We start from the raw sequence: 72,089 nt of genomic DNA, 5'->3' as shown, positions 1-72,089 counted from the left end.
ATAAAAAGGTGCAGTTTTCTTACCTTTGATTCAGAACGGAGAAGGTAAACTGATTCCGAGCACAGTCCCTAGCCTCAAGCCTTGGCGACAAACCTAGTCACAAGAGTCGTTGATATCTATCAACTTCCGATTAGAAATAAAATACTTAGATAGCAAAACTAACCTCCGGGACCTCCATTTCTACTAAACCGGACAATAGAAATTGTTCCGAGCCCCTAGGTTTGAATGCCCGAGCCCTAACAACACTAAGAACTCCTCTAAGCTTAAAACTCCCTGGCGGGTCGCGACTTGGCTCAGCCAGTCTCGACTTGCTCCAAGTCAGAGAGCAAGCTCTCACGCCAAAAGGGAGGCGGGTCGTAACTTGGCCAGGCAAGTCACGGCGCGCCCCCAAGTCAGAGAGCAAGCTAGGCCAGAGGGCCACACGCGCCGCAGCACCCCCAAGCTGGGTCGCGACACGCCTTGTGAACCCAGAGGAAACTTGAGTTTCCTCCTCCTTCTCCTGGCCACGAACTCACCCAATTACCAAGAATTTTCCCCTTAATTCCACAACAAATCAGCCATAAATGTAAACCCATAATCACCCTTACTTTTAACCTTTAATTCCAGCAACATAAACAAACATCAACACCTCAATTCAGCCACAAGAATCACAATATAACCACTGAATTTTCTACTCAAACCATCGGCCCAATTCATCACTAAGTTTATACTCAAGAGCCTAACATTCAACTTAAACCATTCAACAAAACTCAAAGATGAAACGGAAGCTCTTACCTTAAATCTAGCTGATTTCTCCTCTGAACTTCCAGCTCCAACACCAGCTAAATTCTCCTTAACTTTATGTCTAATTCTCCCAAACTTCAAGCCTCTTCAACAGACAAAAGGATGAACACCAAGGTGAAAGGGAGAGAGAATTCGTGAGGGAGAGAGAGAGAAAGCTGGAGTCTTTTTCCCCTTTTCTTTCCTTAATTGTTCTATATCCTTCTGCATTAATCTAACATAAAGATCTGATCATATCCTTAACTTAGAAATGATCATAATTCCCTCCCAAATAAAACTAACATATAACTTATTATAGGGGTAGAATGGTCGTTCATTCTCAATTCCCACTACATCTTCGAGTGTTCCTAATATTTACCATTTAAATCCCGTCATAAAGTTAATCACCAATTATTTACCCAATGACTAATAACCTCCAATATATCTCCTAAATTCCCAAAAATACCCCCAAGCTCCCTCGAGCTGGGTATAATAAGTCCCCGCCGTGACTATTTCCCCAAACCGCTCACTAGGACCGTCTCGAGCCATATGCTGCAAATATATCCACATAATATTGTGGTCTCAACAATTTATCGCAAATAATCATATTTATGCCCTCCACGTGCCAAAATTATAGATATGCCCCTATAATCTAAACAGGGCCTACATGCATACTAATACTCATTATCGTGCATCTCACATATCCATATAATCATATAAGCATTCTTATCACATAATCATGCATTAAATCATCTAAATCACACATAAACCAATTATGCCCTCCTGGCACACTAATCAAGGCCCTTAAGCCTTAATAGTAATTTAGGGTCATCACAACAATCCCCTCCTACTGATAATTTTGTCCTCAAAATTTACCTGAATAACTCGGGATAGTGATCCCACATCGCTGACTCAAGCTCGCATAAAAGTAAAATGATGACATAAACCTAAAGCATCGGGACGCCTGTTGAAGTGGCCTATTGAGCTTAGTCAGTTCGAGATTTTGTACACCCCACGAACTGTAATAAAAAGCCAAGCCCTGGCCGATTTTGTGGCAGAATGCACAGGATTAAGAGAGGATTCTGTGGAAGATTCACCTCAGGTCACATCGGCCCAGGCGTCATGGAAGATCTTCGTGGACGGCTCATCTAATGAGAATGGCTCCGGGGCTGGAATCATTTTGATATCCCCAGAAGGGCATAGATTCCACTCGGCGCTGAGATTCGGATTCAAGGCATCCAACAACGAGGCCGAATACGAAGCTTTGCTGGCCGGCCTAAGGGTAGCCCAGGAGCTGAAGGCCAGCTCCGTTCAATGCTTCAGCGATTCCCAGCTCGTGGTAAACCAGGTGCTAGGTGAATATCAAGCACAGGGGACCAAGATGGCTGCTTACCTAGCCAAGGTGAAAGTCAAGCTGTCCGCATTTGAACGAGGCTCAATCGAGCAGATACCTAGAGAGCAGAACGCTAACGCAGATGCCCTCGCCAAGCTCGCTACCTCCGGGGAGACGGAGACCTTGGGGTTAGTATTGGTAGAGTTCTTGGAGAAACCAAGTATAGAAGAGGTCGGGGCGGAGGTCGAGATGATCGACGCTAGACCGACCTGGATGACCCCCATCCTCGAGTATCTCACTGAAGGAAAGTTACCCGAAGGGCGTAATGATGCACGGCGGATACTGTACCAGGCTCCAAGGTATACGGTGGTAGACAGGATGCTATACCGGCGTGGGCACTCCCTACCCCTCCTACGATGTGTTCTGCCAGGCGAAGCAAAGACCATCTTGCAGGAGGTGCACGAGGGTTTATGCGGGGACCACACTGGGGGGCAAAGCTTGGCCCTAAAAGTCTTAAGGCAGGGGTATTACTGGCCCACTCTGTCGAAGGACTCCGTCTCATACGTCAAGAGATGTGACAAGTGCCAGCGATTCGCCACGATTGCACGAGCTCCCCCAGTCGAGCTGAAGATGATCTCGTCCCCGTGGCCATTCGCGGTCTGGGGAATCGACCTGGTTGGCGCCCTCCCTACTGGAAAGGGCGGGGTCCGCTACGCTGTGGTGGCTATCGACTACTTCACAAAGTGGGTTGAAGCCGAACCTTTGGCAACAATCACTTCCAAGAAAGTCCTCGACTTCGTGGTCAAAAGCATTATCTGCCGGTTCGGGCTGCCAAAGAAAATCGTATCCGACAATAGGACTCAGTTCGACAGCGACCTCTTCACCGAGTTCTGTGAAAGGTACGACATTGAAAAAAGTTTCTCCTCCGTGGCCTACCCCCAGGCTAATGGGCAGGTCGAAGCCGTCAATAAGACGCTAAAGGCGAGTCTTAAGAAGAGGCTAGACGAAGCCAAGGGGGTCTGGCCAGAACAGCTCCCCCAGGTACTGTGGGCATACCGGACCTCGCATCGGACTCCTACAGGTCACACTCCTTTCTCCCTGGCTTTTGGGAGTGAGGCAGTCCTACCTCTCGAGATAAAGGTATCTTTGCATAGAGTCCAGGTGTATGACCAGGGACCACAACCACGAACTACTATGCGCGTCCTTCGACCTGATTAATGAAAGACGAGAAGATTCGCAGCTCCAGCTCGCACATTACCAGCAAAAAATCACTCGTTACTTCAACTCGAAGGTCAAAAAATGCGCCTTTAGCATTGGCAACCTAGTCCTCAGAAGAGTCTTCTTAGCCAGTAACGATCCCAAAGATGGAGTATTGGGACCAAACTGGGAAGGGCCATATCAAATAACCGAGGTCATAAGGGAAGGAACCTACAAGTTAGCTCGGCTTAATGGAGAAGCGGTCCCGCGAACTTGGAACGCCATCCATTTGAAGAAATATTATCAGTAACACCCTTGTAAGGCTTATTCAGAAAGGCCATTTTTTGTTTATCAAGCAATGAGAATTAAATCTTTTTTCATTATTATATTTGCGAATGTAATCTCAAGTAACCATGAAAGACCCTTTCCTAATTACTTGGGGGGCATATGGTGCCTGGATATAACCAGGTTGCCTTAAAGGCTTAGAAGTTGATTCAAATTGATTGGTCGATGTTTTTCTTAAAAAACACGAGATATTGATAAAGGATTAACGCGAACTAAGTCATATCCTGGATATAACCAGGTCCTAAAACTTAGAAGTTGATTCAAATTAGTTGATCGGTGTTTTTCTTAAAAAGCACAAGATATTAATCAAGAACTAACACGAACTAAGTTTTCAAATTAACGTCCTGTATATAACCAGGTCCTAAAACTTAGAAGTTGATTCCAATTGGTTGATCGGTGTTTTTCTTAAAAAGCACAAGATATTAATAAAAAAATTAACGCGAACTAAGTTTTTAAAGCAATGTCCGGGATGCAACCAGGACTTATATTAGAAGTTGGCTCAAAATTGATTATGTTTTTTCCTAGAAAAGCATAACATATCAATCGCTGCACCAACAAAAACTAATTTTTTGCTTCTAATTGATTTGCATCATTTTACTTTTATGCGTTTTGGCAATAGTCTAACACAAGCTGGCGATAGTCCTTTTCGTTGGGGGGCAGCCCTGCCAAGGTCTCGTATTGACCCCTGAGGGTCACAGACTTGGCCGTCCTAATGAAAATGGCTGCATGATTGTTTCTAAGTCAGGAACAAATGAGGGGAACTATTCAATAGTCAACTCACGAGCTAAGAGTAAAAGATACTTACGAGGACGGTTGAAGTAATGAAGTTCGCAGTTGCGAAACCCCTTGGACATAAAGAACTGGTCTTTGAAGTCGTTGGGGTGACTGGGCAGCTCGATGACCGCCACCGTATTTGGAAAATGGGTCAAGTAGTAGAACCCGTCGCCTCGCCCCCGCTGCTCCGGGCTGGCCTTGAGGCAGAAAAAATATAAGGTATCCGCCAGAGTGGGGACCTCCCATTCCTGCTTCAGGAATAAATATTTCAACCCTGCTAACAAACGGTACGAGTTAGGGGGGAGCTGGAAAAGGGCCAACTTCACGTAATTGAGGAAGTCAGCAAAATATTGGTCCAGCGGGAGGAAGGCCCCAACCTTGAAGTGCTCGTCACTCCAGGCCGCGTATTCTTCATCAAGCGGCGCGCTGCTCCGCTCACCTTCTAGGGGAGGTCGGGCGATCAGGGCGCCCCTCCCAATCTCGATGTTGTGGGAAAGGAATATTTTATTCACTTTCCCCTGGTCGGTGATCTTCAAGACGATCCTCTCGGCCTCGAAGAAAGCGTCGGGTGCTACCTCAAGCTCCTGCTCCACGGCCGGCCCGAAGACGGGGATTGGGGAGTCTGTTGCCACCTCCTTTCCTTTGGATTGTTGAGAAGACGAGCTGCCAGCGGTCTTCTTAGGGGCGTTCTTCTTGGGTCCCATCGGGTCGCCTAGCGAACAAAAGACATTTTTTTTAGAAAAGGCGACCTAAGTATAAGAAAGAATCTAAAGCAAAGTGTTTCCTTTGCACGGGCCGAGGTAATCTCAGCTCGAGGAGAGTGAGACCATGCGGTTCTATGAACACGCGCCTGTGCTCCCCACGGATCCCCAATTACTCGGAATTCGTGTGTCAGGAGGGTCAGGATCACAGTTTGCCTTGGAAGGAAAGTTTCAGTAGACAAACAGTGTAAAAACCGACTGTGAAGCGTGTCCCCCAAGCTACCCGGTTTTGCACCCAAACTGCTGGATATTCCAAACAGGCATACCAAAAATCCTACCCAGAAAATTTCCCCAGAAAGCGTACCCTATGAGCCATGCTCCTAAATGGTTTTTTCTACGATCGATGCCCTAAAATAAAAACCTACGCCTATCATACCCACAGAAAACCAGCAGAATGTTGCATGCGGCTACAGGAACAATTTACCTAAGCTACAGTGAAGAGGAAATTTAAAGCATGCATGAGCAGAAAACTTACAGAGTGTTTTGCTATGGGGGGAATGAAGGGGTCGTCTGGGTTGGAGCCTCGTCGGAATAGCTGGTGCCAAAGCCTCCAAGGAGCTCTTGCGCCTGAACTTCTGGAACGCTGGGAACAGTAACCAGAAGAAAAAGAGGGTTTTTTGAGGATGGGAAGAAAGAAGAAGATGGGAAATTTAGAAAGTTTTCAAATAAACGGGTGGCCCATGCGTAAGGTGGCTACCCCTTTTATATACATAGAAGTCCAAATGAGGAGGGTCGTTTGATTGCCCTGATGTGGGATACGAGGCTCTCTACTCGAAAGGCGAAACGACGGCCGAGTATAGGCTAGGCCATTTAATGCGGTTCTCGGAAGACGTACCGTCACCAACCACGATGCTCCACGTAGTCGATGCCTGCGTAATGGGCGAAATGTGAAGAGTCCATAAGAAAGCCTAAAAGCCCCCACTATGGCCCCAGGTGACGTCATATGCCACGAGCAGAGGCTTGGGGGGCAAATGTACGCCCTAATTTTCCACGGGCTATTAGCGAGCTGAGATATGGCATAATTATCTCAGCCACATGGAGGCCACATGCCCGGAGCTGCTGTTGTCAGATCCTACCTCTTTAGCTCGAGGTGACGAAAGGTTTATTAAGATCATTAAGGATCCGAGTCAGAGGTATGAAGATCGCGAGTTAAGAAGGCATCCAGCTCGAGGCCGAGCTTGAGTTGGAATTCATGACCCTTTATAAAGTCAACCACGCAATGTAAACGTGCATATATTAGACATCACATGTCTGATATATCCTTGAATTCTCGGACACGCAGCATAAACGTGCGTGTTCAGGCACCCACGACTGGGTTGGGCCGTGCGGCCCATTATCCCCCTTACCTATTGATTAGACCACACTTCATTTGTCAGATTTTAGGAATTAATCATGAATGTCACAAGAGTGACATGATGGGTAAGAAGTTCACGGGATGACCCCCTTGCCGACCCCCAGGTGTCCTCTCCTATACATATGGAGACCCTGGGAGTTGCAAAGGGTTGGATTCCATTGTATAAAGAAATACCCTGTAAATAATACCATAAATATAGCAATAATATTGGCTGGTGGAGTAGAAGGATTTTAACCTTTGAACCACCTAAAAAAGTATTGGAATTATCAGTTCATTTTAAGATCATTCATCTATTTCGGTTCATTACATAGCACTAATCCCATTCTCTTAATTTCTTAATTACCTGTTGGCGAGGAACCGCATCAACAAAAGGGATAGTAGAAGAAAAGATGTTTCTATTATCAGCTTTCAAGATGAATGATCTTGGAGAAGTTGATACCATACTAGGTATCAAAGTGAGTAAAAATAGTGGGGGTTTTGCTTTGGGAAAATCTCACTATATTGAGAAAGTATTGAACGAATTTAACCATCTTAAGGTTAAAGAAGTCAATACTCCATTCAACCATAGTGTAAAACTATAGAAGAATGAAGGAAGAACAGTGGCTCAATTGAAGTACACAAGTACTACAGGGAGTCTTATGTATGTCGCCCAGTGTACTAGACTTGATATAGCATTTGCGGTATGTACACTTAGTAGGTTTACAAGTAATCCTAGTGTGGATCATTGGAAGGCAATTGGGAGAGTCCTAGGTTATCTGAAGAAAACCAAGGGACTAAGCCTTCACTACTCCAAATTTCCTTCAATCTTAGAATGGTATACATATGCAAGTTGGATATCCAATATTGGGGACAATTTGTCCACCATTGGTTGGGTATTTACACTTGGTTGGGGTATAATATCTTAGGGTTTCAAGAAAGAAACATGTATATCTTCCTCTACTATGGAAGCAGAGTTCATATAACGTCTCAATTTCCCTAATAAGGCTTAGTGCCTTGATTAGGGGGTCGGGAGGGCAATAATTGATTTACTATGTGATTATATGCATGATTACATGAATTATGTGAGTTATATTATAATATGACTGTATTGGCATGTTTAGGTACATTAAGCATGCATGTGGGCTTGTTTCTTATTAGAAGGGCATTTTTGTAATTTTCGCTTGTTGAGGGCATATTCGTGTATATATATATGTGTGTGTATGTTATCTGATTGAGACCATATTATTATGTGGATATATTTGGGTTATTCAGCACGAGATGATCCTAGGGAACAAGTTAACGTTTTAGTCATAACAAGGTCAAATACCCGGCTCGGGGTGAGCCTAGGGGTATTTTGGTAATTTAGTACATTACCGGGATTTATCGGGTAATGGGAAATTTTTTGGTGATTATTTGAGGATATTGGATGTAACAGGAATTATGAGGCGTTAGTTGAGATTAGCGGGAAATGTGGCAAATGACTAATTTGCCTTTGGGGGCATTAAATGAGTAAGGCATGATCTAGGGGCACCTTGGTCTTTTCACACCTAGTAGTGACTTAAGTCACTAGGGTCCTTCACAGGCAAGAAACCAAAGAAACACACTCAGCTAAGCACCCCTCTCTCTCTCTCTCTCGTTCCTCTCTTTATCTCTTGAAGCTTTTGAGGAGTTTGATCTTTTTTTAAGGTGGAAAAGCTTGGAATTGATGGGAGTTGAAGCTATGATTGAATTGGAATAGCTCAAGGGTTGTGATTCTCGGTTGAGGTAAGATTTCGCTCTAGTTTTTGGTAGAATTCTGTTGTGGTTTAAGTTTGGTTAAGTTTTAAACTTATGCTTGGGTTTTGATTCGGGTTAAGGATTTGGCTTGGTTTTGGGGGTGTATAAGTTGTTTATGATGGTTGAAATTTTTTTTGTGGTATATTTTTAGTTTTTGTTTTGAGATGTGGTGAGTTTGCAGGGTTTTGTTTCAAAGAAAATGGTGGAAAAACCCAGATTTTCTGGGTTCACGTAAGGGCGCCGCGGCGCTATTCTTCGGAGTCGCGGCGTTGGGGTAGTCCAGGGCAAGGTGGCCCTGGCTGGTGTCGCAGCGCCTGTTAGGTCGTGTCGTAGCGCTAGGCCATTTTCAGGGGCCTTAGTTTTGTATTTTTTAGGGCATAGACCTAGGGGCTCGAGGGATGATTTCACCACCTCGTGGGGGGGGGGGGGGGGGGGGGGAATTGGAGGTTCCGAAAGCACAATATTATTCCCGGGTTCAATTATAGAATCGAATGGTAATGAGAACATTGTTTATGGGTTGTGACTAGGTTACCGCTAGGGCGCGGGAGAGGATTGTTCTCGGGAGTCATTCTTGCTTGCTTGCCTGCTTGCTTGCGCTTGGACCAAAGGTAAGAAAGCTGCACCCAATACGTGATATATGTGATTAGGGCTTGGCCTAGTTGTTAAATATAGATTTGATTAGGGCTCTGGCCCCTGTGAAAGAGCATGATTACGATTACGTCTGTGATTAATTGATTAAGCATGCTTGAATGCTTTGTATTGGGATAAATGTTAAATGATGTATGCTTATTTACATTATCTGATTGAAAATCAGTGACTTATAAGTCATGGGCGGCAGTAGCGCGTTGAGGCTGGCCGAAAGCATTGACTTATAAGTTAAGGGCGGCAACAGTGCGTTGAGCGCTGGTTGATATGGTTAGGCCTAATCAGGAGCGTGACATATGCTTGTCCAACCCAATGGTCATTGGAAAACTAAAGCGCCAAGTATGCTGGGCCAACTCCAAGGCTGGTTATACAAAGGATAGAGCAATGAGCCCCGGGTTGACTCCAAAGTCTCATATCCTAGGGCATTGGGCCCCGCTGTGACTTATTTATCATTTATTTAGGGCAACGGGCCCCAATGTGACATTGCAGTTACTTATCTAAATAGAATACATGCATGAGTAGGGTTATTACCACTAGGCATGCTTATTATGATTCTGTAATATGTTATTAATTGCTTATGAGCATGTTTACGCTTTCTTGATGAGTCTTGACTCACGGGTGCTATGTGGTGCAGGTAAGGGGAAAGGGAAGCTGGACCAGCCATGAGTTTGATAGCTTCAGTGGTGACGTGTGCATATGCGACTGCTTGACCACCGCGGTCAGGGTTTCTCAGAGGAACTAAGGTCAAACCCTATTTTGTCGCTTAGGTCAGCTGGTTGTAACTTTTGAACTGTAATTAGCCTTTTAAACGTTATTTTGGGATCCCATGTATGAACGTAAATATTTTAAAGAAATGTTTATTCCTTTTGACCAAAAATTTTAACCCTAAACCGTTAATCATATTTAGTTACACGTTTATGGCCAAGAGGCTCGTTTAGAGAGTCTAACAGTATTTAAAACAAACAGTGTAACAGCCTTGGCTATCCAGTGCGTTACAGTTCATAGCTCTAGCTGCCATCGGTAAAAAGGTTGAATGGTTAAGAGATTTCTTGATAGAGATTCCTCTCATCAAAGATAATGTATCCACCATATCGATACATTGTGATAGCCAAGCAACATTGGCTCAGGCATACAGTGGAGTGTATAATGGGAAGTCTAGACATAATAGTCTAAGACACGGATAGGTAAGAGAATTGATTCAAATAGGAGTCATCTCAATATCCTATGTGAGAACAAGTGAAAACTTGGCGGATCCTTTTACTAAGCCACTAATAAGAGATTTAGTGGCTGCCTCATCTCGAGGAATGAGACTTAAACTCCCTAAAGAGATTCACGATTGATGGTAACATATCTTAATACTAGTTACTTAACTAGTGTTAGGTTCAATAGGTAATAACAAGTCAACCAAGTGAATATTAGTAGTACTCAGAATAGTCCTATCTGAGATATGAGTACCTATGAGTTACCAAATTAAGGGTTAAAAACGAGAGGTTTTTTAATAGAACTCAATCTTGAGAAGACAAGTATTTTAGGGTAACAAAATACTGTAAGAGTTCTACATATATAGACCTAGGGGTGGTGCCGCCCCTCATGAGAATAGGGAGTTATTCTCAAGAACGACTATGAATGAAAAGTGCACATGGCCATTAACAGTGCAAAGCGAGACATTGAGGTCTCAAGTGAACATAGCAAAGGTGTGCATGTTATCATCAGTTTGTTACTAAGAAAAGTTTGTTCAATTCCTAGTGCAACCAAATTCTCAACAAACTTTGTGGTAATTACACTATAGTAAATTTCCAGTAGAAATACATTTTACTTGATGCACTAATGCAATGGCTTCTATAAGAGAGGGTGATCATTTAATCAAGCGAGGGAAAAGTTATATTTCAAATATAATGTTTGATTGATTAAATAAGTGTTGCACAAGATGGATTATTTAATCTAGTGGGGGAATGTTATATTGTTTTAAATAATATAATGTTTAGATTAAATAATGTGACAAAATGTGTTTGTCAGATATTATAACATAATATTAAGAGTTACAAAATTGGACAATGTATATATCCAATTGTGTAACATAATTTTTGGAGTTACAAAATCAGCTACAAATTTGTAACTTCTAAAAAGCACTCAGTAGCGTGTATATTGAGATTTACACATTTTGAGATTGAATTTCATAAGCCATAATGTGATAGGGTTGTTGAAGATATGTTTTTAACTCCCATTAGGTGTATGGAGGTTACAAAATCATGTGAGAAGGGTATTGGGACGTTTTGTGAAAATGTGTAAAATTGGGAGGTTACAACAGCCTCCAGGTCGCAGCCTGGGAGTCAAAGGCTCACGGTCGTGGTTTGGAATGTCTCAGGCCACAACCTGGGGTTCTAGTAGCCAAATTCAATTTTGCTATTTTTTTAATTTGAACATTTTCAACAACCCAAGTAACTCTCAAATATTCATTTTAATTCCATAAACATCCAATTAAACATTGGTAACATCCAATGGGGTAGGTGAAATTTGAAATTCAAAGGGTGTCTCAACACTCTATAAATAGGAGCCTAATGCTCACTTGCAAGACACACCATTTCTATCCACTAAAGCACTTGGCTAGAAAATCACCTAGAGACTTGTTTATTCCAAAGAGTTATTTCCATTTGAGAGATTCTCTTAGTGCTTGAGATAGGGGAAATAAGCTTTTGGACAAAGGTCTTGAACCTTGTTCAAGTTGGTGATCCCACTACTCTACACTTTGATTGTGTGAGTGTGGGAGTTTTTATATTGTTCTTCTTTTTATTTTGTTCTTCTATTTCTTTTAAATTTTACTTCTTCTTTATATATTTATTTGTATTCTTATGCTTTGAGTTGTATTTTCTATATATCTATCATCTTCTATTTCTATTTTCTTGTACTGTTTTGCAATAGAGTTGTATCTATCTTTCTATTCACCATCATCTTTCTCTATTTACTTGTGTTTTTGCAATAAAGTTGTAACACTTATTTATCTATCATCTTGTCTATTGTATCTTTTTGCATAGAGTTGTATTTTGGTTTTACCATTTCTATTGAAGCAATATTATTTTCTCGAACATTCAAAAGCTTATTAATTTTTTTTGTTTCAATAGAAGGAGAGACCATCAAGATCATGAACCAAGACCTAGTAAGGTTGGATAGGTTTGATGGATCCAATTCAAAAGTTTTTCTTTGATGAGTGAACAAAACAATTCTTCATCTTCTTCTCCAAAGGGCTACTTAGCCATTTTTAAGGTCCCAACTCTTTTGATCTTTCTTCTTGTCTTACACAACTACAGTTTCTTTTTTTTAGGTTATTTACCCTTTTGATCTTCTCTTCTTTTTTTTTTTTTAATTATTATTATTATTATATTGTAACTCTTATATATACATATATTGTTTCTTAGGTTTAAATCTGGCAAGTAAGGCTTAAATATCTAATCATCTTAAAATGTTTATTATGATGTTTATTGTTTATTGTTCTCTTTGATTGAACTTGATTTTGATTCTCATATATATATTTTTTTTGTTTCTTTCGTTGGTTAACTCGAATAAACTTAGGCAAATTTTAGTGTTCCATAGAGAGAAATTCCAGTTTTGGATGGGTTATGGGTTAATGATTCACAACCTCAATTTAGATTGGATGGGTAAAAAAACATGTAGAACCCACCCAATCCAGCTGATGAATAGTCATTTTACAAAATTCAGGATCCAAACAGATAATGTGATAAAATACAAAGTCTAAAAAAATATAAACTATTTTTTATTTCATTCTATGTTATATAAGTTCTTAATCATACACAGTAAAACCTCTAAACTCTATATTATAATAACTCTTGTGTAATTATGAAATTTCTTAGTCTTCATTTGAGACCAGTTATAAATAGGAATGAACTCTACATAGTAATACTCATCCTAATATTGCTCATAAGCTGTGATATACAAATATTTAGACTTCTAAAATAACAACATTATATAGATAGATGTACTAACTAGTTTTTTTGATACCATTACATCTTTTTCAATATTTATACATTGAAATTGACATGTTTATTTTTAAATTAATTAGCAATTTAAATTTTTAAGATAAATTTGTATATTTCCAACATTATATAGATGCATACATTGTAGATTTATCTCTAAGTCTCTTGTTTAGTAATGTTTATACAATAGATTTGATAAGTTATATTAATTATTAACTGATTTAGACTTAAATGTGTGTATCAAATATTTTATAGATATATCTATATTAAATTATAAGGGATATTTGTAGCACAATTACGGAATGTTTGGAGTTTGTTAGCGACATATACCTAATGTTTTTTTTAGCAATGAAGTACCAAAAATTAGTTTACAGTAATTTAATCCAGTTTCGCCAGTTAAGTCTATTAAGATGATGACTGGACTAACACATGTCACTCCATAATTAGTCCAGTACTCACAATACTAGTCCTAAAAATCATTTTTTGTAATAGTGAGTCATAATATATTTTTAAAATAAAAAATAATAAAATCTTATTTTAAGAAAAAAAACTAAATAAATACTCCCCTCTTCTTCTTCCCACTCTTTTTAACTAACCAAACACAAAAAAAAAATCTATACTAAAAATAAAAATCCCAACCAAATAAAAATCAAATATCACAAATTCAAACTTATTACCAAATTCATACCCCATTCAAAATTAAACACTAAAAATAAAAAATAAATAAATCAAAACCTCGATTCATACCCAATTTTGAACTTGTAATGAAGAAAAAAAAATCTGTTTTTTCATGTTTTGTTACCTAGAAACAACAAGAAAGAAAAATAGAAACTTCAAACCAACAACAAAATCTAACGTTGAAACTAAATCACCCATGCCATATACCATATCTAAAGCCACGTTATAGAGCCCATTGCCGCTGTCGTCTGCCCAAGCATTGGAAACCCTCCAGCCGCACCTACCATCACTGTTGTTGAGCCCACCTCGTGTTGCTCCCTTCCTTCATGGCCACCTACCTACCTGTTACAGAAAGAAAAAAAAAATCAAAACAACAAATCTCGAACTCAATGATGGTCTATCTTGGGTTGGATGGTGAACTAGAGGCCCAAATGGACTAAGATGGTAATGGAGATGAATGTGTAAGTTAGATTAGGTTTATTTTTATAATTTTTAATTACTAATCATTTAAAAAATTTATTTAATTATTTATAAATTTTATTAATTTAAATGTATTTTTAATTAATTTTTAAATGATTTTTTAAAAATATTTATGAGTTGAACCAATTAGGAGGTGACATGTGTTATCTAAGTCAGCTACTAAACAATCTTAACAAATAAAACGAGAGAGAATTACTGTTTACTAACTTTGGATACTATCCTCATTAAAAAAAATTGGGTGTATGGGCAAAAAAATCTCAGAGTACTTTTATAGCAAATATCTCAAATTATAATTACCTTGTAATAATAAAAATAATTAGTCCCAACAACATTATTATAAATAGGTTATAAACATAAACAGTTTTTTATATCAATTCCTTTAATGAATTCTATCAATTTTATATTCACCAAAATATCATTTTGATCATATAAATATTATATTACTTTAACTATCATTAAAATGAGATTGGGCACAACCATAAACTAACTATTGACATCTCTATCTTTTTTCTCCATTCATCCTTCTTAATTATTTAATTATTATTAAATATATTATTATAATAAATTAGTATAAATACTCCTTAAATATTAAAAATAAAAATAATTATTTGATAACTTCAAAAGATATAATATATCACTTATATATTAATTCATTTACATTTTAAATTAATAATATTTTTTTTCAATATTATAATTTTTACAAATATAAAAATTAAATACTATAATGTTACAAATAATTTTTATTCTAACTAATAAGATAAAATTAATTGAGAGTCAAAACTCTTAAATTTTTGTAAAAGAATATATATTTATAGATGTGGAATTTATGTTTAGTTTATTATAATGTAATTTTGTGCTAAACTTTTTTTTAGAAAGTGTATGAAAAGAAATTTTAAAATTTTATAAAGAGTTCATTTAGAAAGAAGTTAGAATAAAGAGAAGGAAAAAAAGTGATGTATATTCAAGCACTCATCCATTCATTGTTTATAACATAATTAATATTTTGATTCATTTTAATAGTGGATCATATAAGGCATTTTTTTATATATATAATTGATTTACAACCATTTTTAGCAACAAGTAATTGATCGATCAACCAAGATTAAGGGAACTGGGATTCAAACACAATATGAATGGGTGGTAGATGAATGATGAGGTCATTATATATATATATATATATATATCTTACCTATTATATAAATAACTATTAAGCAGTGTTTTGTATTTAACAGATTTTGGTATGATTTAAGAGTACTATTTAACAATTGGTTATTAATACTTTAACAAAATCTGTAATTTGGTCAAACAATGCAACTGTTGATAAATATATAACTATTACCATAGGATACAACGACATTTATAGCCATGATAAAAATCATTATCTCATCAAACCTCAAACTTTCTCTCTCACCATTATAAACTCTCAGATAATTATATCGACACTCTAATCCCCTTTCACACGCTGGAAGCTTTCTTCATGCTCTGACTTCTTCACCAAAAAAGGTTGAGAGGTTTGCTGCAAAGCCGAGGGGATATCTTACTGCGGCAAGGCTTCGATCGAATTGAAACTTTGCAAGAGACTTAATTCCAGAACCTTACACAGTAATAATATCTCATTTTCGTCTCTCTCTGCATCTCGCCCTTGCCTCCGCCGGCGTCTCCGATCTCCTCCGATGGTGTTCGTTTTCTTTTTGGGTGAATTCTGTTTTGCTTTTGCTTCTAAGCCCTGGTAAGATCCATTCCTTTGAATCGTCTAAGTACTTGGTTTTTGACCAAGTTTTTTATACTTAGTGCCATCTTAAATTTGTACCAGTTTAATTCTGAGTTTGTTTAAAATTTTAATATATATATATATTCTAGATTCTCCGTTTGTTGACCGCTGTGTTATGGAGAGTAGATATATGGGTCCCACATTCTTCACATGTAGCAGAATTATTTGGTTAAATATTTTTTCTTTTTGGTATAAGATTTCGGTGTTATGATGTTATGTGTACTTGTTTGATGATTAATTTTTCTTCACAGAAACACGGTATTATTTTCAAAGCTTTTTCTTGATTTCTTGCTATATTGATGCCAAAGTTTAGGTATAGTTTTCTCTGATTTGTTCTTAGTGTGGTTCAGTGTGATACGGATTTGATATGTTTTTTGTTGTTTCCTTTCTATCCTCGGTTGCACACAATATGTTCGTTAATATGCCTCAAAGAGATAGGGGACCTTCTGTATCTTTTCCTATTAATAATTAATTACCCTTAATGAAGATAGTTGTTACAAGCTATGTTCTTAAGCATACAAATTACAGGTTGGGGTAAATAAATATACCACTGAAGTTGAGATACTCAAGATCCAATAAAAGGATCACAATAATAACTAAAAACACTAATTTGTTTCCAATTTTTTTTAATAATAATTGTATGTCATAAGTGCTTTCTGTTGCAGCGATCAGATTATTCAAAAATAGTTTGTTTGCATAATTAATTATGATCATCAATATACATTGTGAAAAAATTGGTCTATAAATTGCAAATATTTGAAGCTTTGTTATCATTTTAAGTTTTGTAAAGACTTAAGGATTTGAGCATTATTCTCTAGATAACAATTGATATGTTTATACTACTATATGGACTTGTTGCAAGTTTGAACTCATTAATTGTCTAGGCTTGCAAATACTCTTCCTTGTATAATAATTGGGACTTAAGACTGAGTTATCCATTTGTTGACCGTTGTTTTATGGAGAGTAGATATATGGGTGCCACATTCTTCACATGTGGCAGAATTATTTGGTTAAATATTTTTTCTTTTGGTATGAGATTTCGGTGTTATGATCTAATGATAGATACACAAACAAGCCTTCTTGTGAAACAACTCACATTAACATATTCAAAATCAGTTGGTGGTACTGAATTGCTTCAGTTGAGAGAACTTAAAAATAATGAAAAGGGGAAACGGAGTAATGTTGGGAAGGAATTGTACTTACATTACATGTGTTTTCATGGAGTATAAGTATGGGAAGGCTAAAACAGAAACCGAATTTGGGCTTGGCTTACAAGCGAGGCTCTGTTATGTCTTTTCGTGCAATTATATATGATATATCCCAGGAGTCAAATATAAAGACAACCTAAAATAATTCAATTTTTTAAATACATAAGAAATATATATTTTTAATTATTAACTATTTCAAATTTTCTTAAACTTTAGTTGCAATCCAATTTGTTTAACCATGTGGGGTTGATTTGTCAAATATGATGGCCAAAAGATATCTGAAATTGTTGATGAAAAACCAATCATATTAGCAACAAACATATTTGTCAAATCATACCGAGATAAGTCACAATCTTATAAATTATATAAAAATATATATATATATATATATACTTTTTCATTAACATTATTTCATTTTGAAAAAGGTTTAACTTTGTCAACAACTTCATCAAGTAACTTTACCATAAATCCTGCACTTCCACAAGCAACAACAATGCAAAAATGGTAATTCTTAAATACATATCGATTAGCTTTTAATTAATTAAACCTAATTACATAATAAGATTTTCTAACATTTATCTTTATTTTATTATTATTCAGGACAGATAAAAATAAATTAAAAATAAGAAGTATCATTGCAAGATCTTGTACATATCCATCTGTCTCCCTATCGTCTGTTGGGATTCGTGAAATTGTTAAGGTTGGAAATATTGCAGATTTGATGAAAAGTTTACAACCAATGGAGGTAAAGTGATTTTTATTACTTTCCAGTAAATTATATTTATACCAACATTTTTACTGACTATTCCAAATAAATTGATGTAGATAGCAAAATTCTGGATTCAAGGAAAAATAATTCTAACAAACTTAGTACAAATATTCTACTACATGTCATGTCCTGCATGTAACTCGGGAACTACAAAAACATACAATGAAAACTTTTTGTGTAAATGTGGAAGTAGATCAATTGCAACACCATGGTGTGTATTAAATAATTTAAACGTTCTAAAAAATGTATCTTCTTAAAATAAAATAATGCTCAAATGAAAATCATATCAATTTCAATGTCAGGGCATATGCGCAAATCAATGAGAACACTGGAAGTATATCTGTAATTATGTTCGGCCATGTAGCAGAAGAGATGTTGGGTTGCTCTGCAGTACAATTAATGGAACATTCTGAAGAGGTTTGTTGTGTTTTAAAAAAATCAACAAAAAAAAAATCGTATATACTAAACAAATTTCAGAAATATCATTTTTCAACACTAACTTAAACTTATAAAAAAAAATTCACAGGAGAAGAAAGAATATATTGAAAGACTAAGCAAAAAATTGTCAACAAATAGCTGGACAATACAAATTTATGCTGATCCAGAAAAGTTAAAGCAACAAAAATATAAGAATTTTAATGTCTACTCTATTCAAGAATTACAACCAGAGGAAGTAGTTGAATCTTCGTCTTAGTTTATAAATTACCTAACTAAATCTTTTAAATATTAACACAACGTTTTTCTTTTAATACCATGTAATATATTTTTATTATTTCACATATTTAATATTTATTATGGAAATTATATAATTTTTAAATATTTTTATTTTAAATTCAAACATATATAGTGCAAAACATAAGGAATGTACATTCTAACTAATATATAAATATATATATATATATATATAATTCATATATAGCTTCTATGTATGTAATAATAATAATAAAAAAAAAATACATGTGCTGGTGGGATAAATGATAAGGACAAAAGCTCCTGAATCATACATGGGTGCTCGAGTGACTTTGAACTTTGTGCTTTTAAACCCTTCTCTTTTAGATAACCAAATCCATTACAATTTATTTAATTTGTGAATACAATGAATAAATAATGGCAAATTATTTCAGAAAGGAATAGACTTGTCATGACTACATGTGTCTGATTTTTTTTTCATAAATTTTATTTTTTGTGGATAGCTTTGTGTGGGCTATGGCCATATTTTCTTGACTCAGAATTTGTGACTATGTTTAAGTAAACTCCAAAATCAAATTATTAATATTCAACATAATAAAAAAAAACAACAAAAAAGACAGTTTGACCTTTTCTTTTCAACTCTCTAGTCGGTTTCCGATTAGAACAGTGACATCCATGTATATAAAATATATATAACAATTATTAATAATGCCCAAATATATGTTTTTTATTAATATAAATATATATATACCAATAAACTTAATCATGATATCAAATAATACAGCTAAAAAATGTGGTATATAAATTAATATTATATATGTGGTGTATATGTAAGATAATTTGGGCATGAGTGTCCAATTATATATGAGTGTAGCTAACCTTTTTCTGAGATTTGGTGGGTCCAAAATCATTACTTCATTTGACTAGCTTTTTAGCGTAAAGAATTGATTTTAATGTATAGATTGATTGTTTCATTATATATATATAGAGGAATTTTGTTTGATGAGGCTTCATTTTAAGATTTATCGGTAGGATTTTCAGTATTATCAATTTTTGAACAGTTTTCGATGCGAATTTTTTTATAACTGTGTATATTGTAGCTATTTAGAGTATCCTGTAAATTTTCAGAAAATTCCGAATAGTTTACAGTACCGAAAATTAGGTTCAAACATATTATTGCACGCGTGACTAATTTTTTTTATACACCGAAAACTGTTCACATGTCGAGAAACACTAAAAGCCTTACCGGTATGACTTAAAGTGAAACCTCTATAGAATAATTCCCATATATATATATATCCAGACTGTGCCATTAAAAGTTGTCCCTTTATGTAATAAAATAAATAAAACTTATCTTTGTGACTTGTTTCCTCCTTATTCTCTAAATTGTTTTTTCTTTTTTGAAATGGAACCTTACTATTGTTTTATGATGGAACATAACAGGGTAGCCATTTATAATGGCAAATAAATGATAAGGCTTTTTGTTATTTCTCTCTTTTTTTTTTTAAATAAATAAATAAAAAGTATTTTTGCTCCATTTGGATAGTCACGTCTTCTCCATTGTCCACTAGTATGTACATAATTGTTGATATTTTTGTAAATAATACTATGTTTCTCTATTTGGGAAATCTGTCTTTTGGCCGATTTTGACAGAAGATATTTAGTGCACAAGTCTTAATGTCCACTATATTTTTATTTATTTATATATATATATATATATGCGCTCCATTTTGAATAAGATAGATTATTTATTTATTTTTACATTAAGGTGATGTTTGGTAGTATTGTGTATTTAAAAAAAATCTAAATCATTGATTTGGATTTAGTTTGTGATTCTAACATGCCATTTTCTCAAAATTAAACCAACCCATGATGAATATTTTATAGTATAAATATCTATAGAAAATTTTTATAGTAGGGGTGTCAATTTAACTCCCACCGGTAGGGACTACTCTATTTTTGGCATGTAAAAAAATTATAACTCAAATTTTTTTATATGATGGTGTATATTGTAGTTATAGCAGGCATTTCACTAGTTTTCGAGAAATTCCGAATAATTTATGATGCTCAAAACAGGATTCAAACAGTCAATTGTACGTGTATTATTTCTTTTATATACGCGTGCAACTAACAATTTTAAACTTTAGTTTTCGACATCGTAAATTATTCAGAATTTCCCAAAAACTGGTGGGATGTCTGGTATAACTACAATATACACCGTTGTATAAAAAAATTAGGTTATAATTTCTCTACGTTCCGAAAACATATATGTCCCTACCGATGGGGGCAAAATTGGCATCTCTACTATAAAATTTCACAATATTTATATAAGAGAAATTTGAAAAAATATTCTTCAAGTGGTACCATAATTCAAAAATATCTCATATACTCTTAATAACAAAAAAAATATGCTATTGTTTCGTAAAGTTCCAAAAGTACCCCTACTATTATTCCTGTCCACATTCTCTCTTTCTCCGCCATTTAGAATTATGAAATATGCATAAAATCGATCTGGCATGATAGGGCTCGATGGTGTTCGATGCTTAGTTGGATGAGGCCTTAAAAATCAAGCTTTTTGTGAGAAAAAAAAAGAATTTTTGCTTGATGGTTCTCGATGCCCTGCTCGATGGTGCTTGATGCAGTTCGATATAATTCTTGCAATAGGCATAATTTTTTACTCGGTTGCTCGTTTGAGGTGACTTTTTTTTTTAATTTGGGCATTTTTTTGAGATATACACATTTGAGATGTGTATATACACATTTGGGAAGAGTAAAGCTTGAAAACATACCAAAATTCAAAATAATACCCAAATTTTTGTCATGGTTTCAAGGTATACACTTCCCAAATGTCCATATGCACAGTCTAAACGTGTAGATCTCTAAAAAAATACCCAAGTTCCAAAAAAATCAACTCAAAATGCCAAATGAGTGAAAAATTATGTCTCTTGCAAGAATTGCATCGAACTGCATCAAGCAGTATCAAGCACCATCAAGTAGGGCAACAAGCACAATCGAGCAAAAAAAAAATTCATGAAAATCTTGATTTTTAAGACCCCATTGAGCTGGGCATCGAGCACTTGTTAGGAACGAGTTTCCTAATACGCAGCGGAATGGTGGTGGGTTGGCCCAGTGTACAACAAATTTTTTTGTAACATATTTAAACTACCTTTAAATTTGCAGATCCATTAACATACATACATTAATCATAAGCAAGAAAAGAATAGAAAACATACCTCTTGATGCCTATCCAGTGTCATTGCTATATTTTCGTAATTTGAACAAACTTCCTATCCAAGCTGCTCCTAGGTACTCACACCAAGATCTTCCACAACATTCTCTACACCTCAAGAAGTGTGTGGGCACTTAGAGAATAAAGGATGGTTAATTTCTGGTTCTACTTGATATACTCAACACATAAGATCAAGAGAATATGTCTGAGATTGGTTCTGTATCTTTTTCAGGAAGAGATAGAAAAATATTGTTCTTTTCTTTAGAGCGAATAATTGTTTGTTTTGAGTATTCTGTTTATTTTCTCATAAGTCCAACTTAAAAAGAAGATATTCAAATTTTAAAAAATAAATCTGTAACAAATTTATAATTTATCTTTTAATTAATTAATTATCTTATTAATGAAAATCTCTTATGAGAAGGTATATATTTCATATCTATATATTATGTCCCCAGCCATTTACATAATGAGTTCCCAAAACAAAAGTTTCTAGCCTCATCATTCTGACAGACCCTAACGAGTGAATCAAAGAACTCATATAACATAAACAGGAGTTCATAGTAACTTCAAGATTAAGATCTATTTGTATATGATCATCAGTTGATATATTTAATTAATACTTCGAAACGGTATGTGTAATGCCCCAAAATCCCTAAATACGGTTTAATGGTTGGATTAGTAGGCCGGGATGGCCATAATTGATTTATTATGCCATTAAACTATTGTATGCATGTTTATGTGAATTATATTATAATATGATGTTAAATGCATGCATGTTGGTCCACACTTCATCATAGGGGTATTTTGGTAATTTGGTCCGTTGAGGGCGTAATTGTATATTGGTATGCATGTCGGTGATCTAATGTTGAGATCACATTATAATGTAGATTTGTTTGAGCCATTCGGCATGAGACGATTGTTGAGTGCAGGTTAGCAGTTTAGTCATAACGGGATTAAGTTCAGGGCTCAGGATGAGTCTTGGGGTGATTTTAATGATTAGAACGTTGCTGGGAATTAAAGGGTAACGGGATATGAACTATTGGTATTTGAGAATATCGAGAATAGCGGGAATTGGAGGGTGTTAATTATGATTAATGAAATAGGTGGAAAATGACGGTTTTACCCTTGGGAGCCTTTAGAAAACTTTATTTGACCTAGGAGCATTTTAGTCTTTTCACCGCTAGGATTGATTTAAGCCATTGAAGGCTGTAGAACTTGCAAGAAACAGAGTATCAAAAACACCTCTCCCGTACACCATTTCTCTTCCTTTTATTCTTGAATTTTTTAGCTTAATTTGAGGAAACAAGCAAGGGAAGTAAGTCTTGAGGGCTTAGGATTGTATTCCACCATTGAAAAGGGTCCTAATCTGAGCTTGAGGTAAGTTTCTAGCCATTAAAACTCTAGCTTTGCTCTGTTTTTGTTATAGTTTTCATATTGGTTTTCTTGATTGGTTGAAGGGAATTGATGGGAGTTTTTGGCTAGGGTTCTTGGGGTTGTGATGCCTAGGACATGTGGGGATGGTTTTTGGGTTCATTTGGGACTTAAAATGAAGTTGGGAAGCTTTTGGTTCAGGTTGGAAATGGTGGAGTCGAAGGAGAAATATTTCTGGCCATTTCAGTCTGGGTGTAGCGTTATAGCGCCCACTAGGGGGCGCTACAGCGCTACTCAAGAGGCTTTGGGTCTGAGTATAGCGCTGGGGTGCTACCCTGCTCCATCAGATTCCATGTTTTAGGCATTTTTAAGGGTTTTTGGCTCGGGGTTTCAATCCTTAAGGCTTGGGATCGAATCTACTCACCGTTTAGGTACAATTCGAGGTCCCGGGAGTGAGGTTCAAGTAAAGACCCTATTATTGTTGATTTTCATTAATGGAGGTTATAATTGGTAATGATTAGGTAACCGCTAAGGAATCAAAAGGTCGATCATTCTCAAGGGTCGTTCTTGTTCTGTTTCTCGCCCGAACTGGAGGTAAGAAAACTGCACCCTATATATGACATGCGTGGTTATTATTGAGGCATGTTGAGTGATTAAATGTGGGCATTGATTGCATATTAAATTCTTAGCAAATCTTGCTTATCTGTGAATGGCACTAACTTACTAGTCAGAATCGGAAATGGTATCAGAACTAGCTATGAAGCTGTGACTTATTAGTCAAGTTCGACAGTAGTTCTGAACACTGGTCGTATGATACTGACCTAAGAGTCAGGAGCGGCATAAGCGTCATGAACGCAAAGCTGATGAAAGATTAGATCTAATCGACATCTGCATTGAATGACTCATCATGAGCATTAATGTTGGACCGACCCCAAGTTCGATGAAAAACTAAAAGCGCTTGCCTAGTTCTATGACTAGTTACTCAGAGCTAGGGCCAGAAGGCCTAGGTGACCCTATCGTCACATGGCTAAGGGTACGGAACCCACAGTGGTGACTCCATGGTCACTCCCTTGGTTTACATTGGTGACTCGCTCATCAGTCACATATCATGTTTAAGCTAGTGACTCGATCACTCACTTGTAAAGGGTGCGGAACCCAAGTTAGTAACTTATACAGCTGTCACTCATCAGTTTTGGACTATAAGTCCTGGATGATTATCAAGATCATTATTTAATATTATATATATATGCAGTATTGAGTTTTCTTGTTGGGCTTTGGCTCATGGGTGCTATGTGGTGCAGGTAAAGGGAAAGAAAAGCTCACCCAACCTTGAGTGGAGAGCTTAGGTGGTGATGAGTACATTTTCGGTCGCTTGACCACCACGGCCAAGGAGTTCATAGAGGAACTAGGGGGTTTACCCTATTTTTTCCGCTTAGGTCGGCGGGTTGTAAATTTCAAACTGTAATGACCATTTTGGATTGTAAATAACTTGTAAACGCTTTTATGGGCCCATGAATAGTTTTATGTTTTAAATAAAATATATCATTTTATTTTGATTGGTTTTACACCTTATCCTATTAATAACACCTAGAAGCACGTTTTAACCAAAGAACTCGATTAGCGAGTTAAGCGCGGTTCAAAGATCACAGTAACGGTCTGGGAGTAACCAGGGTGTTACAGTACGTAACTAAGTATTAATAAAACATATCTGGTCCAGTTCTATATATTCTCTAATATATAATGTACCTCCACTAAAGTGTCCTACTACACTAATGATTCGGATCTAGATCACATATATTCATAATACTAGTGGACCGTACTTGCAGTAATTAATCTAAAGATTTCATAACTTTATTTTATTGCGAACTATTCAAGTTCATTTATCTCAAACACAATCCTCCCGTATCAATACGTGGTTGAGATCACGTATATGAACTTAGGAATTTTTCTGATATTTACTTAATATTATCAAAGAATAATATGGTCTATAAAATATATGCATAAAAATTCAATTTTTTTTAAAACAATGTCTACTACATATGTTTTCAGGGCACAATTCCCAACAATCTCCCACTTGCCCTAAAGAAAATGAGGCATCTCTCTCATTCCCATATTTCTTACATGCTCCTTAAAAGATTTTATGGATAAAGTCTTTGTGAAAGGATTTACAAGATTATGCTTTGAAACTATCTTCATAACTGCAACATCTCCTCGATGAACTATCTCTCTTACCAAGTGATACTTCCTCTCGATGTGCTTTCCCCTCTTGTGACTCCAAGGTTCCTTTGAGTTAGCTACTACCCCACTGTTATCACAGTATAGGACTAGTGGCTTATCCACATCTGGCACTACTTCCATACCAGAATAGAACTTTTTGAGCCATACAACCTCCTTAGTTGTTTCACAAGCTGCTATATACTCAACTTCCATGGTGGAGTCTGCAATGCTAGTTTGTTTAATACTTCGCCAGAATACTGCTACTCCTCCAAGAGTAAACACTGATCTAGAAGTCGATTTCTGACTATCTCTGTTTGTTTGAAAATTAGAATCAGTGTAACCAGAGGGGTTCAGGTCTCCATCTGAATATACAAGCATATAATCTCTAGTATTTCTAAGATACTTGAGAATATTCTTCACTGCAATCCAATGACTCAATCCACGATTGGATTGATACCGACTGACTATCCCTATTGCATAACAAATGTCAGGTCTTGTACAAAACATGGCATACATTAGACTGCCTACCGTGAGGCATAGGGATACTATCTCATATCTTCCTCTTCCTGAGGTGTTTTTGGACACTGTTCCTTGGAAAGGAATACTCCAAAACGGGTTGGCATATCACCCTTTTTTGAGTTTTGCATATTAAAGCATTCTAGCACCTTATCAATATAAGTTGCTTGAGACAGTGCCAAAGTTCTGTTCTGTCCCATCACTAAGAATTTTAATGCCCAGAACATACTTGGCCTCTCCCAAATCTTTCATTTGGAATTGTTCAACTAACCAGTTCTTTACCTTTGATAATGATGTTACGTCATTGACAATCAGTAATATATCATCAACGCATCTTTGATTTGTTTATAGACACAATGTTCGTCAATGTTTTGTTCAAAACAAAACGTTTTAATTGTGTCATCAAATCTAAGATTCCAAGATCTAGAAGCTTGTTTGAGTCCATAGATGGACCTAAGAAGCTAGCAAAAAAATTTCTCTTGACCTTTTACTTCGAACCCTTCTAGTTGAGACATGTAAATGGTTTCGTCAAGGTAGTCATTCAAAAAGGTTGTTTTGACATCCATTTTCCTAATCTCATAATCCATGCATGCAGCAATGGACAAGAGTATACGAATGGATTTTAGCATGGCTACAGGAGAAAAGGTTTCTTCATAGTCAACCCCTTATTTCTGTGTATAGCCTTTGGCCACAAGCCTTGCTTTGAAAGTCTCCACTTTCCCATCTGCTCCTCTTTTCTTCCTTAATATCCACTTGCAACCAATGGGTTCTATATTCTCAAGTGGATCTTCAAGAACCCAGATAGAATTGGAATACATTGATTCCATTTCTTGGTTCATGGCTTCTTGCCATTTGTCTTTGTCAGAATCATTCATTGCATCTTTAAATGTCAATGGATCGTCTTTGTTTTGTCAGACACAAGCATTTGAACTTCGTGTTTATAGCACGTGGTTTGCTTACTAACCCTCCCACTACGATGATGTTCTCTACTATTCTGACTATAACTAGCAGTTTCCTCTAGCCGTGTTTCATTGGTTGTTGCTGGTGACTTTACAACTTCATTCGAGACCATCTCCTCCAATACAACCTTACTGCAAGGTTTGTGGTTATTAACATAGTCATGTTTAAGAAAAGTTGCATTTGTCGGTACAAATGTTTTATTTTCTTTTGGACTACAAAAAATTCCACCTCTAGTCTCTTTGGAATATCCCACAAACATGCACACTTCAGAGCGTGATTCCAACTTCCCGGTCTTTCCTTTAAGCACATGTGCAGGACACCCTTAAATTCGAAAATGGTGTAAACTAGGTTTACAACCATTCCATAATTCCATGGGTGTCCTTCGGATACACTTAGATGGAACAACAATCAATATGTATAGAGCACATGGAATCGCATAGCCCCAGAATGATAGTGGTAATGATGAGAAACTCATCATTGATCTAACCATATCTAATAACGTTTTGTTCTGTTTTTCTGAACACCATTTTGCTGTGGCATTCCAGGTGTTGTGAGTTGGGATTGAATACCATGATCACGCAGATGGTCCTCAAATTCAAAATCCAAGTACTCTCCTCCTCGATCAGATAGAAGAAATTTTAGTGATTTACCTAATTGCTTTTCAGCCTCTGCTTGAAATTCTTTGAACTTTCCAAAAAGTTTCAGATTTTCTTTGCATTAAGTATAGGCAACCATATCTTGAATAATTGTCAATGAAAGTGACGAAGTATTCATAACCTCCTCTTACTTGTACATTAAGTGGACCGCAAACATCCGTATGTACCAGCTAAAGTGGTTCTGTAGCTCTTGAACCTTTAGCAGAGAAAAGTATCTTGGTCATCTTGCCTTCTAAACAAGATTCACAAACAGGGAGATATCCAATAGATAGTTCTCTTAAATGACCATCCTTTACATGCCTATTAATTCTGTCTAGACCAATATGGCCCAAACTCATGTGCCACAGATAGGTTTCACTATCGGAATCAGTCTTTTGTTGTTTAATAGATATAGGATTAGTTGTCTTAAATAATTCAGAATTATAAGCAGATTTCTCTTTAGCTTGTAGTTTATAAAGCTCATCAATAGATTTTGCAGAACATATCTTAAAACCATATCCTGAAATAACAATCGAATTATTATTAAAAGAAATTTTAAAACCTTGTTCATGCAACATAGAAATAGATATTAAGTTTCTAGAAAATCCATGAATATAATAAACGTTCTCTGAAACAAGAAATGTATTCTTCTTAAATTCCAGACGGGCTATTCCAACTACTGCTGCAGAGACAATCTGACCACTGCCTACTCTCATAGTCACCTCTCCGTCAGCAAGCTTCCTCGTCGAACTAAGAATCTGTAGAGAAAAACAAACATGATTAGTGGCTCCTGAATCTATTATCCAAGACGAGGAATTATCTTCCACTAAATAAGCTTCCAACACAAGTAAATCAAATTTACCTTTATTTTTCTCTTTCAGATCAGCAAGATACTTTGGACAATTTATCTTCCAGTGACCATCTACTCCACAAAGAAAACAAGTCCCTTTAGGGGTCTTCCTTTTGGAGCTTTTGGTATTCTTGTTCTCTTTGCCTTTGGATGACTTTTTAGGCTTCTTTGAATTCTTGTCTTTTTCTTCCTCCTTGTCCTTTCCATTTCCATTTTCCTCTTTTTGGTTTTAGCCTTTGAAGAGGATGGGTTAGAATCAGCAACATTTGCTTCTCCTTCTTTCTCAGAATCTTTGTTAAGAGATTCATAAGTTTGCAATTCATTCAACAGCTGTGTCATGTTATATGATAATTTATTCATGACATAGTTGGTTGTGAAACCTTTAAAAGCCGGAGAAAGCGATTTAAGTATAATGCTTACTTGAGTCCTTTCATCAATGATTTCCCCATGGATAATGGCATCGTGCATTATATTGATCATGCCTAATACATGTTCTCTGATAGAAACTCCTTTCTTCATTTTCTTGGTCATGTAGGATTTGGTGGCCTCATGCCTGCACTGATCTGACTGCTGCCCAAATATATCTTGAAGGGAATCCCAGATATCATAAGCATTCTCAGTGTTCTCAAACTTCTTTCTTAGCACATCGCTCATACTCGCAAGCATATAACACTTCGCTTTGTTGTTTGATAAGATCCAATTATCAAACTTTTCCCTTGCAGTTTTGGCAGCAGTAGCGGGAGGGACTTCAGGACATTCCTCAGTCAAGACAAATTTGTGTTTCTCACATATCAATACAATGTTCAAGTTTGATTTCCATTTCATGTAGTTTTCACCAGTCAACTTTTCATTTGCAAGTAAAGAAGATACAGTATTTAAGCTAGACATAATTGCTGAAAAAAAAATAAACAAAAATGAATTTATGCATATAATAAATATCAATAATTTTCGGAATAGTAAACATGGTGCATGAATGCAACAATTAAAGAACACATAAAAAATAATTACTAATTCCATGATTAATTAATTTGAACATTAATGGACCATCTTTAAGGTAGGTCAGACTAATTATGAATTAATTTTGAGACAAGTTCTCAAATTTATAAGTGAAAACTCAAATCAATATTTCTCTTTTAACTTATAAACAACCGCTTGTTTGGTCAAGAATACACTAGCCCGCTAGAAAGCCTAATGTACCTTGTGAGTGTAACCCATTATTTTAGATCAATGACTTAACTCAAGAGTGTGCCTTAGGGTCAGTCAAACTTGAAATACATCTTTAAATCCTATTCTTGAAAAAGAACTTTGCCTTAAGAATAACACAGTCAGAAGCCTTCCTTAGGGAGACACAAGCAATGGTGTCACGAGGCCCTCTCCATGCTACCTCGGTGCCAACTAATAATGGAGACTATGGGACTTATTGTCATTACGCCCTCTCCCACTCACTATTTTAAAATATGTGTTTTCTCAAAACATCCTATGCTTTTTAATTGGGTTGTAAAAATAAAGTTATCTATTTTTACCAAATGATATTCTAATAATTACTAATCCAATGACACAAAATTAAAATTATAGAACTATGCTCTAATTAATTCAATTTTAATTTGCTATAATTACTAGGAGTATCATTTATTTATTTAATAAAACAATTTTATTAAATACTAGAAATTAAACAAATTTTAAAATCTATTTCCACTCTTGAACTAATTAAAACTAGATTTATTATTATATGGTCCATCACATAAAGCATATAATCACAAAGAACAATCCTAAGACATGTTTATACTCATATGATATGCATGCATAATTTTAAATACTTTGTGGGTTATATGTATGGCATGTAAAAAATGCATGATAAGGTATTAAACATTTTAATCGCATTCAAATATTTAAATAAATAAATAAATGCGGGCCGGGTGTCTTGGGTATTTCTAGAAAAATTACAACATTTGTAAAAATATACACAAAAATGTAAGAAACTAAATAAGACCTAAATAGATCTTTATCTTCAACTTTGGGCCTTCACAAGTAGTCGATCCTTTAAGCCATTTATCAATTTAATTTTGAATTAAAATAACTTTTAATTATCTTAAACAAATTTTAAGAGTAATTAACTTGGGCTTTAATGCCCAATAAGTTACTAGGCCCAGTTTTGAATTTGGGCTCATACAATTAATTCAAAATAAAACAATTTTTAATTATGGGCTAAAATTAATTAGGCCCATAATTTAAATGAATAATATTGATGCAAGCCCTAGGGTTTAGAAACCCTAGGGGCGGCTGCAAGTGGTGGCTCGATAAGGGCATGGCAGTTGCTGGGTAGTGCGGCTGGGGCGCGAGGGCGAGGTGCGCAGGGGCACGCTAGGCGCACGGGCGAGGTGTGCATGGGCGCGCTAGGCGCACTGGCGAGGTGCGCAGGGGCGTGCTTCGCTGGTAGCAAACGCAGGGGCTGGGCACGGCTGGGATAGGCTTGAGCTTCGGGGCACAGAACCCGGGGCTCGGGCCTTATAGAGTTTTTTTTTCAAATAATTTAATGCAAAACTTAAATTACAAAAAATTCCAATGCCTCATAATGGCTTACATTTTTCATCTAGAAATTTAAGAACAATTCCTAAACCCAAAACACCATATAATTAACGATCCTTAAGAATAAACTTTAAACATACATACATCCATCCATTTACATATATTACAATAACATAAGAATGCATATTATGCCCAACAATAATTAATGTATGCAGAGATTAATGATCACTCTGATACCAATTTTTAGGAACGAGTTTCCTAATACATAGCGAAATGGTGGTGGGTTGGTCTAGTGTACAACTAAATTTTTGTAACATATTTAAACTACCTTTAAATATGCAGATCCATTAATATACATACATTAATCATAAGCAAGAAATGAATAGAAAACATACCTCTTGAAGTCTATCAAGTGTCATTGCTATCTTTTCGTAATTTGAACGAACTTCCTATCCAAGTTGCTCCCAGGTACTCAAACCAAGATCTTCCACAACATTCTCTACACCTCAAGAAGTGTGTGGGCACTTAGAGAATAAAGGATGGTTAATTTCTTATTCAACTTGATGTACTCAACACATTAGATCAAGAGAATAAGGCCTGAGATTGGTTCTGTGTCTTTTTCAGGGAGAGATAGTAAAGTATCGTTCTTTTTCACAGAGTGAATGACTGTCTTCTTTCTATTTTCTCATAAGTCTTACTTAAAAAGAAAATATTTAAATTTAAAAAATAAATCTGTAACCAATTTACAATTTATCTTTTAATTAATTAATTATCTTATGAATGAAAATATCCAAAAACTAATTTTTGAATTTTCCATTAATTAATTAATTAAATAAATAAAATTGAAAATCTATCCCTGAAAAAATATGCAGTACACGCCACACACAGTGCATGGACTGTGTGTGGTCATGTACCACCCTATATTTTAAGGATATTTGATTTTTCTATTTTTAGTTAATTATTTATTCAAATCATTTTGTCAGATAAAAATCTAACAACCTCATAATTAATTCGAATTCGAATTCAAATTTAAATTAAATATATTTTAACTAATTATCAAATATAATTAATTATTAGAATAAATATCAATCTTTTAAATTCAAATCTAATTTGAACTTATCAGATTATGATCTCCTACTCAAATAAAGATATTTAATTAATTATACCAATTAATTAAAACCAATAATAATTTCGAAATTAAATATTTAATTTATTATAATTTCGAAAATTATAATTAATTATTTAATATAATTTCGAAATTAATTTAATTATTTAATATAATTTCAAAAATTACATATTAATTAAATATTAATTAATTTTTTTAATTACAACTAATTTGTAATTAATTAATTAATCACTATTATCACATAATTGCATATTTGGCCTGAATAACAAATTTCTTCTTAAATATGTCTTTCAACCATTTTTCCCTTTTATATCAATTCTTCCCTTGAATAGTGCTGATAGAGTCAGTGTGGGGACCTATGGAACTATAATTTCAAGCTCCAATAAATTTGAGATTATTAATTAAACTCTTTAATTAAATAATCTTAATTTATTAATCTCATGATTACTCTACTATAAATATGAGACTGCACTCTTGTAATTATAGACATTTCATTTACTGAGTACTTTATAATGATAAAGCGTCCATTGATATAATCATTGCAGACAAATTAACCCTCTAATAATGGTTCATAGTTAATCAGGAATAAAATTACCGTTTTACCCTTTTAGTTATATCTTGTTTCCTTAAGTACCATTGACTTTACTAGTGAAGGTTAATTCACAACTAAATTATAAGTTTGAGCTCAATAACCTTTTCAGTCCTAAAAGTCAACCCTTAAGAGAACCATTATTCAATCTCTTACGAGAAGGTATAGATTTCATATCTATATACTATGTCCCCAGCCATTTACATTAATGAGTTCCCAAAACAAAAGTTTCTAACCTGATCATTCTGACAGACCCTAACGAGTGAATCAAAGAACTCATATAACATAAACATGAGTTCATAGTAACTTCAGGATTAAGATCTATTTGTATATGATCATCAGTTGATATATTTAATTAATACTTCGAAACGGTATTTAACTAAGTATTAATAACATATCTGGTCGAGTTCTATATATTCTCTAATATAAAAAAATACCTCCACTAAAGTGTCCTACTACACTGGTGATCTGGATCTAGATCACATGTATTCATAATACTAGTAGACCGTACTTGCAGTAATTAATCTAATGATTCCATAACTTTATTTTATTGCGAACTATTCAAGTTCATTTATCTCAAACACAATCCTCCCGTACCAATACGTGTTTGAGATCACATATATGAACTTAGGAATTTTTCTGATATTTACATAATATTATCACAGAACAATATAGTCCATATAATATATGCATAACAAATTTAATTAATTTATTTATTTCTTAAAACAATGTCAACTACATATATTTTCAGGGAACAATTCCCAATAAGGTCATGGGTCAGTCATCCCGACCAAGGTCGCATGTAGTCATATCTCCGTAGGCGACATCTAGGTTGTCAGCTTAAGCAGCCTCCTCAGGGCTCATTCGCTGCAGCTTCTCATAATCAACGATAAATTGAGTTACATCCCAAGGCTCAGCCTTCCCATCGCGATAATCGATCACCATCTGACCACGACAGTGGACCTCATCTTCTAAGACGATATCAATCAGATGGCCTTCCAGCATACTGACCTTGGCTTGTGATGGGGTTTTATGCCCTAATTAAAACCCAATTTCTTTGTAATCTCATTTTACAATCAATAAAAGAATAGAAATCAATTTTTGACTTGGTCAATCACTTTGCTCACATGTTTTATTTTCATGATTATTTGTTTAGTATAAAATTCTACTAAATCCTGAGCATATAGCTAATCATATTTATAGTGATGTAATCACAATGAAATATAAAGATGATTATATGTTCAGACATAAGTTACTCCTAAGATTAGTCAGTGCACAGAATTTAACTGACTTGCTAATCTACGATATGATCTACTTACACATCATAGTGTTATGTTCTTTCTAGAACTTTAGCAAAGTAGATAAGATCAGATGTATTTGTTACATCGGACTAGACCGATATTGACAATAGATAGGATAAGTAAACATACCGTTATTATCTATTCTTATCATAATATATAGTTGACCATATGTCAATTCAATCTCAATTCTGCGTGATTAATAGTCTAACTAATTGTATTATTTGAGTTCTTTGACTTGTTCATTACCAGCTTACCCTACGGACTAGCCCATACTAACATCTTGGGAACTCAGTAGTATAATTGAGTGGGAGTGTTAATCATAAATATGAAAATCTATAGCTTCGGAAGAAGAAGTAAAACGATGGTTTCCTTTTAGTTTGGTTCGAGGTGCTAACTGATAGAGATCTCATTTCAGTAATTAATATTAGTTTACTGAAATATCATTTACAAGGAACTAAGTGTTTTAAGGATAAAATACAGTGAGAGGTAAAACAATATTTTTAGTCCCATCTCATTGTAGACCGTCTATAAAGGATTGAGTGAGAATTATGATTGTAACAATGGATAATTAATAACGCATATATATTACTTATAGAGCGTTCTATGAATTCAAGAGTGCAATTCTGAGTTTTTAGTGGAGTCATGAGGAATTAATAAGTTAGTAAATTTATGATAACTTAATGGAGCTTAATTTCATAGGCCTATGGTCCCCACTGTACCTTGGATAAAATCATCTAGATAGTCTCAATTAATTGATTTAATTATCAATTAGAATTATCAAAGTTGACCGGGTTAATTTTGGATAGTTTCAGAAAGTTTTACAATTTAGAGAAGAAAATAGATGTTAGGGCAGATTTATTAATTAAGACAAATTGGTGTCTAAATTAATAAATAATTTTAAATCAAGGCTCAAATTATAAATAATTAATTTGATAAAGGATTTAAATAATTATTTAATTAATTAATCAATAGAAAATAGTACATGCATTGATTTTAAGTTCAACGAGCTTATAATTAAATGAGAAATTTCACGGGCCTAACGCCCATGATAATTTCAACCTAATGGCTGATATTATCTATTATTTTATTGATTTTTTAATTAAAATAAATTACCTAATTTAGCCTATAAAAGGAATGCTAAGTGAGAGTTGAAATCAAATTTTTTAAAAACTGGTTTTTGAGAAGATCAGAAGATCTATTCTTGATGTTCTAGGTTTAGATTCTCTCTACAGCATAAGTCTTTTTCTAAGCCTCAAGCTTCTCTTCTATTCTTCTTCTCTTTGTATCTATTTCATGTGTTGAGAATTGTCCACTCTAGTCTAGGTGATTCTGAAGATACTTTGGAAGACTGTGAAGTAATTTGAAGATCGGTTTAGTTTCTTGGTGATACCCTGCGACAGAAAGGATTCAAGGGTTAGAGAAACTGAAGGAATGACTAATATATTTCGTTGCGTATAATGTAAGTGTTCTTATCATTTTCTCTGTTTAAATTCAATTATAGAAACATGTTCTAGGTTGTCTTATATTAATGTATTTATTATATGATTTACATGAAAATCATTAAGATCATGTATAAGTTTTCCCAACAACTAGCCTCAAAGCCTTTGGTAATCTTTATTTTCATGCATGAACATGGTAAAAATTGAATTATTTGATGTGTTGAATAATTGGATTGATTTCATGTTTTTTATGAAGCATATTGATTCTTATGTGATTATTAGAAAATTTGGGTTATTTTGTTGTGTTTTCTATGCAATTAATTTTTCTAAATACTTTATTTGATATAAAACATGGTAAAAATGATTTAAAAAACGTTTTTGGATTGAAAAATCACACAAAATTTTATTGAAATTTTTTTTTCGGGTTCTGGCAGCGGCCACCATTTCCCTGTCCGCGCCCTGCAATAAATTTTCCCTTAAATTTTTCTGGCTCTAGTCGCAGTCACCATTTTACTAGCCGCGGCCTGCGATAAATTTTTTTCTTAAAATTCAAATTTTGAATGTATTTTTTAATGGGTTAATACAAAAATATCATATTTTTTCTATTATTTAAAAATATCTTTTATGAAATACGATATTTTTGTTGATTGATCTTTTAAAAAATAGACATTTTCTACAAAGATTCAAATTCAAATTTAAAAATAAGTTAACTAATTAATTTTAAATATTTTTATATATTAAAATATTAGAATTAAATTATCAGATATTAAAGATATTTTTTAATACTTGATATTTTTTTTTAAATATGATATTTGAAGATGTTAATATATGATTATTATATGGATTTTAAAGTTTAAATTATTTGAAATTTGAAAATTTGTTGACTAAATAGCTTTATGGATATTTTAATTTGTTTAAGATATTTTTTTTCAAAAACAGCTAAGGATATTTGTTTTAAAAAATGTATATCTAGTTAATTTTTTTTTTTAAAAATATCATGTTTTGCAAATGAATCAATAAAATATATTTTTTATAAATGGGAATTAAATTAACTTTGGTTAATTGTTGATAAATCCTATTTAAATTAAATTAATATTTTTCAAAATGACATAAACTAGGTTGACTGTTGATAAATGAAATTCAAAATAACTTTGGTTAATTTTTGATAAATTTCATTTAAATTGACTTATTTATTTTTTACAAAATTTAATTAATTCGAATTTTTGATAGATTCTAGAAAATTAATTGTGGTATTTTTGCAAATGAAATAAATTGTGGTATTTTTGCATAAATTCATAAACTTGCTCATATAGTAACATGATTATGCCCATCCAATTATAACATGTCTGTTTGCACTATATGTGGTATTTTTGCAATTGAACTTTGATGCATATAGTGACCCATATATGTTGCTTATTATATGGATTTTGCTAAATAAAACATTCATAAAAATGATAGGTTTTATTTGGGCTCATTAGAATATGTAAAGTTTAAATTCATCTCTTATGGGTGGTTTCACTTGTGAATGCCTATTTTCTTTGCATGATTATAGTGGGCCTAATCAATTGATAAAACGAATGTTTAAATTCATGTCTTTTGGAACTTGTATGGAAGTATGGGGGCCTTAGTAGTGGGAACAACATATTGGACCTAGCCCTCCTCCATGCAAGCTCAATTGTCAAGGCTCATTTTCCTGAGTTGCACTTAATTGTATAGGTTCATTATAATAGTTAAACATACATATTGATTAGCAACAAATTAATCCTAATTAATTAAATTTGTTTCAATGTGACACTTTCGAATTAATAGAAAATTATAAGACTTTGGTTTTAAAAATTTAAATTTACAATTTTTTGGAGAACCACAGTCATTAATTTTCAAAAATTAATAATAAAAAAATATTATTTTTTCATTCGTAATGAGCTTATTTTAAAAATTTATATTCGATCTCCACTATCGGTTTAACAAGGTCAATAACTTACTGGGGCCTCGAGACGCTTTGATTCGTCCCCCTATAGAAGGTGTTCATTAGTTATTTTGACAAGGCTATATTTCGAAAGATAGATAATTATAGGTCAAATTCTACTAGACTCACCCTTACGGTGACTGTTAGGACAAAATCTATTAATTATTGAAACTATGGGTCTGGCTCATAAAATAAGAGATTTTGTTTTCTTATTTTGATCGAATAGTAGGTTGTTAATAATGGTGTCCATCATTGTTGATGCGGTTTTTCGCCAATAGTGTTTTACGTAATTAGCTGGGATAGATTAGTGCTTAATGATAAACCGTAATAAGGAAAATGACACTTAGAAATGCTAGAAACGAAATATCAAGAACACTCGTTCATTTTTACGTGGTTCAGAGGTTAAAATACCCCTAGTCTACGAGTCTGTATTATTACTGTATGTCTCTATATTTTGACAGAGTATTTGCATAATTGAGAAAAACCAACCCTTTACCCTATCCAAGATCTTGGTATTTATAGAAAAATAAGTCATGGGTAGGCGTTTGGGCCATCACGTGAATCTAAATCCCTCCTGTGACCTGTCTTGCACTAATGATGAATATTACAATTTATATTAAGGTGTGGTCTAATCATTAGGTAAAATAGATCATGGGTCATCTAGCATAATCTGACATGTGATGTCTGATCATGCACGTTTAAGTTACGTGTCCGAGAATTCAGGGATAAACGGACATGTGATGTCTGATCACGCACGTTAATATATAACGTATCCAGGTTTATAAAGGTTCCTGGAAATGGAAGATCTCTAGCGTACCCCGACTTGAACATAGCGCCAGCTTGTGTCTTATTTCTTCGCATTCATCAGCTCGTGTTTTATACTTGGGGAGTCGCACTGCCTTCACATAGGAAATATGAACTCGTGGATCATCTAGTACTGTTCTTGGCTAGCCAGCTTTACTCGAGCTGCCTAAAAGACCCGGGCTGAAATATCAGGATGTACATTTGCCCCCCAAGTCCCTGCCCGTGTCTTATGACATCATTTTCTGACTGACACGGTAAGGGCTTTTAAACTTCTACCGCGATTACCCAGGTTCGGCACTACTTGAGTACGTGACACGTGGAGTGCCGTAATTGGTGTCTGTTCGAGTTTCAAGGATTGCATTAAATGGCATGGCCAACTTTTTTCCGCCGTTCCGTCTTTCGAAACACTATCCTCGGATCTTGCATCAATTTGATCCGACGGTCCACATCGTTTTATGCCTTTTACGTATAAATAAGGTTGGCAATTTTTAGGATCACCACCTTTCATTTGAAATCTTTCTTCATCATTTCTCTTATGCATTTCCAACCTTTCTTCTCTCTCAGAGGAATCTGAAAACCCTCTATGGTAAAAAACCTCAGAAAACCCTCTTGCTCAGGAGTCTTCCAGGAACTCTCCCTTGCAAAGTTTACCTTTCTCATCTGAAGAACATACTGTAAGTCTTTTGGTTTTGCCGAATTTTTTTCTTTTACTGGTTTCTTGGTTTTCTTCCCCCCCCCCCCCCCCCCCCCCCCCCCCCCCCCCCCTTTTTTTTTATATATGTCATGCCTATCTGCATTTATCTATAGTCCATATTAGACTATTCCCTGAATATTTTTGGCACATAGGCTTCAACTTAGGTTTATTGAGTAGGCCTTAAAATATCCCTAGAATTGTGATGTTCATAAAACTGGGCAATTTCTTGGTAACTTACGGGGGATTTTAGGAAATGCCCACTCAGGATATGGGAGATGAAATGTTTTTAGGGTTCGAAACTAGGTTGCTTAGGGGCTACGCTTCTTGGATGGTTTTCCTATTCAGAAGAAAGGTGGCCTGATTTTCTGACACACATATCCCTAAACATCAGGGGCCTGCTAGGAAACTTTGGCGCGTAGCATGGGTAGCATGTGGCATCATGCCGGGGGCTGAGATTATCCTAACCCATGTACTAAAAACACCAGCCTTCCTTTGTGCTTTCTTGCCTTTATAAAAATTCTAGGTCGTCTACTAAGTGATTCACCGTTCTTGTTCGCTAGGCGATCAGATGGCGCCCAAGAAGAACGTATCCAAAAAGAGTGCAGCTGGCTCATCGTCCCAATAGGCCAATAAGGGAAAGGAGGTCGCTGCAGAATCCATTATTCCCCAGTTCGGTCCTGTGGTGGAGAAGGAGGTCGTGGTCGGACCTGATGCATTCTTCGAGGCAGAGAATATAGCGTCCAAGATCACGACCCAAGGAAGGGTCAATAAGATCATGTTGTCACACAACATTGAGGACGGGACTGGCGTCCTTATTGCCCGACCTCCATTTGAAGGGGAGCGGAGCTGCGCACCACTCCAGAACGACTTCCCAGCCTGGAGTGATGAGCACCTAAAGGCAGGGGCCTTCCTCCCCCTGACCAATGCTTCGCCGACTTCCTCCATTACGTGAATTTGGCGCCGTTTTAGCTCCACCTGAATTCATACCGACTGCTGGCGGGGTTGAAGTACCTCTTCCTAAAGCATGAGTGGGAGGTCCCCACCCCTGTGGACATTCTCTACTTCTCCTGCCTCAACGCCAGCCCGGATCAACGGGGACGAGGTGACGGGTTTTACTATCTGACCTGATTCCCAAATTCACCCGCAGTCATCGAGCTGCCCAGCCATCCCAACGACTTTAAAGATCAGTTCTTTATGTAGAATGGGTTTCACAGCTGTGAACTCCGATATTTCAACCGTCCTCGTAAGTCTTCTTTCCTTTCGTAGCTCGTGTAATTATTCTCTTTGTACACAGAGTATTTTTGCGTGTATATTGACTTAGTATCTTCGTGCAGCCATTTTTGCGAGGACGACCAAATCTGTGACCCTCGGGGGTCAATACGATACTCTAGCGGGGCTTCCGCCCAGCGAGAAGCTACCGCCAGCTCATATCTGATGACACGATGTTGGCGTGTAAGCTAATTACTGAAGGCCAAACTCTGGCCTTGAGAAGGACTCGGGCCAACTTCCCAATAGTCCGCGAGCTGGTGCCTATCCCCGAGGGGGGTGCTGAAGCCGACGAAGGCAAAGAGCAAGAAGAAGCTGAGGTGCCACTCGTACGAAAGAGGCGAGCTCCCAAGGTCGTTAGAGACCCTAATGTGGAGCGAGCTTCGTCAGGGGCAGCAGCCGCCCCCTTCGGCCAAGGTAACCCATACCCCTTTAGGGATTTAGATAGGGCTGTCGTCGACCTTAGGCTAGTTATGTTTAACCCAAACCAGCTCGTACATCGCCACCCCAATGACACTGACCATAACATAACCTTGCTTCAGTGTGTGGATAATTTCTTGGTACGACGCGACATGGGCCATCCTAAAGGAAATGTAGTCGTAGACAATATCCTATCCTTTAGGTCAGCCCTTTCTGAAGAGTACGGGACCAACCTTAGGTCGTGGCCCTCCTTTCTCCAGGGTGTCTTTGCCCCTAGACTTAGGCAATATGTGGAGGAGTCCAGCCGCGAGGTAGAAACTGAGCCTGAAACTCCCATAATCCAAGAATTTATAGACTTAGGCTCCCCTTCTCCTATAGCAGTTCCAAGGCCGGAGGTCGTGGCAATAGAATCCTCCTCTAGCTCGGGGGGTAGGACTTTCTGTTATACCCTATACATGTATACATATTTTATGTAGACTGATGATTTTGTATATACCTTAACGTCTTTTCCACTCTTTTTCAGGCGAGGAGATGGCACAATCTGGGGCCCCTGACATCCGCGTGATTTTCCAGGAGGGAAAATCCAGCTCCGGGCCACTCGTAAAGAAACCCTGGCCTACACCAAAGTAGACGCCTCTTGCTGCTGTGATTACCTCCAAATCCTCGGCTAAGGGGAAAGGCTAGAGCTCGGCAGCTCCAGCTGCTGCGGCTCAGGAGAAGAGGGGTCTGCCTGCACCTCCTCCCCGATTTCCTTCGGGCCCTGCTTGGGACCAGGCAGCACCAGCTAGTCCCCCAGCTCCGATGGTCCCTGCCACCACTGTACGCATCCCGGTCAACACCCAGGACCTAGAGAAGATCCCATACACCTTTTGGGGGACTATCTACGAGACAGCGAACCATACGGTGGAGCATTTTTACAAGGCCAATCCGAAGGACCTGAGGGTGATTGAGGAGAAGAGCCCGGAGAATGTCATGGAATCTGTGCTGGGGATGAACCTCACAGTAAGCCAATTTTCCTTAACCTAACATACTCTTTTGATTTTATCCTGGTATGTGCCTAACTTCTTTCTTACTTTTTGCAGGTGGTCTTAGCTCAGCACCGTAGTATAGCTCGGGCTAGGGCCATGAATGAAGAGCTTAAGGCCAAGCTCCATACCGCTCAGACCGCCCTGGATGCTGCCCAAGCTACCCTCGTAGTTGCTCAACAAAGTGAACTAGGTGCCAAGGCTGCCTTATTAGTGGCTCAAGAGGGCGAATAAAATGCAAAGGCTTCCTTAATGGTGGCTCAAGAGGGCGAGTAGGTTGCAAAGGCTTCTTTGGCTGCCCTTCAAGCTGAGCTTGCGGAGGCCAAGGCCAAACAGCTGGAGGTCGAGGCTGCTACTAAGGAGGAAAAGGTGGCCTCGGCCTCCTTCTCCACCATGGGGACGAACTGGGAAATTGGGGATTCTGTGGCGACCTCCTTTCCGGAAGATGAATTGGCTGCACTCTTTTTGGATACGTTCTTCTTGGGCGCCATCTAATCGCCTAGCGAACAAGAATGGTGAATCGCTTAGTAGACGGCCTAAAATTTTTATAAAGGCAAGAAAGCACGAAGGAAGGCTGGTGTTTTTAGTACACGATCTGGGATAATCTCAGCCCATGGCATGACGCCACGCGCTACCCATGCTACGCGCCTAAGATTCCTAGCAGGCCCCTGATGTTTAGGGATGTGTGTGTCAGAACATCAAGCCACCTTTCTTCTTGAATAGAACAACCATCCAAGAAGCGTAGCCCCTAAGCCAACTAGTTTCGAACCCTAAAATATTTTCATCTCCCATATCCTGAGTGGGTATTTCCTAAAATCCCTCGTAAGTTACCCAGAAATTGCCCAGTTTTATGAACATCACAATTCTAGGTATATTTTAAGGCCTACTCAATATACCTAAGTTGAAGCCTATGTGCCAAAAATATTCTGGGAATAGTCTAATATGGACTACGGAGAAATGCAGATAGGCATGACATATATAAAAAAAAAGGGGAAAGGAGGAAAACCCAGAAACCAGTAAAAGAAAAAATTTCGGCAAAACCAAAAGACTTACAGTATGTTCTTCAGATGAGAAAGGTAAACTTTGCAAGGGAGAGTTCCTGGAAGACTCCTTAGCGAGAGGGTTTTCTGAGGTTTTTTGCCACAGAGGGTTTTCAGATTCCTTTGAGAGAGAAGAAATGTTGGAAATGCAGAAGAGAAAAGATGAAGAAAGATTTCAAATGAAAGGTGGTGAATCCTGAAAATTGCCACCCTTATTTATACGTAAAAAGCATAAAGCAACTTGGACTGTTTGATCAAACTGATGCAAGATCCGAGGATAATGTTTCAAAAGATGGAACGATGGCAAAAAGTTGGCCAAGCCATTTAATGCAATCCTCGAAACTCGAACAGAAGCTAATTACGGCGCTCCATGTGTCACGTACTCAAGTAGTGCTGAACCTGGGTAATCACGGCAGAAGTTTAAAAGCCCCCACCGTGTCAATCAGAAAATGATGTCATAAGACACGGGCAGGGACTTGGGGGGCAAATGTACGTCCTGATATTTCAGCCCGGGTCTTTTAGGCAGCTCGAGTATAGCTGGCTAGCCAAGAACATTACTAGATGATCCACTAGTTCATATTTCCTCTGTGAAGGCAGTGCGACTCCCCAGGTAAATAACACGAGCTGATGAATGCGAAGCAATAAGACACGAGATGGGGACACATATGAAGCACAATGTTCGAGACGCGAGCTAGCGCTATGTTCAGGTCGGGGTACGCTAGAGATCTGCCACTTCCAGGAACCTTTATAAACCCATGTGTGATCAGACATCACATGTCCGTTTATCCCTTAATTCTCAGACACGTAACTTAAAAGTGCATGATCAAACATCACATGTCTGATTATGCCAGATGACCCATGATCAGGTTTACCTAATGATTAGACTGTAACGACCCAAATTTCCTAATAAGGTTTAGGACCTTGATTAGGAGGCTGGGAGGGCCATAATTGATTTACTGTGTTATTATGTGATTATATGCATGATTATGTGGGTCATATTATTATATGATGATAAAGGCATGCATGGGACTATATACTCTGCTGTGAGGGTATTATGGTAATTTGGCTCATTGAGAGCGTAATTGTGTGTATATTGGTAGGCTAATGTTGAGACCACATTATTATGTGGATATATCTGTGATCTGAGACTCGAGACGATCCTAGTGAGCAGATTAGCGAAAAAGTCATGGCGGGGATTTATACCCGGCTCGGGGTGAGCCTGGGGGTATAAATGGGAATTTAGTGAGTATACTGGAGCCTATTCTGATATCGAGGAATATTATTGGTGATTAATTAGGTATTGGGTGGTAAGCGGTAAATATTAGAGACACTCGAGGAGTAGCGGGAATTGGGGTGAAATGACTAAAATGCCCCTAAGTGGACTAAAGGGTTTAGAATTAATAGGGAGGGAATTTTGGTCAATTGGATTTTTAAAGATAGATACTATTGAGGCTTTATGTTAGTGGAGGTGGTAGAATGTAACAGAAGTCTGAAGAGAAGGAAAAAGAAAGGAAAAGAAAGGAAGGGAAAGCAGAGTAGTTTTCCTAGAGTCGGTTTGTGGTTTTTCTCACCATTTCTCTTCATTCTTCCTGGAGAAAAATGCAGAGGAGAGCTAGGTCAACTAAGCCATAAGGTTTCTGAGCTAAGCTTGAAGATTTGGCAAGGATTTAGCAAGGATAGGCCATCTACTTGAGGTAAGGTTCTATAGAGTTCTTCAGTTTCTGGTTTTGGCTTTGAACTATGGTGCTTAAGTTGAATCTGATGGGGACTTTAGGGAATTTAGGCCAAAGGGTGAGGAAAAGCAAGCTAGGGAGGTGTAGAGGCTGTCTTAAAATCGAACTCCATTAAATGTATGAATTCTAAGCCTCCAACTCTGAAGTTTTGACTGGTTTTGCTGAGTTTCTTAACTTAGGGACAGCTATGGTGGATTCTAGGATTAGAGATGCATGTGATTGGGTTTTGAGTTTTTGTTGTGCTTGGGATGAGTAGAATATGTTTATAAGGTTGTTTATGAGATTGGCAAAGGATTGGAGAAGTTTTGGTTGAGTTTGGTTCGAGGAAATCGCAGGAAGAGAAATTTGGAGTTGGCCTGTCTGTGACTAGCGCTAGCCTTTGGGCGCTGTAGTGCTAGACCAAGCTTTCTGTGGGAATTTGGTTCTGTTTGTAGCGCTATAGCGCCCTCTTAAGAGCGCTGTAGCGCTGCCCTATTTCCAGAAAGGGATTTTAGGGTTATTTGCAAGGGTTTTTGACCAAGGGTTTGGGGTTTAGTTCCATCACCTTGTTTGGTGGAACTAGAACTTCCCGGGGGCTCAGGATTGGTCCCGAGGCTAGGTTTTGGACTTGAGGTTTGGTGATGACTTTGACCTATGATTGTGTTTAGGTGAGCGCTAGGGCTCAGGAGGGATCGTGCTCAAGGAGTCAAGTGATCAAAGCTAGTGAATCGAAAGGTAAGAAAGCTGCACCTGATTATGTGGCTAGGTTGGGACTAAGTGTTCCCTATGTTTGTATGCATTGTTATGTGAATGTGATTAACCATGTGGACACGGTGGGACTAAGAGATCCCTACATTTGTATATCATGTCATGAGATGGTATTATTATGCCATGGGACATGCGATAACCGGCCTAAGAGTGTCGGAATCAATATTTGCGCACAGGGCGCGGCTCGGCCACTGGTAGCTGAGGCAGCTTATTTATCACTGAGCTCGGTTAAGCTGGCCGGAGTTAGTGAGTATTACACTGGGGGCGGCCCGAGAGAGCTGAACAGTGTATTAAATAGAGGGTGCGACTAAGGGCGCTGACCCTGAATATCATTTGATGATGTGATAAACTGTTGATTATGATCGCGAATATTGTGCTATGAACATGATTTGTTGGCTGTTTGGATGAAAAACTGTGAATCTGTTGTGTGTTATCACTGATTGGATAAATGCTATGAAACGCTGAATTCCTGGTTGTGCATTGTGGGATACTTGATAATTGATGTTGAACTTGCTATGTTATTATGCTTTCTTGTTGGGCTTCGGCTCACAGGTGCTACGTGGTGCAGGTAAAGGCAAGGGTAGGCTGAATCAACCATGAGTTGGAGAACTCTGGGGGCGAGGTGTACATTGTCAGCTGCTCGGCTGCCACGGTCGAGGAATTGTACAGGGACGGAAACCTAAAATATACATTTTGCCATTAGAGTGGCGTGAATTATTTGTAACTCTTGAAATTAGTTGTAACTAAGACGTCTAAACCCTGTTTTGAGTTTCCATGTATTAAACTGTCATTTTTAAGGAAAATAGCCTGTTTGTGACCAAATTCTTTTATTCCTAATCCGATGATGACATTGAATTCACACTTTGTTTAAATGACTTGATTAGCAAGTCTTGCACTATTTTAAATACACAGTGTAACGGTCTTGGTTATCTAGGGCGTTACATAGACCATACCTTAATATAAATTGTAATATTCATCATTAGTGCAAGACATGTCACAGGAGGGATTTAGATTCACGTGATGGCCCCAACGCCTACCCATGACTTGTTTTTCTAGAAATACCAAGATCTTAAATAGGGTAAAGGGTGGGTTTTTCTCTGTAATGCAAATACTCTATCAAAATATAGAGAGATACAGTAATAATACAGACTCGTGGACTAGGGGGATTTTAACCTCCGAACCACGTAAAAAGGATCGAGTGTTCTTGATATTTCGTTTCTAGCATTTCTAAGTGTCATTTTCCTTATTACGGTTTATCATTAAGCACTAATCTATCCCAGCTAATTATGTAAAACACTGTTGGCGAAAAACTGCGTCAACAGTTTATCCCATATCAAATAGTGGCCAGTCCCGACCCCAAAGACGGTGGCCCGCAAGGTGTTTGGGACTGGGTCCCAAAAGACGGTGTCATGCATTTTTAGGACCAGTTTGGCCATCCTTATTTGATTATGATAATATCAAATAGTGGCCACTAGGATAGCGTACACTTTAGGCAGTCCCGACCAAATAAGTGGGAGAAAACGCGGGACTGACACCATACAGTTTGGCCAGTCCTATTTGATTATCCCATATCAAATAGTGCCCAGTCAAGAGAAAATGCGGGGACCATCAATATACGATGCTAGGAAGGGTCTACAGTGACACGCGTCCGAAGGGTCAAACCGGACGCCCAGCCCAAAGGGTAGCAAGAACCCTTCAACAGTCAGCTGCTTAACCTAAGCAACCAAACTGGAACCATGTGACATGGGTAGGGATGAGCAGGGATAGCATTCCTAGCCACTATACAATGTCCCAAACTAGTCAACCATATGGTTTCTTGCCTTTCTTTGGTCACAGAAACCAGCCAAGTCCCTGCCCAGCCCGTTGGAGCGGTAATGGACGTTGCTGCTATGGCTCAAACCGTTTCCCAGAATAACCAATGGGGAGGTAGCAAGAGGAAGGGAAGTGGTGAGGGCGGCCAGAGTGGTTCAAAGAAAAACAAGCCCGTGGAGAAGTTCAAACCAATCTATGCGACTTATGCTGACCTCATGGATACTAGAGAGCGCATTTTCTTGGCAAATTCTGCCCGCCTTCCGTGGAAAAAGTCGGAGCCTCTAAAAAATCAAAGGGAGAAGAGAGACCCTTCAAAATTTTGTCAATTCCACAATGGCATTGGTCACAACACCGATGATTGTAGGCACTTGAAGGATGAGATCGAGACACTCATCAAGGCCGGACCTTTGGCTCAGTATGCCCGGAATTGAATCACTATTAATCAGCTCGCTGGGCAAAACATTCAATCAGCTTTGGAAGACCCCGCAAATCAGACCGGAGCTCAGGTGAATCAGGATACCCCTCCTCTGATAATAGGGGGAGAGATAACAACCGTCTCTGGAGGCCCTCATTTAGCAGGCACGAGCAAAGGTGCCCATAAGAGATATATCAATGAGCTGAGGTCTCACAATGGAGTTGAGTTCGTCCCGGAGCAGCGTTTATCTAAGCAACAACAATTGGAGAAATAATCAACCAGTTTTACTGAAGGAGATGCTAGTCAAGTCCAGTTCCCGCATAATGATCCTTTGGTCATAACCGTCCAGCTCGCCAATCGGAGAGTTAGGAGGACACTAGTGGATAACGGGAGTTCTGTGAACCTGCTATTCAGGTCCACACTGGAGAAAATGGGATTGTCTGTGACCGAGCTGAAGGCAACCTCCATGATGCTGTATGGGTTTTCCGGTTAGGGATCGGCAGCTATCGGAATGATAGAGTTAGTGATAACCTTGGGTGAGGGACCACGAACTGTTTCCAAGCTTCTTGAATTTGTGGTCGTCGATTGTCCGACCGTGTACAATGCAATCTTGGGTCGACCCACACTGATGGCATTCGAAGCCATAACATATGTCCGCCACCTTGTGATCAAATTCCCCTCATCTACGGGAATATGTATTGTTCGAGGCGATCAACTTGTTGCCAGGGAATGCTATAGCATTTCCATGAAGGGAAAATCACAACCCAGGCAGCAGACGATGGCCATAAAGGATGAAGGCAAGGAGTTCCATGAAGTAAGAACTTATCCTGGGATGGAAGAACCAAAGCAAGCTAGTGGCAGGGGTACCACCCTTACTTATGATATTGATCCACGAATAGGCGAAGATAGATCCGAGCTCCAGGCTATTGAAGAACTCAAAGAAGTAAACATCGATCCCAAAGACGCTTCGAGAATGGTTAAGCTCGGGAAAAATCTTGGCGTTGAGAGAAAGGCGGAATTGGTAAAATTTTTACAAGAAAATCTAGATGTTTTCACCTGGTCTCATGAAGACATTGTAGGGATCAGCCCGAGTGTCATCATGCATACCCTTAACTTGGACAAAAGCATGCCTGCAAAATCCCAGAAACAGAGGCGTCTGGGTACAACTCGAGCTGAGGCACTGGAAGAAGAAGTAGCTCGATTATTAAAATGAAGTTTTATTCGCGAAGCTAAATACCAAATCTGGGTCGCCAATCCTGTCCTGATCCCAAAGCCAAATGGAAAATGGCGGACCTGCATCGATATCTCTGATTTAAACAAAGCCTATCCCAAGGATTGCTTCCCATTGCCAAGGATTGACCAATTGGTGCATGCCACCGCAGGACATGAGCTCGTGTCCTTCATGGATGCGTACTCTGGATATAATTAGACCACTATGAACCCCACGGACCAGGAGCATACTAGCTTTATGACTCCAGCCAACGTTTAATATTATAAAGTCATGCCCTTCGGACTGAAGAACGCTGAGGCTACCTACCAGAGATTGGTCAACAGAATGTTCGCTGATCAGATCGGGAAAAACATGGAAGTGTATGTTGATGATATGCTGGTCAAGTCAAAAACTATCGATAACCATGTTCCCGATCTGAAGGAATGTTTTGAGATCCTAAGGAGGTATAGTATGAGGTTAAACCCCCAGAATTGTACTTTCGGAGTGGCATAAGGAAAATTTCCGGGGTTCATAGTCAATACCAAAGGGATAGAGTGTGGCCCGTGTGGCCACGCATGTAAGGGCACCATCAATAGTCATCGTCTCTTGACCCGTCCGTGTGCCCTTCGGACGCGTACGTGTCTCTTGACGCGGGTCACCGTCTCTTGACCAGTTTGGTGTCCTGCATTTTCTTGACCAATCTATATCAAATAGGTTGCTTTGGGGTCCGTGGGGTATTTTTAGGACGTCAGTCCCGACCTCAATGTTGTGTGACAACATGATCTTATTGACCCTCCACTATTTTCGCCAACATTGTTTTACGTAATTAGCTGGGATAGATTAGTGCTTAATGATAAACCGTAATAAGGAAAATGACACTTAGAAATGATAGAAATGAAATATCAAGAACACTTGTTTCTTTTTACGTAGTTTGGAGGTTAAAATCCCCCTAGTCCACGAGTCTGTATTTTTAAGGGTCCCATCATGAGACGATGACTATACCAGTAAGGATTGGCTACCCTAAGCACCGTCCTTCCCCTAGTCCATGATGCTTAGGTTGCTCTGGGCTAGCCATATTGCCAATCCCATTAAATCCACGTCATGATCGATCAACCTTTAAGGCAGGTACTGTAGAAACGTGAGGCATCGAGATGTCATTTGAAATGGGAAATTGAGCTCAGCCAGTTTGAAATACTATACATACCATGGACTATGATCAAAAGCCAAGCCCTAGCTGAATGCACTGGATTCCAGGAGGAGCTTTTGAGAGAGTCGATACAGGCATTGTGGAGAATCTTCATGGACGGTTCATCTAACAAGAACGGGTCCGGAGCTGGGATCATTTTGATATCTCCAGAAGGGCATTGTTTCCACTCTGCGCTACGGTTCAGGTTCAAGGTGTCCAACAACGAAGCCGAATACGAAGCTTTATTGACCGGGCTTAGAGTGGCGAAGGAGTTGAAGGCCAGGGCCGTCCAATGCTACAGTGATTCCCATCTCGTGGTAAACCAAGTGTTAGGGGAATACCAAGCGCGGGGAACCAAGATGGCGGCTTACCTAGCCAAAGTGAAGGAGCTGTCCGAGTTTGAATATGGCCTAGTCGAGCAGATCCCTCATGAGCAGAACGCCAACACTAATGCTCTAGCGAGACTCGCTACCTCCAAGGAAGCCGAGACCTTAAGCATAGTACCGGTGGAATTTTTGGAAAGTCCAAGCGTGGCAGAAAGTACGATGAAGGTCGAGATGATCGACACGAGACGGACCTGGATGACACCCATAATAGAGTATCTTACAATAGGGAAGTCGCCTGATGAGTGAAAAGACGTGGGAGGATACTCTATCAAGCTCCAAGGTATGCAATCGTGGATGGAACGCTATACCGACGTGGCCATTCCTTACCTCTTCTATGATGTGTTCTGCCAGAGGAGGCCAAAACTATTTTGCAGGAGGTGCATGAAGGTTTCTGTGGGCATCATGCTGGGGGGGGGGGGGGGCAAAGCTTGGCCTTAAAAATATTAAGGCAGGGATATTATTGGCCCACTTTTTCAAAGGATTCCATCTCCTATGTCCGATAGTGTGATAAGTGCCAGCGGTTCGCCACGGTCGCCCAAGATCCACCAGTCGAGCTAAAAATGATCTCATCCCTATGCCCATTCGCGGTATGGGGAATCGATTTAATTGGAGCTCTACCTACGGGAAAAGGAGGAGTAAGTTATGCGGTGGTGGCCATCGATTATTTCACGAAGTGGAGCCCCTGGCAACAATCACCTCAAAAAGAGTCCTCGAATTTGTAGTCAAGAGTATTGTTTGCTGATTCGGGTTGCCAAAGAAGATTGTATCGGATAATGGAACTCAGTTCGATAGCGATCTCTTCACCGAATTCTGTGAGAAGCATGACATTCTTAAGAGTTTCTCTTCAGTAGCCTACCCACAAGCCAATGGGCAGGTCGAGGTCGTGAATAAGACACTCAAAGCAATCCTTAAGAAAAGGTTAGACGAGGGCAAGGGAGTATGGCCTGAGCAGCTCCCGCAGTTACTATGGGCATACCGGACCTCCCACCGAATGTCTACGGGGCACACCCCTTTCTCCCTGACTTTCAAAATTGAGGCCGTCCTTCCCATAAAAACAACGATAACGACGCACAGACTCCAAACCTTCAACCAAGAGTAGAATGATGAATTACTTAGCGCGTCCCTCGACCTAATTGATGAAAAACGAGAGGATTCGCAGCTACAGCTCGCGCATTACCAGCAAAAAATCACTCGTTATTTTAATTCAAAGGTCAGGAGGCGTATCATTGGTTTAGGCGACCTGGTACTCCGAAGGGTCTTTTTGGCCAGCAAGGACCCTATCAAATAGTGGAGGTCGTACATGAGGGAACCTTCAAATTGGCTCGGCTTAATGGAGAAACAGTCCCACGGACTTGGAATGTTATGCCCCTAAAGAATTATTATCAATGATCATACCACCCGTCTATGTAAGGCTTAGTTATAAAAGCCATTTAATTTCTTGTATTTCTTGTATTTTCATACGGTTTCATCTATGTGTTAGTTCAAATGATAGCGTTTGTCCAAAGCAACCAAGAAAGTCCACTTTCTGATTACTTGGGGGGCATAAAACTTGAGAAAGGGATTAGAACTTGGAAGCTAGAGAAATTGATTAACTAGTGTTTTTCCTAAAAAAACGCGAGGTGTCAATAGATCTAGCATGAACTAAGTTTTAAATCATAAAAAACACTGGATATAACCAGGTCCAAAAAATATCCTGGATACAACCAAGTCCGAAATTTGGAAGTTAGTAAAATTGATTAATCAGTGTTTTTTCTAAAAAAACGCAAGGTGTTGATAAACCTAACACGAACTAAGTTTTAATTAAATATCCTGGATACAACCAGGTCTGAAACTTGGAAGTTAGCAAATTTTAAGATCCAGTGGCTTCCTCAGAAGCTTGGGATAACAATAAAACCTAACAAAAACTAAGTTTGGAATATTCAAAATCCCGGATACAACTGGGTCCAAGGCCTGATACTTAACAGGTAGGATATAAATCAACATCTATTTTGGTTACAACCAAAATTAAAGTGTCTATCTCGACCTAAGATTTTGAATGTACAAGTCATGAATGTAAGAAAAAATCAAGGAATAGATAAAAATTAGATACTGGAATTATAAATAAATCGTCTCGAGGAGAATAACCTCGTACTAAGCCAAAAACGGCAAATGTTTAGAAAAACAAAAAATATGTAGATAAACAAAGACAAAAGAAAATTAGGACCCTCTGTTATGATAAATTAAATAATTGATTTTAATTACGCAAGTGCACCTAGTCACACAAGTAATACAATGATAAGTAAATCGTTTCCACAGGGATTGCACAAATAGAAAAATAAGCAAAACAATTACTAAACAACTTATAAGTACTAAAAATCAAATGGGTTGTTTTAAGCTAAACAAAATATTAAAAAGATGGAAATACTGAAATTAAAAAATGAACTAATCAAGAAAATTAAGAGAAATATATGGATTGCAAAATGGACTTGAATTATTGAATTCTCCTATATTAATCATCCTGAACAAATTGCGAACAGATTGCGGCAGCAATATTCTAGCAAAACTCCCAGGTTAACAAGAATTCATTTAAACACCCATAAAACTTTCCCAAATTTTATGACATTAATTCTTCTACCTAATTAAACATATTCCTATGTAAAATCAGATTTAAGAATACAAATCAAAGTTTAATTTTCAAAAGTTACACAAGGCAAATAACATATCCCTATGTAACTTACTAACATAACCTAACCTAGATTATGACTTGTGTCATCCAAGTTCTTCCCATTACATTTAATCTTTCCAGCATTAAACATAATTAAATAACTTGCCATTGCTGGCCAAACAATAACAAGAAATTAATATAAGCACACTTGAATGAACAAAGGAGATTTTACTAAAATAAAGTGCAAGAAATTGATAGACTATAACATAGGGTTCATCAACAATTCAAGCCACCTAAAAATTAGTTCATGGCTGAGTTCATAAACATCAATCCACAATCAAAACAACCAATAATATTTAGATTTAGCAATCACTAAGAAAATGTAAAAATGGAGTTTAGAAATAGAAAGAAAAACAAATTCAAAGTGATGCTTGAGCTAGCTTCTTCCTTCTCCTTCTTCTTGATGATTTTTGGTTCTCCTTGTTTCTTCTTCTGGTTTTTTCCTTTCCCAAAATGGATGTTGGTTTCATATTACGGCTGATGCCTTCTTTTTGTGTATTCTAGGTTTTCTCCTGTTTTTTTCAAAAGTACCATATTGCCCCTTTTTCTCCAAACATATGAATTCTTCCCTTCTCTTTTGTCCTTTTCTCTAATATGTTGACTAATTCTTTCTGCCCTTGCCACCTCAGCCAAAATTTCCAGCTTACCCATTGACTGCCACGTGTTCCATGTGCCCAAAAAGCTGCCTGATCAAAATGCTTCAGCAAAATCTGTTTTGCTGCAGCAAACCTGATAATTCAGCCATCAAAATTTCAATTAAAATAGTTTCACATGCTAGTTCATTCCTTGTGCAAATAGTTATCCATGAAACTACTACCTTTAACCCATTAGCTATTAAAATCTGCAAAAAAAAAAACTTAATTAAGATAATAAAAACACCAAAGTTAGCTACAAAAGCTTAAAATAAACTAACATCACCCATGATTTTTCCACAATTATAAGTTCAAAGGCACATGAAATAACTCTTTATTCAAGAGTTATCACACCCCCAAACTTACGACATTACTCATCCTCAAGTGATGACTCTAAAAAAAAAATACAACTATCAAAAGACACAAAAGGCACAAACTAAACAACAAAAGACAAGGAAACAACAATGACAAAAATACCACAACAATGGACAAACTTTGCTATGCCAATGATAAAAAGGAGAAGGCTCTCGGGAAATTTTATTTTGAAAAAGAGAAACTGAATTTCAATCTTTCGCAAGTTTTAAACCAAATTCTTCAAGAATTAATGTTGCTGCCAAAATATGAATCAAGTGTTTCACACTTTAGTGCATGCATAACTTTTCCTAAATAATTTCAATCACCAAAAATCAAGCTAGACCTTGGTCCTCAAGCTTAAATAATGTCTCCACACTTTACATAGTGATTCCCTCTCCACTAATGTAGCCAAACACCACACTAAAGATCAATAGGACTTTATCAAGCTTGTAATGATAGGCTTGGGTGAAGGTAGGATAAGAGAGATAAATTTTGGCTCAAATCACCCTAAGCACCTCAATCTTTCTAGGACCTAAATACATAAATGCACACATTAATTTCCCCAAAAGAAAACCCCACAACACAATATAAATCTTGCCACTAGCCTTTATTACTAACATACAAACTAAAACAACTTTTCCTTTATTTGAAGAGTACACCCCTAAACTTATTTACAAACATGCATACTTTTTGCTTTCTTTTTTCTATTCTGATTTTTTTTCTTTGCCTTTTTTTTAGATGATTTGATGCAAGGGAGCGCACTCTTTAATATTTTTTTTTGGATATTCTACATTTTTTTTGGAATGAAAATAAACAACTAGATGGCAAGAGAACAAGAAAATTGAGAACACACTCTCCCCCCAAACTTAAAATCAACATTGTCCCCAATGGTGAAAACAAACAAAAGAAGAAAAGGAAAATAGTAACCCAATTTTCTCTTATCCACTCAACTCAACATAACCCCCCAAAATGCACAACAAATAAATCCTATAAAGATCAAGGTGCTAAAAGGGTGTGGTGAAAAGAGGTGATTATATATATGTAAAGCTAGGCTAATGAGTGGCTAAGGAAGAAAAAAAAATGACACTTAAGCTCAATGGGGTGACTAGGGATAAAAATGCATACAAGGTAGGCTTCAAATGCTCAAACGGTCAAAAGATAGCCTAAATCATTTCATTGGTGTGGTATTGTCTAGGATTTCACCTCAAGGAAAATCACTAAGTAATTCTAGAAACTTAAGCTCTCACAAGAAACTAGCTCCTTCTAGGGTCTCAAAATTGTTTAATCAAGCTATGCACATACTAAAAAGAGAAACACTCTCATCAACCAATTGCTAGCAACATTCATACCCAAAGAATTAAGTTTAAAATTTAAGAAAGAAAGACATTCAGCTGCAACTTAGATTGATTATATATATATTTAAGTTTGCAAAGTCATCATCGAGCCCCCTAGTTAAACACTAACAAAAGCAAATAACATCCTCAAAAGAACGACAACACAACAAGACAAAGACAAACTAAAAATAAAACAAAGATAACTATACTAACAAAGTACCTTCCTAGCAACAAAACACAAGGAAAATGACTTAATTTGCGGTGCTCACTACACAAAAATCACCAAAGAAACATAACTAACTACAACACAGAGCATCAGTACACAAAACACAAAATTTATTATCAACACTTGAGACCCAAGTATAACACAACACAACAAAAATTGCCAATAAGTAAGAACTACACCTAAAACAGAGAATACAAAGAAATAGACATAAATAAAATCAAATTGGGGAGTAGAGTTCAGAAATGCTCATTCAACGAATATGCAGGCTCTGCTGAAGGGATGCGCAGCTGGGTCACTTGGTGCTTGGGTGAGGCGCAGCTAAATACAACATAAATCACCAGTACAACAACTAAACCAGGCACCCACACCAAATATCACATACATTGCTTCTTGATGAACATCTGAATAATACAGCTCACAACAATAGGTCACCCCCCAAAATGCCAATAGAACATAGCTCACCCAAACAATATAACAGCCCCCAAAGTGGAAGTTCTAGATCGAGAGAGTGATGGTCGGAGCTGAGCAAAATTTTTGAAACTCACAATGTAGGCAGCCTTTGGACTGACCCGAGGCTTGTAGACGTGACTGACCGAAGGGTTGCTGTGAGCCAATGGGAGGGTTGGTTGCACAAATGAGGCTCAGATGAAGCCAAGGGTCACAGTCGACTGAGTTGGGATGCTCTTGGGGAGACTCACGTGACTTGGGTCGCATGCCATGAGCAGGGGTTGAGGGTAATGGTGAAAATGGGTTAGGGTAAATGGTGAAGATAGAATGAATATTATATACATATATGTATTTTATATATAATAGAAATTTTACTGAAACATATAGCTTAGAGTATATATATACTAATTTTTTTTTTCTTTTTGATACATATTTCTGTGTATGTATATATTTATATATTACATATATAGAGGTAGTAAAATATATTTATTATATTGATTATATATATTTTATAATTTTTTTAATATGTATATAGGTAGTAATATATATAAATAATACTAAATATAGCACAAACATTTTTTTTTTGTATATATATATAATAATACAATATTATATATATATATGCCTCCCAATGAAACCATGACCCAGGATTTTTTCTCTGCCCAAATTGCCATTATTGTGCTTAAACTTTGCTTCAGCAGCTATAATTTGACGTAACTCCCATTTTTTCGGAAATATTTGCAGTCATTTTGCTGAAGCAAAAATCTCGCAAAACTATCAGACTCCAAAATCACTTCCAAAACACCCTGCTACTTGCTTTCTTAACACTTGAAACACGAAAACACACGTAAAGCCACTCCAAAAACATCACGATAAAATAGAATTAAAATTCTAAAAATTAAAACTAACAATAAAAGTAATTAAAAACACTCATATATATATTTATATATATATATATATTTGTCTTTTCCTTTCTTTTATTGGTTGAATTTTTTTTTTCATTGCATTTTTATTCTTTCTTTCTTTGAGTTGCTTTACAAATGAATCCTCCAAAAACCATAGCAACCCAAACTTCATTTTTTTTCTAAGGATCTTTCAAAGAAACCGAGGTTTGGTATTGCTCAACCTCGCTTCCCCCAAACTTTGCTCATTTCCTTGTTACCTTAAATGCTCTTCCCAAATGCTCATCATATAATTCCACTACACCATTAGGAAACACCTTGCTCACTAAGAACCCACCATCACACCTTTATTTTACTAGAGAGTTTGAGAAAAATACTCTATTCCCAACTTCCAACATTTGTGAGGCTTTCTACTATGTTTATTTTTCTTCTTCTTTTTCTTCGGTAGCTTTGGAGAATGAGATGGTTCTTCTTCCTTACTTATCCATGACTCCCCACCTTTCTTAATTTCTTCAAAAGGGACCTTTTTCTTGACTCCATTGCTATACTTTCCATGCATCTTTTCAATTAACTTGAAGTTAGAAGCACTTATGGCCAAACAAGCTTCAACTTCATTAGGAGAGTGTATACGATTAAAAACCTTGAATGTGACTTGTTCATCTTGAACTCGAATGGTGAGCTCTCCTTTTTCAACATCTATCAACGTCCTCCCGGTGGAAAGAAATGGTCTCCCCAAAATGATCGATACATCTTTATCTTACTCATAGTCAAGAATAATGAAATCCGCTGGAAAAATGAACTTGTCAACTTGTACTAGGACGTCTTCAATCTTTCCCTCGGGATGCACCATAGAACGGTTAGCCAATTGCAAGGTGAGTGTAGTTGGCCTTGCTTCTCCAATTCCCAACTTCTTAAAAATGGACATGGGCATCAAATTAATACTAGCTCCCAAATCACAAAGAGCTTTACCAACTTCTCGTCCCCCAATAGAAATTGGAATTGTGAAGCTGCCCGGATCTTTCAATTTAGGAGGAATTTTATTTTTCAATATGGCACTACAACCTTCAGTCAAAGCCACCGTTTCAAATTCTCCAAGCCTCCTCTTCTTAGTTAAAATATCCTTCAAAAACTTCACATAGTTGGGCATTTGCTCCAAAGCTTCCTCCAACGGTATATTTATGTGAAGTTGTTTCAAAACATCTAAAAATCTCCATAATTGACCATCTTGTTGCTGCTTTTGAAAGCGCTAAGGAAATGGTGGAGGTGGCTTGCTTATAGGCTTTCCTATAGCATTTTGCAGAGGAATTGTTGCAGCAATTGCTTCGAGATCAACATTTAAATTTTTTGAATTCACAGCTTTGTCTCCCTTGTCCACACTACTTTGGATTGAAGTGGGCTCGCTGTTTCTAGTACAACTCTCCTCAGTCAATTCCAGATTTTTACCACTCCTCAAGGTAACTGCCTTGCAATGCTCCTTACCATCTTTCCTTGGGCTCTCGGTGTCACTAGGAAAAGTGCCTTGTGGTTTATTCCTTAGCTCATTAGCTAGCGGCCCCATTTGAATTTCTAAGTTCTTCAAGGATGTCGCTTGGCTCTGAATCACAACATCATTCTTGGCCATATATTCTTTCATTAAACTCTCCAAAGAGACACTTGAGGAGGAGGTGGTTGAGCTCTTGGTTGTTGTTGAGAAAACCCCAGTGGATATGTAGGCTTGTTTTGCATTGGTGCTCCGCTTGAACTAGCTCCTTGACCCCCCCATGAGAAGTTTGGATGCTACCTCCACCCCGAATTATAAGAGTTCGAATATGGGTTATTTCGTTTGGCATTTTGATTCCCCACATAACAAACAGAAGTGGGATTCGAAGGACAACTCTCAAATGCGTGCCCATCTCCACAATAAACACAAGATACATCGGCAACTTGCCCCATAGCAGCTGATTGTACCATTCCCCCCAAACTCATATTCTTGAGAAGGTTAGTCATTGAAGAAACTTGAGCAGTCAAAGCTGTCAATGCATCCACTTCAAGTATACCAGCCACTTTTCGACTTGTTGAGGCTCTAACATTGGACCATTGATAATTGTTGCTAGCTATCCTCTCCAAAATCTCATAGGCTTCATTGTAGGACTTAGAGAGAATAGCCCCATTAGCTGAAGCATCTAACACCATAAAAGTGGAAGAATTGAGCCCATTGTAGAAATTTTCCATTTGCATACAATGCGGGATCCCATGGTGTGGACACTTCCTCAATAACTCCTTTAATCTCTCCCAAGATTCACAAAATGATTCATCTTCCAGCTGCTGAAATGACATAATTTCATTGCGAAACTTGACATTTTTGGTAGGAGGAAAGTACTTCATCAAGAATTTTTCAGCCAACTCATTCTATGTAGTCACCGAGTCAGGAGGTAGGGTGTTGAGCCAAGCTCTAGCTCGATCCCTCAAAGAGAAAGGGAATAATTTCAGACTTAGGGCCTCGTCAGTCACTCCTTGTAGCTTGAAAGAATCGCTCACCTCCAAAAATGAACGGAGATGAAGATGAGGATCCTCAGTACGCAACCCACTAAATTCACCCACTGTTTGCAACATTTGGAACATCACGGGCTTTAAATCGAATTGCAGTGCTTGAATTTCAGGCCTAACAGTGCCCGAATTGAGCTCATTAAGCATGGGGGCAGCATACTCCCTTGTGGCTCTCTCTTTATCATCAGCCATAACAATTGTGTTAGTGACATTATTAGCACCCTCAACTCCTTCAACCTCTTCAGCCATATTAAGGAGATTTTGAGCTTGTTGTTCCCTTAGTCTTCTTCTAATTGTTCTTTCAATTTCAGGGTCAATAGGAGCTAGTTCAATGTCTTCTTGCTTGTTCATATAGTAAATCACCTGAGGAAACACAAGAGCAAGCAAACAAAGCCAGTTCAACAAAGAATAAAATAAAAATAAAAATAAATTGCAAGTAATTGATATTACTAAAATTTCTAATTCCAATCTCCGGCAACGGTGCCAAAAACTTGTTGTGATAAATTGAATAATTGATTTTAATTACGCAAGTGCACGTAGTCACACAAGTAATACAATGATAAGTAAATCGTCTCCACAGGGATTGCAAAAATGCAATAATAAGCAAAACAATTACTAAACAACTTATATAAGTACTAAAAATCAAATGGTTTGTTTTAGGCTAAACAAAATATTAAAAAGATGGAAATACTAAAATTAAAAATTGAACTGAACAAGAAAATTGAGAGAAATATATGGATTGCAAAATGTACTTGAATTATTGAATTCCTCTATATTAATCATCCTGAACAAATTGCGGACAAATTGCGGCAGCAACATTCTAGCAAAACTCCCAGGTTAACAAGAATTTATTTAAACACCCATAAAACTTTCCCAAATTTTATAACATTAATTCTTCTACCTAATTAAACATATTCCTATGAAAAATTAGATTTAAGAATGCAAATCAAAGTTTAATTCTCAAAAGTTACACAAGGCAAATAACATATCCCTATGTTACTTACTAACATAACCTAACCTAGATTATGACTTGTGTCATCCAAGTTCTTCCCATTACATTAAATCTTTCCAACATTAAACATAATTAAATAACTTGCCATTGCTGGCCAAACAACAACAAGAAATTAATATAAGCACACTTGAATGAACAAAGGAGATTTTACTAAAATAAATTGCAAGAAATTGATAGACAATAACATAGGGTTCATCAACAATTCAAGCCACCTAAAAATTAGTTCATGGCTGAGTTCATAAACATCAATCCACAATCAAAACAGCCCATAATATTCAAATTTAGCAATCACTAAGAAAATGTAAAAATGGAATTTAGAAATAGAAAGAAAAACAAATCCAAAGTGATGCTTGAGCTAGCTTCTTCCTTCTCCTTCTTCTTGTTGATTTTTAGTTCTCCTTGTTTCTTCTTCTGGTTTTTTGCTTTCCCAAAATGGTTGTTGGTTTCTGTTATACCCAAAAATTGGAGATCAATGACGTGGCAATAGAGGTGACAAATGGCAGTACATGGTCTGTAAAAGACACATTAAATAGTCAATAAATATATTGACTCCTCAGAGTTGTGATAAAGTGACCCGGTAGATTGACGAAGAGTTTGGACTGCTTGAAAGATGTCATAACCAAGCCAAGTGCATCCTAGGAGGCTAAGGAGAATGCATCCTAGGAGGTTAAGGAGAATGCATCCTAGGAGAGCTAAGGAGAGTGCATCCTAGGAGGCTAAGGAGAATGCATCCTAGGAGGCTAAGGAGAATGCATCCTCGGAGAGCTAAGGAGAGTGCATCCTAGGAGAGCTAAGGAGAGTGCATCCGAGGAGAACTCAAGAGAGTGGTCCTAGGAGACCCCAAGAGGGTGGTCCTAGGAGACCCCAAGAGGGTGGTCCTAGGAGACCCCAAGGATTTGGTCCGAGGAGAAACATGTCATGCTAGAGGAGAGTGCCATGTTAGAGGAGAGAAGTGCACGTCCGACCAACAAATGTTTGTCCTACCACCATGCACATGTTCGACCAGCACTTGCATGGGTGGTCAGTAGGAGGTGGATCAACTAGCTAGAGGAGACTAAGTCAAGATTCCCAGAAAGAGCTTCAACAAGATATGCGGGAATCTCTCACTCTTCCCACAAATGGGGGGTTTGTTACATTTTGAATTTTGAATGTTTCTTTGTAATTTAAATGTAATATATATAATAAAATATCCCAATTCTAGGGGATACCGTATGTATGACCTTAAGCCTATAAATAGAGGGCTTATGGGATGAGAGAAGGGCTTCTTCTGCTTCTTCTTTCTAGAGAGAGAAAATTTGGGTCTGAGTATTCTAGAGAGAGAAAGTGCTGGTATTTGAGAGAATTCTTGTATTTTTGCAATCTGTACTGAAGAAACTCAGTTGGCTCAGTCCATCTGATCTTGAGTACAGATCTATAAATCACAACTCTAAGTGGATTAGGCTATTACCGACAATCGGGGCTGAACTACTATAAAATCTCTTGTGTTATTTACTTTTCCTGTTTAAACCGTCTGTGTCGTTTTTATTTCTCTTGAAGGTTTGTCGTATTTGACGTTCTCACGTCGTTGGCTAAAAACACAGTCAACAGTTTCATATTACGGCTGGTGCCTTCTTTTTGTGTATTCTAGGTTTTCTCCTTTTTTTTTTTTTTCAAAAGTACCATATTGCCCCTTTTTCCCCAAAAACATGAATTCCTCCCTTCTCTTTTTTCCTTTTCTCTAATATGTTGACTAATTCTTTCTGCCATTGCCACCTCAGCCAAAATTTCTAGCTTACCCATTGACTGCTACGTGTTCCATGTGCCCAAAAGCTGCCTGCTCAAATTGCTTCAGCAAAATCTGTTTTGCTGCAGCAAACCTGATAATTCAGCAATCAAAATTTCAATTAAAATAGTTTCACATGCTAGTTCATTCCTTGTGCAAATAGTTATCCATGAAACTACTACCTTTGACCCATTAGCTATTAAAATCTACAAAAATAATTAAACTTAATTAAGATAATAAAAACACCAAAGTTAGCTACAAAAGCTTAAAATAAACTAAAATCACCCATGATTTTTCCATAATTATAAGTTCAAAAGCACATAATATAACTCTTTATTCAAGAGTTATCACCCTCCAGGGCACTCTGAAGACGTCACCTCCTCGATCTCCTGCTCGCCAGCGGTGGAGGCCTCTCCGGTCTCGGATGGCGGCTCTTGTTGTAGCCGAGCCTTGAACTTCTCGAGGTTAGGATCCCACACATCAGAGGCCAGGAAGGAGAAGTTGCCATCCTGGTTGAAGGCCCAGTAATGATAGAGCATACTCTCCATGGAGGAGATCGAGGCCACCTTTTCCTCCTTAGTGGCAGCCTCAGCCTCCAGCTGTTTCGCCTTGGCCTCCGCGAGCTCAGCTTGAAGGGCAGCCAAAGAAACCTTTGCAACCTGCTCGCCCTCTTGAGCCACCGTTAAGGCAGCCTTTGCATTCTGCTCGCCCTCCAGTATCAAGAATAAGACAATGAAATGATTGTTGTGAACTAAGCAGACCCTGAAGTGTCAGCAGGATTGTGGTGCAAGCGGGGGATTAACGAAAGTATGGCTATTAGACAGGATTTTGTGGAACAAGATTGTTACTCTCGTAATAAGGTTATCGAGGAGTAAAGTAAAGGCGTTGGACCTTGGGAATTATGGTTAGAAGTACGAGGTTTACCATCTGATGTGTTTGAATAAATTTCGAGGACGAAATTATTATAAGGAGGGGATAGTTGTAACGACCCAAAAATTACTAATAAGGCTTAAGGGCCTTGATTAGTGTATCGGGAGGACACAATTGGAAGTTATGTGAATTAATGTTGAAAATGCATGATTATGTGACTAGCATGCTTATATGATTATTTGGATATATGTGATGCTTGATTATGTGTATTATTATGCATGTAGGCCCTGATTAGGTTATAAGGGCATATTTGTAGTTTTGGCCCGTTGAGGGCATAAATGTAGATATTTGTGATAAATTGTTGAGACCACATTATTATGTGGATATATCTGCAACTTGTGATTCAAGGCGATCCTAGTGAGCGGTTTAGCAGAGAAGTCACGATGGGGATTTATACCCGGCTCGGGGTGAGTCTGGGGGTATTTCTGGGAATTTGAGAAGTATATTGGAGATTATTTGATATTGAGAAATATAATTGGTGATTAGTTAGGTATCGGGAAGTAAGCGGTAAATATTAAAGACACTCGAGGAATTAGCGGGAATTGGGAGTAATGACCAAAATACCCTTTAGAGTGATTTAAAGGTTTTGTTATTATTGGGAGGGCAATATGGTCATTCGGCTTACTAAGGGATAGGTTATATTCTGCTTTATGGCTTTATTGGAAGTTGTAGAAAGACTCAGAAGCTAAAGGAAAAGAAAAGAGGAAGGAAGGAAAGAAAAACAGAACACTTGGAGGTACCACTTTCTATCTCTCAGTTGGGTCATCTCTTCACCATTTCTAGAGGAATTTGAAGCTGTAAATTTTGAGGGAGTCACAGCTGGGCTTTGGAACCCTTATCATTGAAGAAGTTGTAGATGGTTAGCTGGGGTTAACCATCAAGTTAAGGTAAGGCTTAAAGAGTTTAGTCTGAGTTTTTCTGGTTTTTCTGGTTTTGATGAGTTGTGTTTGAATTGAGTTTTGGGTGGGAATTCTAGGGAGTTAAGCTTGAAGAATTGAGGAGCTAAAGGCTAGAGGGATACTAAGGGTAACTCAAGATCGAATTCCCCATTTGAGGTAAGAAATTCTGAGCTTGAACACTTGAATTTCTGGGCTGTTCTAGTTTTCTGGTTGAGTTCTTGAGTCTTGGAGTCAAATCTTGTTTTCTTTGTTTAAAGGTGCATGTGGCTAAGTTTTGGGTTGCTGGGCCATTTGGATGAGGTGTAGTGGTTGGTAGGCTTGCTTTGAAGTATAGATGAGGTTTGGAAGGGTTCCAAGGGGTTTTGGTTCGAGAAAATCGAAGAAGGAAAAAATAGGGTGTTGCTGGTCTGTGACTAGCGTTGTAGTGCTAGCCTTAGGGCGCTACATCGCTAGGCTTGGGCGTCTGGGACCCTGAAGGCTCTGTTTGTAGCAATGTAGCGCCCACTTTAGGGTGCTGTAGCACTACCCTGTTCCCAGAAAAGGGTTTTTGGGTTATTTCTTAGAGTTTTTGCCCGGGGGTTCGGGGTTTGATTCCACCACCCCGTTTGGTGGAATTAGGGCTTCCCGAGGGCTCGGGATTGGTCCCAAGGCTAGGTTTTGGATTTGATGATTGGTAATGATTCTGATCTATGGCTGTGACTAGGTGTACGCTAGGGCTCAGACGGGATCGTGCTTGAGGATCAAATTGAACAAAGCTAGCGAAATCTAAAGGTAAGAAAATTGCACCCGGTTATGTGATTGTTTTGGGACTAAGTGCTCCCTATATCTATATAATGTCATAGATGGTATTATGCCATGGGACATGTGATAAACGACCTAAGAGTGCCGTAATCAATATTTGCACACAGGGCGCGGCTCGGCCACTAGTAGCTGAGCATAGCTTAATATTCATTGAGCTCGGTTTAAGCGGGCCGGAGTCAGTGGGATAAACAGAGGGTGCGGCCTAAGGGCATTAGCCCTGATTATCATATGTGATTTGATTATTGATAAGGAATGATGTACTTAGTGTCGAATACTTGATTAATGTGATTATCTGGAATGTTGAGTATATGAGTATACTGTATGAGTTGTTTGGTTGTTTATTTGATGATTATGCTCTGTTAATGTGTTTTCTTGCTTGGCCTCGGCTCACGGGTGCTACGTGGTGCAGGTAAAGGCAAGGGCAAAGTGGGCCAGTCCTGAGTTGGAGAGCTTTGAGGCTGAATGTACATTGTCAGCTGATCAGCCGCCACGGCCGAGGAGTGATACAGGACGGGGAGAACCTAAATGTCTGTTTTGCCCTTAGAGTGGCTAGTAGCTGTACTTTTGTTCTAAATTTTATAAACTGTCTTTTAACTTTACTACTTTTGGGATCCCATGTAAAAATGTTTAGTTATAAGAAATGAAACTTTTGAGACCGAAATCTTTTAACCTTAGTACAACTTTAGTTATTATAACACGTTTCCAACTAAATGACTTGATTAGCAAGTCTCACACATTTGTAAACACACAGTGTGACGGTCTTGGCTATCCAGGGCGTTACATAACACGAACTAAGTTTCTACCGAACACATCATAAAATATGAGAAAAAGATTGAAGAACAAGTAAAACTTGGAATAACTAAAATTAATATATATAAATTGTCTCGAGGAGAATAACCTCGTATTCAGTATTTACAAACAAAAGTAAATAAAAGTGAAAATACAAAAAAAAAATTCTAGGCTCCTCCAGGCTGCTTTGAAGACGTCACCTCCTCAGTCTTCTGCTCGCCCATAGCAGAAGTCTCCCTGGTCTCAGTCGGCGCCTGCAGCTCCTATTGCAGCCGAACTTTGAACTTCTCGAGGTAGTGCCCCCATGCGCTCTATTCGCTCTGTTGAGAGGCGGTGAGAGCAGCTTGGGCCGCAGTCAGCTCGGCCTTGAGTTCTTCGTTCCTGGCCCTGGTCCGAGATATGCTATGGTGTTGGGCCAAGACTGCCTACAAAAAGCAAAGAAACAGTTAGGCACATACCAGAAAAATAAAATTCATATAATAAAAGCAAGGTCAGGGAAAATGCTTACTGTGAGGTTCATCCCCAAGGAAAACTCCATGACATTCTCCGGGCTCCTCTCCTCAATCGCCCTTAGGTTGTGGGGCTTGGCCTTGTAAAAATGCTCTACCGAGTAGTTCTCCATCTCATAAACAGTTCCCCGAAAAGTGTCTGGAATCAGCTCCAGATCCTGGGGTTGATGGGGATGCGAACAGTGGCGACAGGGACCACTAGAGCTTAAGGACCAACTGGTGCTACCAGTTCCCGAGCAAGAGGTGGAGGAAGGCAAGGAAGGGGCGCAGTCGGACCTTTTCCCAGGGCTGCGGCGGGCGGAGCTCCTGAGCCCGAGCCTTTCCCCTTAGCTGGGGATTGGGAGGCAGTCGCAGTCGGGGGCGGCGTTTTCTTTGAAGTAGGCCGAAGCCTCTTGAAAAGGGGGCCCTCGCTGGACCTCCCTTCTTGGAACATCAAGCAGATGTCAGGTTCCCCTCTTTGTGTCTTCTCCTCGCCTAAAAAAAGAATGGGAAATGCGTTAAGAATGCATGCACGTTCTTCAACAATATAATAATAATAATATTAATAATAAATACATACGAAGTAGCAAAAATCCTACCTCCGAGCTAGAGGAAGAGTCTATTTCCACGACCTCTGGCCTCGGAGCTGCTACAGGGGAAAGAGAATCTAAATCAACCACTTCTTGGATTAGGGGAGGTTCCAGGCTAGGCTCTACCTCGGGACTGGATGGTTGAAGTAATGGTACTCGCAGTTTGAAATCCATTCAACATAAAGAATTGATCTTTGAAGTCGTTGGGATGGCTGGGAAGCGAGTTAGGTAGTAGAACCCATCGCCTCGTCCCCTTTGATTCGGGTTGGCCTTGAGGCAGAAGAAGTAGAGGATGTCTGCCAGGGTAGGGACCTCCCACTCGTGCTTCAGAAAAAGATACCTTAGCCTCGCCAGCAGATGATAGGAATTCGGAGAAAGTTGAAATGGTGCCAACTTCACGTAATTGAGAAAGTCGGGAAAATACTGATCTAGGGGGAGGAAGGCCCCAGCCCTAAGATTCTCATTGCTCTAGGCCACGAAGTCTTCCTCGAGGGGTGCGCAACTCCTCTCACCCTCAAAGGGAGGTCAGGCAATAAGGACGCCGGTCCCAACCTCGATGTTATGGGACAACATTATCTTATTGACCCTCCCTTGGGTTGTGATCTTCCAAGCTATCCTCTCAGCCTCAAAGAAGGCATCAGGTCCCACTTCGATCTCCTTCTCCACCGTGGGACCGAACTTGGGGATGGGAGACTGCGCAATGATCTCCTTCCCTCTGCTGAATTGCTGGGACGACAAGCCGGCCGCGCTTTTCTTAGACACATTCCTTTTGGGCCCCATATGATCGCCTAACGAACAAGAATAATGAAAAACTTACTAGGCGACCTAAAAGCTATGAAAGGACAAACAGCGCGAGAAGAACAAGGGTTTTTCATGCACGAGCTAAGGTAATCTCAGCCCGCGGTGTGAGGCCAAGCGCTGCCATGGCCACGCACCCAACTTTCCAACGGATCCCTGATATTCAGGGATCCTTGTGTCAAGAGGGTCAGGTTATTACTTGCCTTAGGGGAGAGGTTTTGAGAGAAAAACCACCTAGGAAGTGTGACCCCTAAGCTACCCAGTTTTACAACCTAAAAACCTCTCATCTTCCATATCCCGAATGGGTATTTCCTAAAATTACCCAGAAACATTATCTAGAAATATTACCTAGTTGTGAACATCACAATCCTAGACATGTTTTGGGTCTACTCAATATTCCTAGAATCAGAACTTATGCTCCAAAAGCCAGTCAGAAACAACCTACTGTTTACAACTATGAGATGTAGGTTTGCATAACAAAGAAAAAGGGAAATCAAAACATACAACAAGTTGGAAACTTACAATGTATTTTCCAAACGAAGGTTGCTGATAGCATGGAAGTAGGAGTCCTGGAAGATTCCTTAAGGCTGGACTTCTGAAAGGTTCTTGTGGCAAGAATATGGGGATTTTTGAGATTATAAGCAGAAGAAGAAGAAGAAGAAGAAGAAGAAGAAGAAGAAGAAGAAGAAGAAGAAGAAGAAGAAGAAGAAGAGCTTTTTAAATTTCGAAAGGGATAAAATAAAGGAAAATTTCGAATGAAGGGTGATAAGTACTGAAAACTACCAGCCTTATTTATACATAAGAGGCATGAGGAAACGAGGACCGTCCGATTAAATTAATGCGAGATACGAGGGTCATAACTCAAAAGACGAAACAGCGGCAAAAAGGTGGCCAAGCCATTTAATACTATCCTCGAAACCCGAACAGACGCCAATCATGGAGTTCCACGTGTCCGATACTTTAGTAACGCACAGGGTCTGGATATTCGAAAAGGAAGTTTAAAAGCCCCCACCGTGAAAGACGAAAGTGATGTCATAGATCACGGGCAAGGTCTTGGGGGGCAAATGTACGCCCTGAGTATCAGCACGTACCTTGTTGAGGTAGCTTGGGAGAAGAGAACTATTAAAGAGCCATAACCTAGGTGTCACGTGTTCACCGTTCATCCAGAGAAATTTGGTACGATCCCCTAAACAAATAGCTCGAGCTGGCGGATCGTTTAGATGTTTATCACTTGGAACCATTGTCAACATGGCATCAAAAGACACGAGCTAGCACTACATTAAGCTCGTGGTACATCAGAGGCCTGACATATCCCAGGATCTTTATAAAGTCAACCACGCAATATAAACGTGCGTATAACAGACATCACGTGTCTGTTTTATTCCCGAATTCCTGGATACGCAATATAAACGTGCTTGATCAAACATCCCACACCTGATTTAGGCCATGCGGCCCATTATCCATTTTTACCTACTGATTAGACCACACTTCAGTGTAAGGTTTAGATATTTGTTATACCCAGATTTCGAGCCATGTTAATTATGACCTCGAAAGTTGGATTCGCAAATGAGTGGACTCATAAGGTTGGAAGCAAGCTCCAAGATCATATGCCGAGCTTGTAGGATATGGACGATCTCGAGTATGGTGACCCCGAAGAGTTCATGAACTCGAAAGATAGCTCCGGGTACACATTCATCTTCGGAGGAAACTTCGAAGATGGGTTCCCGAGCTCAGCGCGCGTACGATCTCGAATAGGTTGAGTGACCTCGGAAGATGTCTTCATGTCGAAAGGTGACAGGAAACCTGGGAAACTAAAGCCTTAGAGATACGTGATAACCACCTTGGATATCTACAAGTATTATAAATATGAGATGTAATCCTCATTTATTGATGTAAATCCCCAAGAATCGTGGGATATTATTTGGTCAGTTATGCGTTTCCTGGTCTTCAGGGGCGTTTCCTTTTATATCTGATTATAGGCATTTAAAGCCATTTATTTTATTCACAAAAGAGTAACTATCCAAAATATGTGGGAAAGTATTCTGCATCCTTCTCTATAAATAGAGAAGCCATGCACCATTGTAAAGGACCGAAATTCTGATCCTTGAGAGAAAACTCTGCAGAATTCATGCTAAAGAATTTTCAGAGATAATCTTAAGATTAATAACAGAGACTCGTGGACTAGGCAGATTTAACTGCTGAACCACGTAAAAATTGCGTGTTTGATTTGTTTTATTTCATTAAGCCATTGTCATTCATTGTTTACGTGCTCTTCTTTCACTGTTTGACGAAAAATGGCGTCAACAGTTTGGTGCTTTCATTGAGAGCCTTAAGCATTCATCCCTGAGAGATTCATGGCTGCAAACAATCAGAACACTCCTGAAGAAAATTACCCAAGGCGTCCCGGAAAACAACCAATGGAGAACCCGGATGTTGATGAGAGAAGTGGGTCCTCTGATTCCCGGGGACCACCTCCACAACCAAGGGATGAGGACATGTACTACAATCCAGAGCGTTATGTTCCTATTGTAGAACTGGAAAACCGGCAATTGAAACAGCTGTTGGCAGAAGCCAACAAACGGAATGAGGAGCTGGCTAGGATGGCCGCAGAAGCGCAGGTGGCTCAGCCCCCGCCTCCACGCGAAAACCAAGTCCCTCCTCCGAGGGACGTGCATGTTCCTCCCCGGAGGCCCCGTGGACGTCCACGAAAAGATGCTGCCACAAGGAGGCCGACTCAACCTCCGGCACCAGCAGAGCCATCTGCTCCTCCTAGGCCCCAGAGGAGTACCCGAGCTCGGGTCCCGCCTAATCCACCTGTGGAAGTGCCTGCAGGAACTGAGAATAACCGAACTCTTGCCGAGGCTCGGACTCAGGTTCCTGGTAGTGCACCGAACGCGACTGACCCATCTCGGGCAAATTCTGGACCCTCTAGGCCGAGGCAAGGGCGGCAGCCACCGTCGCCTATACGGTTCCCTCCGTCTCCCATAAGATATCCTTCACCTCCCCGCAGAAACGCTCAACCTGTTCGAGATCAGGATCAAGGGTGTACGAGGGATAGACAAGGACACAGGGAGACTTTCCAGGAGCGGAGAGGCGCACAATCTGAGAAAAGTTAGACGTCCCGGTCTCGCACTGCGGAGACGAGGCGACACGGGAAGAACCCATCGCGAAATGACCGATCAATGAGTTTCACCAGTGACGAGTCCGGAGAGACCAGGTCCATCAGTAAACACGACCAAGGTCGTAAAAATACTGGAAGCCGCAAGAATCGTCCTGACCTGCGAAATCATCTGAATCAGAGTAGGGGGAAGGGAGATCAGACAAATCCGGACCTAAGGAATCACCTAAATGGGCGTAGAGATCCCTCACGGAGACGCGAGCCTGGAATCATGATCAATGACTGTCAATTCCAGACAACACCACCTGCGGACCCAGTCCAAGAAAGGATCGATCAGCTCGAAAAAGCCTTTAGGCTTTTAAAGAATGAATGAGTGAATGGTCGATATGAGGACTCTGACGAGGAGCTCGAGCCGTCTGCTCCGCATATTTCTAACACTCAATTTCCTCAAGGGTTCTGGATTCCTCACATCCCAGCGTTTGAAGGAAAAACCGACCCATGCAGTCACCTGAGTACATTCAACACTATTATGAGAGCTAGTAACGTGGGTTACGAGCTCAGGTGCATGTTGTTTCCAACATCATTGGTCGGACCTGCCAAGAGTTGGTTCGAAAAGTACAAGAGACACTCGATAACTTCATGGGATCAGTTGTCTAGAGACTTCAAGAAGCAGTTCCGAGCTATGATGGGAGTCAGACCAGAGGCATCCACTTTGACCAACGTCCGGCAACAGCCAGGCGAAACACTGAAAAGCTATCTGACAAGATTTAATCTGGAGGTCACCCGAGCTCGAGATGTGGATGACAGTGGGCACCTAATGGCTATCCGAGCTGGTGTTTTACCCGGAAGTGCCCTTTGGGATGACATGCAAGGGAAACCGGTGAGGTCAATAACCGAGTTTAACAGACGGGCGCAGAGATTTGTCAATGTAGAGGAGGTGAGGTCAACGCTCAAGGGGACCTCGCAGACCGAAACTACAACGATAAACATCAACTCCGCCTCAACCTCGGCTGACCCAGCAGCTCCACAGCCTACCTCGGAGAATCCCTCCAAGAGGAAAAAGAGCGAGGGAAATAACCCCGAGGCTGAAGGAGGAAAGAAAAAGAAAGGAGAAAGGTATTTCTCCGTATATAAAGTGCACACCAAGCTCAACGAGTCTCGGGAAAACATATACCTGGCTAATGAAAACCAGGTCCCCTTCAGGCGTCCGGACCCAATGAGAAATAAAAAATCCAAGAGGGATTCCAGCAAGTATTGCCGATTCCACAGAGACACCGGACACACAACTGATGAATGTCGACAGCTGAAGGACGAGATTGAAGGGTTGATCTCGAGAGGTTATTTCCGGCAGTATGTCAAAAACCAGAGTACTGGACAGACTACTGCGAGCCAGAGAGTAGCCGCGCCTTCGACGGCACAAAATAATAACTCCCGATCTCGGGAAGAAGACAGGCCCCCGCCAATAGATGGAGAGGACGTAATAACCATCTCGGGAGGGCCTCATCTCGCAGGAGGGGGCAGAAATGCTCAAAAGAGATACGTTAACGAGCTGAAGACAGGGGACGGGTCTCCTTATGAACCCGAACCTAGGGCACCAAAAAGCCAAAGGGTTGAAACACAACCGATAACCTTCACTGAGGAGGACGCTTCCCATGTTCAGTTCCCTCATCATGATCCATTGGTTATTACTCTTCAGCTTGCCAACAAGAGAGTCCGCCGAGTTCTCATAGACAATGGGAGCTCAGTCAACATTCTTTATAAAGCGACCCTCGAAAAAATGGGACTCTCCCTTCGCGACCTGAAGGC

General features: G+C 38.5%; 1 non-coding gene across 1 annotated transcript; it reads left to right on the top strand.

Moving 5' to 3' along the window:
• The first annotated feature begins 58,797 nt into the window (after positions 1 to 58,797).
• Positions 58,798 to 58,904, top strand: LOC133828355 (small nucleolar RNA R71). The gene has a single exon (XR_009890981.1). It is a non-coding gene; the product is annotated as a small nucleolar RNA R71 (small nucleolar RNA).
• The last annotated feature ends 13,185 nt before the right edge of the window (positions 58,905 to 72,089 follow it).

This window comes from Humulus lupulus, chromosome 3 (assembly GCF_963169125.1).
Source record: "Humulus lupulus chromosome 3, drHumLupu1.1, whole genome shotgun sequence".
NCBI lineage: Eukaryota > Viridiplantae > Streptophyta > Magnoliopsida > Rosales > Cannabaceae > Humulus > Humulus lupulus.
The sequence above is the reverse complement of the archived record's forward strand: the minus strand, read 5'-3'. Positions and strand labels throughout refer to the sequence as shown.